The 72,089-nt window shown below is 33.0% G+C and overlaps 2 protein-coding genes across 3 annotated transcripts; both read left to right on the top strand.

Annotated features, from left to right (window-relative positions):
- The first annotated feature begins 13,612 nt into the window (after positions 1–13,612).
- On the top strand, positions 13,613–41,369 carry LOC127863419 (complement C4-B-like). Its single transcript, XM_052402939.1, has 33 exons — positions 13,613–13,855; positions 14,470–14,569; positions 16,048–16,108; positions 16,383–16,595; positions 17,848–17,921; positions 20,780–20,917; positions 21,160–21,202; positions 21,765–21,852; positions 22,253–22,364; positions 22,623–22,859; positions 23,313–23,486; positions 25,240–25,338; positions 25,642–25,713; positions 26,302–26,499; positions 27,071–27,220; positions 28,833–28,907; positions 30,154–30,262; positions 30,436–30,583; positions 30,843–30,907; positions 31,397–31,554; positions 33,462–33,545; positions 34,223–34,360; positions 34,991–35,087; positions 35,427–35,531; positions 36,213–36,337; positions 37,219–37,415; positions 37,557–37,688; positions 37,955–38,042; positions 38,932–39,015; positions 39,274–39,382; positions 39,730–39,825; positions 40,207–40,353; positions 41,254–41,369. The coding sequence occupies exons 1-33, from the start codon at positions 13,803–13,805 to the stop codon at positions 41,367–41,369; spliced, it is 3,885 nt and encodes a 1,294-aa protein (XP_052258899.1). The 5' UTR covers positions 13,613–13,802.
- An 18,829-nt stretch (positions 41,370–60,198) lies between these two features.
- LOC127863443 (uncharacterized) lies at positions 60,199–70,439 on the top strand. Of its 2 annotated transcripts, XM_052402972.1 has the most exons (5): positions 60,202–60,490; positions 61,431–61,655; positions 63,426–63,575; positions 63,863–64,158; positions 69,168–70,439. In XM_052402972.1, exons 1-5 carry the CDS (start codon positions 60,421–60,423, stop codon positions 69,837–69,839), a joined length of 1,413 nt encoding a protein of 470 aa, XP_052258932.1. In that variant the 5' UTR covers positions 60,202–60,420; the 3' UTR covers positions 69,840–70,439. The 2 variants fall into 2 exon arrangements, with proteins under 2 accessions (XP_052258933.1, XP_052258932.1); XM_052402973.1 differs by lacking the exon at positions 61,431–61,655 and having other exon boundaries at positions 60,199–60,490.
- Positions 70,440–72,089: the final 1,650 nt, after the last annotated feature.

Genomic DNA, 72,089 nt, shown 5'->3' with positions numbered 1-72,089 from the left:
AAATGTATTATAGTGTAAATACTTGAAAATCAACAAATTTGATGATATACATATTTTAGTTGTTTATTCTTAGATACATGTCTTAGTGCATATATGACAATTGTTTTTACTAGCGAAATTGTTTTAGCTATTTCCTAAAGTTCCCTTGTTAATCAAATTGTGTTAAGATCTGATCAAACACTTATCATTATTTTAAACCCATTTTGAGAATGTGTTTTAACATCCCTTCTTAAGGCAGATTTTAATTACCCGATGAACACGGATGCCTTGGATCTTATTTGAATTATGTGTATATACAGTATAATCAATGGATCTTGATTATCTTATTGTGTTTCTAAGTTTGTCATGTTAATATTAAAAGTATCTTGTAAATCTTTTTGGATTGGTAATGTACTGTATTTTAAACTATGTTATGTATGTGATTATATACTGTGTACATTGATGAGAATATAATAAATAAATATATATATTTATTTACTGGCGCCTGGCTAACGTTGTACTTAAACAACATGAAATAAAGGACTAAAAAAGTTTTATGTACTTGTTTTAACCGTAAGATATTATTAAAAGATCGAAATTATTCTTAAAATTCTGACGACTCTGTAAAGACTTATATTCATGATATGAGAAGGGACTGCTATGAAATTCGGCCATGTCGGTGAATACGATACAGTTCTTTTCACATATACGCGACATTTACGCTATGATTGTATCAAAACAAGGTGTAATTCATGTAAAGTATCATATTATTTTATACAATTTTTAAAAAGCAGAACATAGTTTAAGTCACTAAATATGGGTCAATCAATATATATATATATATATATATATATATATATATATATATATATATATATATATATATATATATATATATATATATATATATATATATATATATATATATATATATATATATATATATATATATATATATATATATATATATTTAAATATGCATGCTATAATAACTGATGACACAAATACAGAAAGACAGTTTATAGAAGAAAAAATATCGAATAAAAGTAATTGTAATGCACATATATGTTCATGCGATCTACCCTAAAACGCGGTTAATGAAGTTGTTTTGAAGTCCATGTTGTGAAATTAACTTACGATGTCTCTTAAGAAACGTGCATTTTGAGGATTAAAAGCCTATTCAAGATGACATTAAGGGTACAATTTAAACTGCCGTATGGTAGCTTCCAGAAAAAGTCACCCGACCTTAAAACTAATTTTAAACGATGATCATGCCGTGCATACAAGCGTATCGGACGAGTATATTATTTTCTTTTGAATAACATAATTAGCATGGTTTAAAGTACATCAGTTCACCAATACAAATAGAACTTCCGGAATAAGCATGATTGACTTAAGCAAATAGATTAATTCGTATGACTTGAGGACACATTACTTCTCTCGTGTAAATAATGAAATATTATGACATATTCATTTTATGTTGTATAAAAGAGATTGAAACATTTACAAGTATGCATCATTAAACGATATTTCATGAGAATCACGCATATTTACATAACGTTGAGTGTTCTGTATTAGGATAGAAATTAAAAGAAGCAAACTTTTTTTGTGTTTATTTATCTGTCGCGTAAGCTGCTGTCGTGATTTGGAAATGACAATGACGTAACACAAGAAACGCAAAGCTCATAGATAACAGAAAATGTCATATAATCCAAACACATGTTATGTAACCCAATTTGTTTAGATTATATGTGTAACGTTATATTTGCATTTCGCAATATATTGACTAAGAATACATGATACAGCGTTCAAATAATTTTATATGAACGAACAAGTGTTTGAATAATAGATTTATTCCCTCCAGGCTTATAGAGAGTTTGAAAGTGTATAACTTTTAAACTTGGACACTGTCAAACTTGGATGAAGAAGAACTGTACTCGTGAACAAACGACCCTGGCTACATAGTTTGTTCTCTTAATTTTCCTCTTTTTTATTACCCGTTAATCATTGTTTTGGGTAGGCAATCTATAAGTGGTACGATAAAGAATAATAAAATTAAGTTATACAAATATATATATCATTTTCAAACATTCAACAATCGATCCCAGACAGGGCGAATTTTTAGCCAACAGGTATAATTCGAAAACAAAAACTTTGTAGATGACCACTATATAATTTACATTTAAAAAATTAGACCTCTTGGCCTAGTCGACATGAAGTTCAAAAACACAACATTGATATACATGAGTCCTTACAAATCATGTGTTGGAGGAAATTTTTACACGTTATCTTGGTGCTTGCCAGTTACGAGCTTGCATATATTGGAACAGACACACAGATAAGTGGAACCTATTCTAAGAAATACAAATTATGCTAATATAAGCACAGCTCGTCATGTAACTAGATCACAAATTAGCGCGCTTAACAGGCTTAAAGTGCTATACCTGTAATAACGAAGTTTATTTTGAAAAATTGAAATTAATCTTAGTTTTAAAACGTGGAATCAAAATGCAGCATTACCGCGTTATCCCGTTGAAATGAACATAAACTTTAGTACATAAATGTGATAATAGTATTAACCTATGCTTAATTGTGTCATTGAAAAGCATGATTAATATACTTCCCTCATTCGTTTAAAATACGGTTTTATGTAAATGTGTTTGCAATGTTTACTTTGTTTCAAACTTTATAAATTTCATCTGGCCCATCATGCATAATATATATGCGAACTAGTATTGTATATCGTCTTTGGAAATGTTTTTCAAAATGAAGCCAAATACTAATTTGCAAAAGCAAACGTATACAAAATGGTGACAGGTTCGGATTTAGCTCCTTAAGTACACCAAAATCCCATGTAGAGTAAGTTGATTCCTTTATCCTGGTACCTTTTTCCTTTTTCAATAAGGAATAAGGAACTGTTCCCCATTTCTTATTCAAGCTTTACTTCATACAATTCTTAAGTAAATAAAAAAAAAAATTAGTTGTGCTTGCAGAGGATTCCTTGTTCAAACCGAACCGGTCCTTTGTATTTCGAATTCTTAGTTCACATCAACAAAACTTAAAGTATATAACATTATTTTACATGTATGTGATATAAAGGTGCAATCTTGTACATTTCAACATGTTTGTTTTAATTGATAATCCAGTTCCTTTTTCGCGGCTGAAAAAAAAGTAAAAGGAACCAGTTCCTTATTCCTTATTCAAGCCGGATAAGGAACTGTCATGTCCATACTTTAATATCAATGAAATTGAACCAACGTTAACAACTTAGAAATCATACATTTATGCAATATTTTTCTGTTAAGTTTTAAGTATGATAGTCTAGTTCCTTATTCAGTTGGAATGTTCAAATAAAAAATATATGTCATCGTCAAACCGAGAAAGAACTTGACATGAATCAAAATCGACTGTTTTTGCAACTTTGTTTCCGGCCGTTTCTGAGTGGAATGTAACCTCTTTCAGTGCAATGCTTTACCACTCTGGATCAGCAGACGATTTATTTCATAAATCAATCTCTGGGTTAATGGTCGCCATCTTTCGAACTACTTTAAAAAGTACAACAACAACAATAACAGTAGGAGACAAGTTTAATTGCGAAAAGTTGAAAAATTGAGTACATGTGTCACGGTTGTTGAGTGAAATAGTGTTATTTTCAACTGTGTATGAAGCATGTGAACTGGTAGTGGAATAACCGTTTTGTTGGTGGAAATGGAATTTAGAAATATATCTAATAATTCATCATCGTGTAGAATTATCATCAGCATCATTTCTGTGGAACATTGCACTATTCAAAATACAAGTGTTTCATAGCTATGGTGCTTTTGACATAGTTCACTAACCATCAAGACTGAAATGATTCATGCACACAGGTAAAGTAAATAATTGAATTTGTGCAGAATGTTTATTTTTTACAAATTATTATTTAATTTGACCAATTTATTTTAGATTGATTGCACTGAAACTCAAAGTCTAAAGCTTAGTAAGACACTTAAGCCAGTTTTCTGAGAAGAAACAATACTTGTTCAGAGTATAGCAGGCTCATGCGGCCTCTGGTTTATTTATTTGGCCTCGGCCTTTAACCTGGGTCGCTTTGATTTCAGGTGTTTAGCCCCCATATCAACAAGGCTCTTGACCCTATATGTAGTTATTCATATTGTTTAAAGATTTTGAGAACCCTCACTCGGTGCCCGTGGGGATAAAACAGGGACCTTCTTATAGCTAAATGAATGCATCAAATATGCCAGCAACACTTTATAATCAATAACTTTATAATTGATGATTCTGTTCTTTTAACTACGTTACTAATTTACCAAAACAATGTGAAACACATTTTTATGCCCCCAAAGGAGGGCATATAGTGATCGCACTGTCCGTCTGTCTATCCGTCACACTTTGCATTTAGGTTTCGAAAAAATGCTCATAACTTCTATGTCGCTTCAGATGTAACATTCATATTTGGTATGCATGTGTATATGGACAAGGCCTTCCCATACACACACAAATTTTGACCCCTTTGACCTTGAACTAAGGGTCGGCGTTTAGGTTTTGAAAAATGCTCATAACTTTTATTAAAGCGTTTATCGGGGGCATATGTCATCCTACGGAGACAGCTCTTGTTTTTGCTACTGTCCTCTGCACAAACCATGATATATCTGCATATATGCATCCAACCAAATCAGTAAAACTATTTGTCACTTAATTACAGTAAACTTATTGCATGTTAACTTTTCAACAATATATATATACATGTATATATAATTATACATAACAGATCTTGAAAAAAAACACACATCAAACTTCAAATTGTTTTAGTAAATTATAGGCTTTAATTGGTATTGTGACATTGACACCACTCATGCATGCGACTATACAATTATACAACTATGGAACACATTATTTATGAGAAATTCCAATACATCAACATATCGTCTCAGATTTAAGGCAGATAATCTAGTGCTTTTTTGCTGCCATTTTTACTATTACACATATTTTCATTTTATGTTATGATGCATTGATCTTGTTTCTAAATTAACCAAGCAATCATGTTAAACTTTTGAAGAAAGATGTTGTCTGATAAATATAGAAAATATAATCACTACAAAGTGAACAAAATTCAGTTGAATACTGTGACCAACACAGATTTGCCAAAGAGCAATTCAGATCATGATTTAAATTAAATACAAGTAATATGAAAGTCTGCCTATTGGATCCCAGTTAAGACTTATTTGTCAAATCTGCACATTAATTTTCCCTTAGCCATGTAGAATTGGGGACTAAATACCATCAAGTCATGTAAAAAGGAGCAGGGTATAGCACGCTGCTATTGATCTCTTGAGCTTTCACATGAATTTTACGGGCAATTTTCATACAACAAATGATATTATATAGTGTAATGATAAAGCATTATGAGCACAAATTACACCTCTTACTAGTGGTGCAAAAATCATTTAAGTGTCACATTTCAAAAGAAAATTTATATAAAAAGGTATTATTAATTGTTAAAACGTTATTAAAGGTTATTTCAATTCACTAAAGCATTTAATTACAAGAACAAGTGCATTTTATGTCCATTACAATACATGTAACAGTATTGGCATTGTATTTATCTGCATTTGATGTGCATTTAATACACTTAAAAATGCAGACAAGACACACTTCTAACAGAAACAAATGTATTTTTTTCTGCATTTTTCCAGCATAAATACTCTTCAAGTGTATTTTTTATCATCCCAAATACACTTTACCAGGAAAAAGGTATGTTAAAATGCATTTTTAGTTTGTTTTAAGTATATTTTCAAATGCATTAAGACACTCTTTTCTTTTGCAAAAAATGTTGAACAAAAACTTGAAAATATTTAATATACTAAAGTGTAGTAATAATTAAAGTTTTGTATGAGCATCAAAAACAGTGTCAAATTCATACCAGTGCCTATTTAGTAGCAGTAGGCCTTATATGGTCTACTTGTGGTAGAAATAATGCATTTTGTATAATACAAAATACATAAATTAAAAAAAATAGCTGCCCATACAGTTCAATACAATGTTCAATTAACTACACTATGCAAAGTTGAAATATGACATCAAGCTTGGAATAATCTTTTCAATAATGAATAATATGCTGTTTTAATTTATAAGTGAAATAGACACTTGCATATAAAAACTGATTTTACATCAAAACTAAATGTTTAATTTGATTTTTAGCTTCACTGGCCAAAGGTCCTGTGTCCATCGTGCATCCATGCATAAACTTTTCCTTTAAACATCTTCTCCTAAACTACTGGTCCAATTCTGATGAAATTTCTTAGGAATGTTCCTGGGGTGAACCTCTTTCAAATTTGTTCAAATTATGCCCCTGGGGTCAAATTTGACTCTGCCCTGGGGGTCACAAAATTGAAAATTTGCTTAAATAAGGCCTATTTTGTGAAAACTTTCAAAATCTCCCGTCCATAACCATTGGGCCTAGGGCTTTCAAATTTGGTATGTAGAGACATCTAATAGTCCTCTACCAAATTTGTTCAAATTATACCCTTGGGGTCAAGTTTGACCCTGCCCCGGGGGTCACAAAATTGAACATATGCTTATATAGGGTATATTTTGTGAAAACTTTACAAATCTTCTCGTCCATAACCATTGGGCCTAGGGCTACCAAATTTGGTATTTGGTATGTAGTGGCATCTTATAGTCCTCTACCAAGTTTGTTCAAATTATGCCCCTGGGGTCAAGTTTGACCCTGCCCTGAGGGTCACAAAATTGAACATATGCTTATATAAGGCCTATTTTGTGAAAACTTCAAAAAAATTCTTGTCCATAACAATCCGGCCTAGGGCTATCAAATTTGGTATATAGTGACATCTAATAGTCCTCCACCAAATTTGTTCAAATTTAATCCCTTGGGTCAAATTTGACCCTGCCCCGGGGGTCACAAAATTGAACATATGCTTATATTATGCCTATTTTGTGATAACTTAAAAAAAAATCTTGTCCATAACCATTAGGCCTAGGGCTACACAATTTGGTATGTAGTGACATTGTATAGTCCTCTACTTAGTTTGTTCAAATTATGCCCCAGGGGTCAAATTTGACCCTGCCCCGGGGGCCACAAAATCAATTATATGCTTATATAGTGCCTATTTTGTGAAAATTTTAAAACTCTTCTTGTCCTTAACCATAAGGCATAGGGCTACCAAATTTGGTATGTAGTGACGTGTTATAGTTCTCTACCAAGTTTGTTCAAATTATGCCCCTTGGGTCAAATTTGACCCTGCCCGGGGTCACAAAACTGAACATACACTTATATGGGGCCTATTTTGTGAAAACTTTAAAAATCTTGTTGTCCATAACCATTGGGCCTAGGGCTACCAAATTTGGTATGTAGTGACATCTAATAAACCTCTACCAAATTTGTTCAAATAATGCCTCTGGGGTCAACTTTGACCCTGCCCCGGGGGTCACACAATTGAATAAACGCTTTTAAAGCGCCTATTTTGTGAAATCTTTAAAAATCTTCTTGTCGAAAACCATTTGGACTATGGCTATCAAATTTGGTATGCAGTAACATCTTATAGTCCTCTACCAAGTTTGTTCAAATTATGCCCTTTGGGTCAAATTTGATCCTGACCCGCATGTCACAAAATTGAACATTATATACGCTTATATCTTGCTTATTTTGTGAAAACTTTAAAAATATTCTTGTCCTTTACTCTAGGACCTAGGGCTACCACATTTTGTATGTAGTGAGATATAGTAGTCCTCTACAAAATTTGCTAAAATTATGCCCCTGGGGTTAAATTTAACCCAGCCCAGAAGGTCACAAAAGTGTACATGTGCTTAAATAGGGCCTATATTTAAGTATTTGCACATGCAGAGAAATTTGTTTCAGCCTTTTTCAGCAGTGGAGCGATACAGGGCCATCATGGCCCTCTTGTTTAAATACTCAAAAAATGAAACCGGTTCATGCTTGCATGAACACAGTTTATAAATGCTGTCAGAATTATAAAATATGCAATTACTATAAATACAAATGCCAGGGAAAAGTGCTTTTTGTACTAAAAAATTCGAATGAATATTACAATAATACATTCTGAATACTTTAGTATGTAATTAACAGTTTTGTCTGAGAAAATCACTAAATTTATATATTTATTCAAATTCACATAAATCATATTTCAAAAACACATAATTACTTCAAATCCTTTCACACAATACTGAAAAAAATGCACAGTTTCTGATTGTTATTGATTCTTTATTAATTTATACATGTACCATTTTTTAATCTTGATGCATCCTCAATTGTATAATGCACATCTTAATCTGTTTTAACAATTATAATATAAAGATTAAGGCTGACTCAGTAAAATAATAATCGATGATTTCTGCAGTACTTGCAGACAAACTAGGAATACTGCTGTGATATTATCTATCTATCTAATAGGATATAAATTTGGCTTCAATAGAAAAAAATCAAAGCATACACATGTATAAAATGTGTATGTATATATTAGTTAAACTTAAATTGATTGACCATCGATAAAAAGATATTATAATATATGTATATATATATATATATATATATATATATATATATATATATATATCCTTGTAAAACTAAAAATTAAATATGTATGTTTCTATTACATCATTTAGGACTTTTATTTTCAGACAAAGTAGAGTGAAGCTTAAAACAGTATCCAATTGTAACAGTCAATTTTGAGAAAATCAACCTTATAATTATTTTCTGTGTTGGCCAATGTCATAATTGGTATAAAATGTATATTGAACTGGAAGTTTTCTTTATTTTAAATGATAACATTTGCTTGGTCAGCCATAATTGTCACAATCAAGTGGGGTTTTTACACTGTAGTTTTCTCACTGACTATGGGTTTGTTCCGAGAATGAGCCACACAAAGTATCGTTGGGGAGATGAGTTGTCAATTTTATGTTTATCAGTCTTTCATAATCCAGTATACCTGTAAAAAGGGAATTTGTAACTAATAATCACACAATATACACAATTAAAATTGTATGCATTTAGATTTATTTAGTACTGCACATTAATCATTTTCCAAAAATATGTAGCAACATTACATTATATAATGCTGCATTACTAAAGTAATTTACTAATTAAAGGTCGCTGATGTGTAATGGATGTGGTGTCCACCTAATGATCTGGAGGTCACTGGTTTGATCCCCAGTGTGGGAGCATTCTTAAGAAATCTCCAAGAGACACCCAAGTACTGGTTCTAGGCCCAGGAAACGAACTCAAGAGCATTTCACATACATGTACGTAGTTAGTACTTTAAATTTAATCGAACTAAAAATGGGTTAAAACTAACAACTGAAACCCTTATTAATACATTTTATTTTGAATCAAGCAAATGTGCAAATTCATTAAAAACAATGAGTAAAATTTAAAAATTCTACTTTAAAGTAATCATGATAATTTAGATCATTTTCAGAATATTTAATGATGATAATGATACAATTATATATTCCCTAAATGATAAAAATAAAACACGTAATGTTAATTTATGAAAAAAACGTTTTAATTTTATCAATATCATGTTAATTACAACTAGATACAGGCAATTAGATCAGAAACGTGCATTAATTATATTAATGAACAACGCAGACATTTGTAGTGATTTATGGTCACTATTTGATTAACGTTCTATACATGACCTGTCATAAAAGGTATTTTTTAGCCAGTACTACAATCGGCAATGATAGTCTGTATTGCATACATATTCCAACGTCTATTATTGATTCGCTTCCTCAAACTGAACAAATATTTAATGTTTACATCGCGAAACGTAATGCATCCAGTTTCACTTTCGGTTTGGTTGGTTTTGTAAACACCGTAATTTCATCTTAAAAATTGGATGATAGGGTGATTAAATAATAATGGAAAAGTAAATCACTTGGATAATAGGTCAAAATGCAACACAAATGAACGTTAATAGTGCTATTTATATCAAAGTTTCGGTAAAAAGTTTGGCGCTAGTTCAACGCGCATCGTATACAGCCTCATAACAATAGACTGACAACCTTTTGGGTAGTAAAGTAGTAATACAAGGCAATATGGCGACCGTTAGCCACGAGGCCTATCTTACGGAGGAATCCGAGATAGCCGATGTATCACGATTGATGCTTTACTTGAGTCTTTAAGATTATCACATACCAGGGATTTAGTAGTGAACATCTATTCATGTCCTACCCTTATCTCCGAAAGATAAAACCCGAACAATAGTTCTAAGTGTAAAACATGCCTTCCTGTCAACTATGATATTTGTTTAGAGAGTACAGCCCTACATGAAACGATTATTTAATATACTGTAACCTTCCAGTCTAATCGAGGCACCTTGGTCGTTTCTTCCGGTTTATTCTCGCCTTTATTGTGACATCAGTGACGTCGAATTGATGAAAACACTGTCCGACATATTGACGTTCGGTGCGAATACATAACTGTTACGCAAAGAAAGTCGACGGACTGTTTACCATCAAGACCATTGGCGTTTTGTAGATCTCACGGCCAATAATTGTGTGCCGAGAATGAAAGTCGCCGAATATACCGTTTATTGCATGAGCGAGAAAACGCGTTTTTGCACTGAAGAAATCTAAAAATAAAACTAACATACTTTTACAGCAAGGATGCGCGTTTTTTCGTTTGATTTATATAATGTAATAAAATACAAAGGCATTTTGATTAAACTTTTCAGTCTTTAAGAGACACCTTGTCCGCTTCTTCCGGTGCAGCTTTTCTTTTATGGTGACTTGTTGAAATCATTTTGCGTTCTTCATCATATCCCTTCGTTGTTGTTTTCGTATGGGAACGGAATGAGAGATCTAAAAAATGTAAAGTTTTCAGCTATCATATAGTCTTTACCAAAATTCAGGGTCAGATGAGACCTCAAGAACTGTCCCAGTGATATAAATATCAAATCTTACATTAAACATCGCCAATAAAAAACGAATATAAAGCTCTGCTATACAAGAATGATCCGAATTTAAATTTCCGAAAGTATGGCCTCTGAATAAGGAATCTGCTTGCAGTTAGTTCCTTATTCGGATGCCTGTATTTCGGACGATAACTTTTGGAAATGTTATTTTTAAGATGTTGTATGTGTTATTTAAGCTTGATTATGTTTAATGGACATATTATGTCACATTTCATTTTATATTCTATTTGAAGATAAACGCTTAAAATAAGTATTACGAAAACGATACTGAGGAAATGGTATTACCTTACTGAAGCAAAAATTAAAATTAACCAAATTACTTAATATCAATGAAAATCATGATATATGTAGGTTCGAAGTAAACAATATGCATTGAAATATATTCCATCTAGTTTTATTAAACAATAACACAGTTCATTATTCGGATTGACAAAAGGAATAAGGAACTGGTGGCTTATTCCTTATTCAAATCGAACTGGCACAACAATCAATGAATTTTTTTAATGTAGGTTGGGTATTAACAAGTTTGAAGTACATCTTTGCTAAGTTTTATTTAATGATAACCTATTTCATAATTCGCATTGAAAAATGAATAAGAAACTGGTTCCTTATTCCTTATTCAAATCGAATAAGGAACTGGCATCTTCATACTAAACAAACAAATCGAACAAACATAAATGAAATTGCGATGATATACGGTAGAAGAATGTTCTTTAATGGATAACTCATAAATATAACGTGTTGTCGTATTATTTCGCTATATTAACTTGATATATTTGGAACGTTAGCTGGGTAAAGATACTTTTGCTTATTATCCAATACTTTACACAGAATCGAATAAAAAATACTGTGGATTTTCAAACTTACGCTTGTACCAGAATGACAAGCTTCAATGTGTTTTGGGTAAGTCAATATCCGTCATACAGGGTATGCTAGTCACAGGAACCCTGGACGACCAAGAACAGCGGAAATCCCGAAGCAGTAATAAGTAAATGGTTAGGTTTTGATTTATTGTAATGATTCAATTTTTAGTGTTAATAAGTAACTGTGACTTGTTAGTAAGTTATATTAATTTTTACTTCTTTTATTTTTATTTGTTTATATATGTACAATGATGGGCAGTCACCTGACATGCTGTTTAATAATATTCCAAATTTATTTGACATTAAACAGAATAATCAGGATAGTGAGTTATTTATTAAGAGTTTAATATCCAATACTTGCTAATATTTATATACTAGGCCTTTCATAAAGTTCAAAGATATGCAATAGGAAAGAGCTATGCAATATTCTCAAATGCAACCCTTTAATCTGTAAAAGACGACCAAAGAGCATTCCTGCATCCCATACAGTTTAAATAATAATATACGCATTATAGAAACCTAATTTATATACATTATTGCAACATAATTTATTTTGTGTATGTATTTGGAAAGATTGAACATTTTTTTCTACAATTCACAACGACAATGATATAATTTGAGATACATTAAACTTGGTATGCTAGGAAATGCTTCTCCCTCGAGAAAAAACAATTTAGTACAGTTGTAGTTTTCGGCAAAAACAGTTCTCTATAACAGCTGTCGTTCGCTAAAGAATCACTGTCCTCATACAGCTATCTTTCGCCATAGAAACATTGTAATAGTACAGCTCTTCTTGGCCAGAGGAACACTGTCCTGGTCCAGCTGTCATTCGCTACAGAAACACCGGCCTAGTACCGTTGTCGTTCGCAACAGAAACACCGTCCTAGTAAAGCTAGCATTCGCAACAGAAACACTTTACTAGTACAGTTGTCGTTCGGAACAGAAAGACTTTACTAGTACCCCTTTTGTTCGCTACAGAAACACTGTCCTAGTACAACTGTCTTTCGCAACATAACCAAAGTCCTAGTAAAGATGTGGTTCGCAACAGAAATAATCTACTAGTACCCCTGTCGTTCGCTCCAGAAACACTGTTCTAGTACATCTGCCGTTCGCAACAGAAACACCGTCATAGCACAGCTGTCGTTCGCAACAGAAAGACTGTACAAGTACAGCCGTCGTTCGCTACATAAACAATGATATTGTACATCTTTCATTTGCTTCAAAAACACCGTCCTAAAAAATCTGTCGTTTGCAACAATAACACCACCCTACAGCTGTCGTTCGCAACAGAAAAACTGTTCTAGTACAGCTGTTGATCTCAACACTGTTATAATTAAGTTGTCGTTTGCACACTGTCGTAGAACAACTGTCGTTAGTTTACTTTACTAGTTCACCTGTCATTTGCTAAGCTCACTGTCTTCCTTCAGCTGTCGTCCGCTATGAGCAACATATCATTCAGTAAAACTAGTCAGAGTTGTACATATATTTCCATTATGATTGGATTTTTAATAATGTATTTAACATAAAATAAATGTCTAACTCATTGATTAATTACAATAATATTCAATACAAAACATGTTATGCAAGTTTGTTGATCGTTTTATTCATAACATAATAATTAAGCTAGTACATGTCTCTTTCGACATACACATACATGAACCATGTAAACGTTTTAGAAAGAAATGTGTTGTGCTTCAAAACTACCGTTTTCACTGTTAAACATTAAAATATACAGCAGCAGATTAATTTTACATGTGAAATTGCCTCAAATTGCGACGGAATTTCCTAAAGCATTCAGCTGGAGTTCAAGAATCATTGCGAACGTTCTTATCAAGCTCTTTGTCGAAACGAGTAGTGCGGGTTTCGCGTAGCCCGTTCAACAAGTCATGCGTGTCTTAAATTTCAAAGAATAACGGCATGGACTCGTTCCGAATCTTTTAACCTATATAAACCAGACATACGCACCATGTGTAGCTATTAGCCGTTGTAGATACGGCAAAGAGCAATGGATTTATTATTGTTGTTGATTTTATGTGCGAGCGCCTCTGGTGTGCAGAGGTAAATGAACAGAAATGTGTGTTTTTGTGAAATCTTGAAGCATAACTTTATATTGAATATTGATTGCGTAAATAATCAATAGGCAATTACCGAAGTCTACAATTTAATGAAAGCGTGTTATGAAAAAATGTAATGAGTATATCACGTATCTTGTGGAAATACATTTTTGGCACCAATCAGTTGAAAGCCAAACAAAGTATATTTAAATACAAACAGTATATTTATACGTCTATAAACGAATTAAATATCAAAAGCAATTGTCACATAAAAATGCTTTCAATTTAACAAGGGGCATTACAAAAACTCTACATGATCAGCGTTACACTTTTCACTTTCCTAAAAACTGTACATGTTTATAAATATCAACATTTTACTTCAAATCATTTTACTTCAAATATTAGTATACAAGCAATAAAGGAACCTCAGATTTTTTTTATAAAAGAGAACATTTCTAAATTATAAAAATAAGTATAAGATTAGATTTATTATATAAGAACTATATTGTTTTGGAGTCCCTCTAGAGGAACATGTTAATGAAGCTAAAGTAATGAACATGTATTTTGTTGAGAAAGTATACATGTATCGTTCAATAAGATGCGCTAATTCATTTTCAGAAATTACCACTATGTAATTGCACCAAACGTTATTCGCCTTGACAGTCAAGAGAAAGTCCTGGTTGGAATATTAGGCGGTAACCGAACTCAAGAACTTCAGGTAAGCGTTCTATAAAATAGCTAACGTTTTTTTTTCACGTATCATTTGGAAATATATTTAAGCCACACACAAGTCGAAAAGTAAAACAAAGTTAATTAAACGAAAACCATTTGATTTTTGAAATTGCACAAATTACAGTATTAATTGGATACTATATTAAACACATATTATGTTATTAAACTGTGTCAAGCAAGCGAATGTATGCGTATGTAGTACGTTTATCAATAGAAAAATATGCAAAACATTTTGTATTGGTTTTAACACAAGTTTATAGATGTTTCCAAAAGAATATCTTAAAATTGTTAATTATCACTGCCTTAAGCGCATTAAAAATAAATATGATTATCATGGATGTGATTGCTATACAATGTGAATATCAGATCGTGTGTAATTTTTTCCCACACAATATTGAAAAACAGTTTTTTATCCTATTACAAGATGAAAATCGAAAGTATTACAACGTTCGTATAAACTTGGGATCTATACTATCGCTTTTTTAGATCACACTTGGGTTTTCCCAATAATTGGAGTATCTGTGTTTGTCAACTTCTGGAGAACAAAATCACAAAAATGCGATATTTGATAATAATTTATAGAAAAAGGGAAGAAATAATGGGATAAATAGAATAATATGTGAGTTTTGGATTAATGTCAAGTTTATCATGCTCGGCGCGAACCATGTTGGCGCTCGGCAAGCTACGCGCAACCATGGTTCTAAGCCTCGCATGATAAACTTGATATTTATCCAAAACTCACTTATATTCTCTATATTCCTGATGCATATGTTGATTACTTATAAGATGTTTTTGTTAAGTTAACTCACAGTAGTTAAATGATTGATAATGTTATGTAGCGTTCGAGCACATTCACTTCATAATGCGGAAAAATGTGTTATGTAGTTCTAAATCATACATTTAAGAGTAGTCTTACAATGGTAATGGTTGTGTTAGAAATTGCGAATTATTATAAAAAGAAACTGAATACCCTGCTTTCATTACTGAATGTTTCACACGGTAGTAGTTTGTTCGCAGAGGAATTTCATAAGCTAAAAAACCTGGAATTTGTTATCGTTTTTCTGAGAATTGTTCATGAGATAACATAGATTACAGCTCTAAATTTAGCTTATCGCATGAAATTATCGAAAAATAACACCAATATTACAACACTTGTCATATATCTACTTGTATAATGTTGTTTAACTCGTAATTCCCTAATTTCTAAAAACCCAACCAAACATCTGTTATGAATGCAAACACTACGCAAACACAAACAATTTGCGAAACACTACTTTTATGTCGATTCCATTCTGGGAACGATCTTGAAAACTAAGGGACCAATTGCAATGCATATGCAGTATTTATATATTAATATAAAAAGTTTAAACATACCATTCAGACACGGAAATGTAGCGTATGTTTCAACGTATTACACACGGAGAACACATAATTGTATGCGAAGTTTTATCTCTTGTATTTTAGATATGGTTCGAGTATTTAGATCAACAATTACTGCGACAGTCAGTCTGGATATATAGCCCGGGTACACATGTTCATAGAAGATAATATTTATATGTGTTTATAGAAATAATTTAAAGTATACATGATGAATTTTTTTTTTTTGCTTTCACCAATAAGCAATAATTTATTTATTTGGAGTACTATTTATTCTTACAATATTTCTATACAATTCCATGCTATTCATTTTCCATTTTATATAACGATAATTTAATGGTTTGTGTTATGTTTCAATTTTTATAGCACCTATACTATTCATAATAATATTAATAACTGTATAACATGTTGTCATATTTTAGAAACTCCAGTTCTGGTCACTTTCAATGTCACCGCAAATAAACTTTTCGCAAATGTAGGAGATGAAATTAAAAAACGATTTAAGCAAAAGACAATTCGGCTTGTATGTCAGGATAATTTCAATAACAAGCAAAGCCAGGACGTTCCTCTCAGCTTCAAATCCGGCTACCTGATCGTGCAGACTGATAAGCCCTTGTACAACCCAACGGAAACAGGTACATCTTTATCTTTTCCAGAGCAAACAGGTACATATTGATGCTACCCACAGCAAACAAGTAAAGTTTGTTGTTACCCAGAGAAAATAGGTATAGACTTGAAGTTACCCAGAGAAAAGAGGTACAACTTGTTGTTACCTAGCGAAAACAGGTACAGGCTTGACGTAACCCAAAGCAAAGAGGTACAACTTGATGTAAAATTTCGCAAACAGGTGCAGCTTGATATAAACCGGAGCAAATAGGCACAATTTGATGTAACACAGAGCAAACAGGTACAACTGAATGTAACCCAGAGCAAACACGTACAAGTTGACGTCACACAGAGCAAACTGGTTCAACTTAATGTAAAAAAGAGCAAACATGTACAGCTTAATGTAACAAAGAGCAACAATGACAGGTTGATGCAACCCAAAGCAAAGAGGTACAACTTGATGAAATCAAGAGCAGACCGGTATAGCTTGATTTTACCCCGATAACAAAGGCACAGCTTGAAATTACCACGAGCACACAGGTACAGCTTGATGTAACCCTGACCAAACAGGTACTGCTTGATGTAACCACGAGCAAACAGGTACAGCTTGATGTAACCACGAGTACACAGTTACAGCTTGATGTAACCCTAATCAAAAAGGTACAGCTTGATGTAACCACGAGCAAACAGGTACAGATTGATGTTACCACAAGCAAATAGGTAGGCTTAATGTAAGTAGAACAAGCAGGTAGAACTGGATATAACAAAGAGCAAACATGTACAGCTTGATGTATCAAAGAGCACACAGGTACAGCTTGGTGAAAAAACGTTCAAACAGTAAAAGTTTGATATACAAAGAGCAAACAGGTACACGTTCATGTAACCTAGAGCAAACAGGTACAGCTTGATTTAACAAGGAGAAAAAAGGTACAGCTTGTTGTTACCCAGGGCAACAGGTACAGCTTTATGTACCAAAGATAGATGTAATAAAGAGCACATTCATCAGGAGGTTGTAGCATATGTTTTTGTATGCTCATACAAAATAATCATTTATTAAAATTAATGAAAGCGAGCAGATATTGGTTCACATATAAATGCATGCACAAACTTCAGTATGTGTATTTAGACATATCCAAAAAATAGTTATTGTCTTTTATTGTATTATCTTCCTTTTTTCATTATAAATAGGATGACAAGTTATAAAAATAATATTGTTTGCCAATAGTTATTAAATGCACACGATTAGTATCAATTGTATCTTTTACACAAATTTATTTCAAGTGAACGTTCGAGTGTTGGCTATGGATGAAGATATGAAACCTGTCAAGAACAAGTACCTGGAAATCGATCTGATTGTGAGTAGTTCCATAAACATCGCTGTTTTTGTAACTAAATACAACCCGACATGACATTTATACTTCTAATTGGTTTTGAATTGCAGGGTGTTCAATGTTTTAAAGTAATTTGGAGCAATTTAGGAAAATATCATAATATAAAGCTTGAAGATGAGTTACGTTTTCAGTTGTAGTTAAAACTTATTATAATATCTTCATGATGCCAGACTTGTATATATTTACATCCTCGTCCGTAGCTGGTTCATGATTTGATTTTTGTACAAAATTAAAAGTAAACTGTGTGTACCCTAACTTATTGTTGATGTATAGACAAAATACACATAAGTTTGTAGCTTGTGAAAATAGAACTAACATTAAAACCACAATACCACAATCTTTCGTACATTATCAACATTGTTATAACACCTTACCAATGCATTACATCTCATTTAAACATGTATCGTAGAACCCTTTTTCCTTAATACATATACATTTAAGAAAAACAATGGATCGCTTATTTAGTTTCTTCACACTATAAGAATATTTTATTTCTGCGATTTTGAAAGAAATCACAATCACTAGTAAATATCAATAACAATCACATGTTACTGTGGTGGTTTTTTATTCAAAGGCATGTATCAATACAATTTAAGATATAACTGAGATAATACATGAAAAAGAATGATTACCAATGAAAAATTCTCAAATGCCCACTTTGACACTAACCTTGATTTAAAATATACATTTTCTCAAGTGAAATGATGCAAACATTTCATTCGTAATAATTTCCAGTATACCGTGATTGCAGTTAGTTGTTTTTACAATTGCTTTGCACTGAAATGAGTTTTGCTTTGAAAAAGGAAATAGTATGTCAATAGTATAAGTCATTGGTATGATAAAAACAGGCCAGACCAAGGAAAAATAGTTTTGCATCTAGTCTCTTTTCTTATGTTTTAGTTATGCCCACAGTATTTGTATGAATCATATATTGTCTCAATTTGACGATGCATAGCCTTTAATTATGTATACAAACCTAAATAAACGGGCGTAGAGACATGATGGACGAACGGTAAACCTATAGCCCTCTACGTGGAACCAGTCAGGAAGCTCACAAGCTTATAAACTATGCAACCATATTCAAAGCATTAAGTTCGACTACCTCCCATGTGCGTTGTTCGAACACGCATACCCATACGCATATGTTGTTTTATCGTACTAAATCTCGAAATGCATCACCATCAATGCTTTTTAATTTTTAGTAGAAATTAACAATTGTGTCTATATTTGGAAATACTATTATTTCAATACGAGATTTCAAATTTCCTTTTTTATACTTCCAATCCATTTGAATAAATTAACACATGTGTAATTATTTTATTGCAAAACGGGTTTATTGCAAAGCGGTTTGTTATGAAAATTTCAAATTGCAATTAGACACTCCTAACCCGTTTTTCAATAAAATTATTGCAAATCGGGTTTATTGCAAAACGGGTTGTTATAAAAATATCAAATTGCAATAAGACACTATAAGCCGTTGTGCAATAAAATTATTGCATTTCTCGGTGTTGTGCAATTAAGTATTTCATTGGTTGAAATCACTTTCTACCCCAATTCGGTGTTGTTGTATCACATTTACTCATGAAATTGATCACTTGAACTGCCTTTTTTTGTTGGTCGAATCTTACACCTCGTTCTTATTTTGAAAAAAAAATCAATATAAACAACATTTTAGACTTTTTTTAGAAAAGTTTCAAATCAATTGGAATGAATTAGTACATGTTTTAGTGCAAAACGAGTTTATTGCGAAACGGGCTTTTATTTCTTTTTTTACATCGCATTAAGACACTGCAATCCGTTTTGCAATAATATTATTGGATTTCTGGGTTAAATTCGCATAATCATGAAAGTGTTAAGATCACTGTTTATATTCTGTGTTTGTTTATCACATCTACTCATGGAATTGGTCATTTTCAATGCCATGTGTAATGAGTTTATTGCAAAATGAATTTAGTGCACAACGGTTTGTTATAAAAAAAATGCACATTGCAATATAACACTGCAACCCGTTTTGCAATAAAATTATGCACTTCTGGGTATTCTTTACTTACTTACCAAATTGGTGAACATCACTTCATATAAACATTAACCCTTGTTTTATTATATTTACGTTAGAGACGACCTTAAAACTTTCTTTATACCTTTTCAAATCAATATGAAACAATTAGTATATATGTGATGATTTTATTGCGAAACGTGTTGTAACTCAAAATTCACATTGCAATAAGACATTTCAACGCGTTTTTTTTTCCAGAAATTATTGCATTTTTGCGGTATCTTAACTTTAATACAAAATTGTTTGAAATCACTTTCGATACACATTCTGTGTTGTTTTATCGTATAAAATTTCGAAATTCATCGCCTTCCATGCATGTTAAGTCTTAACTCACAGTTTTGTCTTTATTTTATAACAATTTTATTTAAATACAACACTTGAAACTCCTTTTGAACTCTTCCAATCCATTTAAATTAATTAAAACAGGAGTGATGATTTGATTGCATAACGGGTTTATTGCAAAACGGGTTATTATTAAATTTTCACATTGCAATAAGACACTCCAACCCGTTTTGCAATAAGACACTTCAACCCGTTTTGCAATAAATTTATTGCAAAACGGGTGTATTGCCAAACGGGTTGTTGTAAAAAAAAATCAAATTGCAATAAGACGCTCCAACCCGTTGTGCAATAAATTTATTGCAAAACGGGTTTATTGCAAAACGGGTTCCTACAGAGCTGTATTATTATTTATTTGTTTTATATTTTAATTCTTCAATGACACAAGCCAAATACATTGTAAACACTTTTGTTCAATGCTATATAGAATCCATCAAATATGGCTGTCGGCAGGCAGCAAGTTCGACCCGGAAGATCTATCAACGGTTTCTATAGGTGTCATTTCGAGCTTCCGCCTTCTCCAGAAATAGGAACATGGACTATCAAAGCAAAATTTGAAGACATGGTTAGTGCTTAATGTTTTTCTATGACGGGAAATTTAAGCCAATAAAACTAGCGAATTAACATGTACGTGATTAGATAGTTGAACTATGCATATATCGTATGCATGTTTTTACTTTTAAAGATAAAAACATTATCAACAAATAGTATATAATAAGATTTAAAAAAAAATTGATTAAATGAAATTTTGTCAAAATATCATTATAATGAGTCTCTTTATAAAATTGAATTTTAACATTTTTCTAGTTGGAGACGTACTCTATTGCCCCGATTGACATACGCGAATTTGGTAAGTCTCATACAAATTATAAAAAATGTAAGTTAACTGTTTTTTTAACAAATCGAAATATTAAATATAATAGTAAAATTGGTTAGAGCGTAACTTTAAGCTTACATTTTTATCATGCAATAGCCAGTGGTTCATTTTTAGTTAAACGGCATAGACATTTGCCGTCAAAATATTTCTTGTGTAGTAAATGTCTTGAGTTTATTGCTTGCTGTGTTAGAAATGTTCGATATCTTAGCCGTTTCGTTAATACAAAGGAAATACTAAACAGGAAAACAAGGGATTATTATTATATTAAAAAAACATGGGTTTTAAATTAAAATTGTAGACACATTTTAATACCGATAATTTATCAGACCTTTTGCACTGAAATGCTACTTATAGATTTTTTGTAGACCGTCGTAAATTTGACACTTAAATGGGACAAAATATTTGCTTACTTGCACATGTCTTTAATCAAATACATATCAATCATTACCAATACTTTGGAATTCCTTAGCCTTGTGTATGTTTACATGTTTTGATAATGCCTCTTGGTTAAACTGTTTTATTTTACACCTTACAGTACTTCCAACGTTTGGCATACATATTCAGACGACACCTTCTTATATTTTGCCTACGGATGATACTGTATATGTCACGATTACTGCAATGTGAGTATTTAAATAACACCTTTAATTAGAACAATGATAGTTTGTTAAGTTTGCTTGTTTTGGTATAAGTGGTATCTTTAGTTTAGTCTATGTTTTAACGAAATTTAAAATACGCAGAGACGCCATGTCACATATAACGAAATGTGCAAGGTCACGTGCCAAATTAGGGCTTAATTGAGCTCATCTGGACTGTAACTTCAATATTCAATATGCCATTCTTATTTTACGCAAATTTGCGCCTTGAGAATATTGTGTGTAGAGTGTGAAACATGTTTCCCACATTCCTATTTTGAAGACACCTTTCTGGGTTAAACAGCATACTCGGGTTCATTAACAACTCGTCCATGTATACCTTAATAATTCAAGAAACGTTAAGTACTACTACTGTTTGCCAACGTAGGTACGTGTACGGAAAGGCGGTTGATGGTACTGCTCGACTTCACTTCGACATTCGGAGGGAAGGTGATAAATCCAACCTTAAGAAGATATTCACCATGTCAAACGTAGAGCAGGTAAACACGTGAGATTCACACGCCACAGTAAAGTGTCTTTTAAAACTGCTTATGTACTACAAACAAGAGGAACTATTACTTCGCTAAAGTCGAATGATTTCTTATAACGTATGATAGAAATGGATGGATATGTCTCAATAAAAGATAATCAAAACGTTTCATTAGCGCAACACGCTTTGCGATTTGTTCTTACGAAACAATGAAAAATATGTTTAACACGATTGCTCACGCTGTCACACAAGCGATCATTCGTTTTAGCTTAGAAGAAGCGGCAAAGCACATTTTACCATTAACATCAAGAAGTTAAAAGCGAACAAAGGTGGCAGCTTTCCAGCAGGTGGTGTCTTAGAGCTTTCGGCCACAGTTCATGAGTCGGCAACGGGCAAAGAAGAATCAAAATTTGACGACTCCGTTAAGTTTGTGAATGCCCCATTTAGATTCGATTTATCCAGATCCAAGACTACATTTCGAAGAGGTTCCAATTACCTTCTGCAGGTGTGTATAAGAAACAACATTATACACCTTACACGATGTTTTATCACTAAAATTAAACAATGGAAAATACCTTTCAGAACAGAACTTCGGTTTAAAAAATATATATTCGTCTATTGTTGGATACTGGCCACACAAAATGTTTCAGCAACATATGTTTCCATATTTGAAAACAATAACTACAAATCAACCATTAAAACGATCCTATCTAGCTTGTTTTCACCTTCATCACGATAACCGATTTTAAAGGATGACGTGGGGATTAAACGGTCCGATATTAGCAATACTTCAAAACAGCGTCAATAGATTATCACACATCGAATGCAAAATATAATATAAACACATGCACAAAGACAATAAATAATATCAAATGGTCAATAATACGTCAATAATATGACCGTCATTAGAAAGTGAAATAGTTGTATCATTGCAAGTTAAGACGTCGTTTGTTTGCAGGTGTATGCATTTTACGTGAATGGAAAAAAGGCCGCGAATACAATGTTTAACGTAGAAGTGTACCATGCCACTCGAATGGTACATTCACTAAACCGAACTACAGACAGTTCCGGTAAATCTTTAGATGTTTTAGAATCTGCTGTATTTGCGAATCCCGGCACCTACACTCTTAAGGTAAGTGTAGTGTCGCCCATGTCCGTGATAATAGTAGATGGCATTACGAACAGAGTCTATAAAATGTCTTGATGAATAGTTAGCAACAATTCAATTTTTTAGCTCATCTATTTTTTGAAAAACAATTATGAGCTATTGTCATCACCTTGGCGTTGGCGTCGGCGTCGGCGATGGCGTCCGGTTAAGTTTTGCGTTTAGGTCCAGTTTTCTCAGAAATTCTCAATGCTATTGCATTCAAACTTGGTACACTTACTAACTATCATGAGGGGAATAGGCAGGCAAAGTTAGATAACTCTGGCGTGCATTTTGACAGAATTATGTGCCCTTTTTATACTTGGAAAATTGAAAATTTTGGTTAAGTTTTGTGTTTAGGTCCATTTTATTCATTAAGTATCAAAGCTATTGCTTTCATACTTTCAACACTTACTAACTATCATAAGGGGACTGTGCAGGCAAAGTTATGTAACTCTGACTGGCATTTTGACAGAATTATGGCCCTTTTTATACTTAGAAAATAGAAAATTTGGTTATTTTTTGTGTTTAGGTTCACTTTATTCCTACAGTTTCAAAGCTATTGCTTTCATACTTGCAACACTTATTTACTATCATAAGGGGACTGTGCAGGCAACGTTATGCAACTCTTACTGGCATTTGGACGGAATTATGGGCCCTTTATACTTAGAAAATTGAAAATTTTGTTAAGTTTTGTGTTTTGGTCCATTTTACCCCTTAAGTATCATAGATATTGCTTTCATACGTGGAACACTCGCAAACTATCATAAGGGTACAGTAAAAGGACAAGTTGCATAACTCTGGTTGTCATTTTTACGGAATTATGGCCCTTTTTTGACTTAGTAACTTTGAATATATGGTTTAATTTTGTGTTTCGATCCGCTTTACTTCTTAAGTATCAAGGCTATTGCTTTCAAACTTCAAATACTTTCATGCTATCATGAGGGTACTGTACCTGACAAGTTGAATTTTACCTTGACCTTTGAATGACCTTGCCTCTCAAGGTCAAATTATTAAACTTTGCTAAAATTGTCATAACTTCTTTATTTATGATTAGATTTGATTGATAGTTAGACAAAACTACTCTTACCTGACATACCACAATAGACTCCACCCCACCCATCCTAATTTTTTTTTGAAACGATTATAAAACACAAATATTATTTTTATTATTTTATGTTTGAAATACCATCCAACCATCGCACCCAAGAATCCCCCCCCCCCCCCGATTTTTTTTTTTGCATTTTTTTCGCATTTTTGGAAGATAATGTAATAAATGTCCACACCCCCACACTATACACCCTCTTCACTCCACCCCTCCTTCCTTTGTGATTGAAATTGAGAGTCCCTTCACCTTTAAAAAGAAAAAAGATGAGCGGTCTGCACCCGCAAGGCGGTGCTCTTGTTTTTAATGTCTCTTTATAAAAAAATGATAATGTTAATTATCTTTTTGCAAACTTGACCGAATAGTTTATGGAACAAAATCGAGTGAAGAAGAACGAAACTTGACCAAATACGATATTTCGTTCTTACATATTTATCTGATTTTGCTGACTATGATGATAAAATTCTGACTTTTTGTATGTTTTTTTCACATTATCGTGATACAATTAGGTTTTAAAACGGTAAACTTCTATTTAAGGAAGAAACTGACCGGAAACGGACATACATTTTAACTAAAAGCTTTTAAGGGTTGTTGGATAGTATAAATTCCTATTCGTTATTGTCTTTTTTTAAACAGGTGTTTACTCCTGGCTTTAGCAACTATCGTGAGCAGTTACAATTGCAGCATTATACCGGTGACACAACAAACAATATTGTCGTCGAGAAAGTCGATTTGGTATATGCTTACATGATTTCTTTTATACAATTTTAAAGCTTAACTTGAAAAAAGGTACTAAAGAAGGGAACACATCTATAAATGTGTCCTCTAAAACGTTTTAAGTTAGTTATTGTGTTTGTACGTATGAACTTTTACTCATATGAACTGGCGTGTTTGCTCCTACATATAGTCGGTGATTATTCTCGTCTTTTTGAAAGAGAAATACGAATTATGTTGATTATAAATACGTTTATTTATTTTGATTAAAATGAACTTCATACATCAACATCCACGCGCGTTAAATAAGTATATTATTTGCAGGAAGGACACCCATTCATGAGAGCAACCACAAATATCCAGTTGTTTGACGACTATACAGGGATAATATTCGTGGTAATTATGACATCCTCGCGTTCAACATTTTTGCACTTGTCGTTGGTATCACATTCGTAATACCTGAGTCTTATTGGTCATCGCAGGTAGGTAAGCCATGAAAAAAAACGACGATTATCGCCGAGTACTTATTGTATTCGTGTTGCGCGTGGTACGGTGCATTACGATTAACCAGTGACCTGTTATTATGTGTGCCATAACTTTCACACATGTTTATATCCAATACTTTGCTATTATTGCAACGACTCAGCATTTTAAGCGCAACTGAATTTGTTGTTAGAATAAATGAAGCGTTTTGACGACAACACAGACATTTCAAATTCACTGTCAATATTTTATGATATAACATGTGTTGTTCTTTTTTGTGAGTCTAAAATGCACCACATTTGATTATCAAAAAATTTGATGTTGAGTGTTATTCATTTCTTTAGCAGAAAAGTGTGACTTTAAAGTTGAATCCGAATATTATGACGTACCTCCAAACTCCTAGAAATTATATCAGGTACCTTTGTATACGATGTGTATCTGCGTAACAGTTTAAATAAAACGTACGAGTATAAAACGCCGATTACATAAATTTATATTCAGGTATTTGCTAGAGGAAAGATTGTATATCATGCATACAGACCAGCTGCCATGCAGCTATCGATACCACTGAATGAAGATATCATTGCGAAACTGGCTCCTGTTGGCAGAATTGTAGCCTTCTATGTCGATAAAAGGACTAACACGGTTGTCGCTGACTCGTTGTCATTCTACATTGAATCCGATCAGCGCAAAAATAAGGTGACGTTTTATGTATTCGTATTGGGTTTCCACCAAACTAACCCATTAAAACTTCTTTGCTTGCGAGTTGATTGTGAGCCTTTTATCTATATTTGTAAAACAATACTTTGTTTGCACATGCGGCGTTTTGGATCGTTCGTACCCTAGTTACGCTAGGAAAACCTATTTTATTATGTTTTGAATTTTAAATTGAACTTTATAATATAAGTATAGAAACTATGCAGTACATTTAATCAGAGTTGAATATTCTGGGAAAGTCTAAATGCAATAACGTTGTTTGAAAGTTAAAAAATAAATGAACATAAAATTAAGACAGTGTTAATGTGCAGCGTATGGGGAATGTCGAAATTGCCTTCTTATTTGTATATTATTTTCAACTATTTGCTTACACACCACATACTTTATACAAGTGTATGCTATTTTAATCATTGTATTGTTATAATTATGTTAAATCCCATATTGTTTAATATGTATGACATGGTTATAAACGTTTTCAAACAAGTAACTAAAACATTAAATACATCATACATTTATAAATATATTAACATATGTGTTAATCCTTCGAGATCAGCTGAAAATTGAACAACCAAAACTGCAAGTCTTTCCTGGAGAGGTGTTAGAATTATCGGTTTTTGGACCATCGGGCATGTGGGTCGGCTTTAACGTTATCGACAAGGCGTTACTGCTTCTTAACAGCGATAAAACATTGACACACGACAAGGTATCAACTGTATATTGCTATATTGTGCTTTATACACGATAATACAAGGAATGGGATTTCCTTCATTGCAATTATATTCAATTTGTTTTCTTGATGTCTGCGGTTGAGCGAGGCGTGGTTTTAACAACAAGAATATATAAACACATTTATGTTCTTTTTATGGTAAATACAGTTGTTTAAGACCGTCGTTTGATGGTTTAACGACGTAAATAATGAGTAAATATTTAACCCATCTCAATGAAGCATTTAACATTTAAAGGATTGACTCAGTCAATCTGTATAATGTTAGTTTGTTTAAGCATATTATACAGGTTTTAAGTTCAAACGCAGTAAGTAAGGCAAGTAACAAAAGTATGTTTCTACCGCTTACCGTAGGGCTTTTACGCAACTGTTGAAGAAATTGAGCTGATTTGTATGGCACCCATAATGTCGAATATAACAGTCGGACTGTCCCTTCGTCTATCCGTCCGTAATTTTATTGTCTGGACTATTTTTTCAAAATGCTTTTATATTTTGACATGCAAGCAGTAATCAACTATCAATTGTAGAGTGATGAACATTTTTTTTATATTTCTGTTTTAATTAACACGTGGTTAAACTTTTTAATGCATAGTTTGTATGTGTGTTTGAGTTTCATGTCGTTTACATATGTTTCGTAGCCTTAGTTCATCATCAGGTTTCTACAATCTCATATATTTTAAATTAACAGCTGTTTAGGAAATGGTTTTCCAACGGTTACGATGTTTGCATTTAAATCGATATATGAATGCATCAATATATTTTCTTGACAATTAGTCAGAAATTTACAAATTATCAAACAGCAAAGTTAAATCTGACCATTATTTACCTTTACGTGATAATACAGGTTTGAAATTGTTGGTCAGGTGGATTTAATCATTTCGGGATTGTAACTGAAAACGGATAAACATTAAATGTTGGATTATTCCAATAACGTTAACAACCTTCTTGTAGGTTTCAAAGCATCTAATGCTGTCGGAGTTTTGCATTTTTAAACTTAAAACTATGCAAAAAGATTGTTTCAAGATGTTTATTCAACTTACATCTTACTAATCAAATAAATTCATGCAGTCCTGTGTAAATGTACTAAGCGTTTGTTTTTTATTTCTCGTTAACGCCACGCCAGCAGGTTATAACTGCTATACAAATCTGATGTTTATGAATTCGATTCCCTGCCATACACATTGTTTGATGATTGGTAATCTAAAGAATGTTGCAAACATTCTCCTCCTAGCTCTGATTCATGTAATGCTGTTGTCATTTTATGGCATAAGCATGGGCTCAGCGTAATGAAGAACATACCTATACTGAGCATAGAGAAAGTTTGCGTGGGTTAAACTCCGTCATGATATTACTGAAATACAGCTGAACGGCGTAACAACCCAAACAATTACAAACAGATTTTCGACGCTGCTGTTCTCTTGCAACGTCTAGAAACATTTCTATTTCATAGGAAGTGAATTGATTGGTAATTGTTCTTGTTTGCGTGTTGTTTTATTGTTTATAGTTTATATAAAGCTAATATACAAACTCGGCGATGGTGAAACACTATTCAAATGAAGATGTTTTAATGAGTGTAATTAATGTTTTATAGCTTCTTAAAGAGATGGGAAATCACGACCTTGGTTGTGGAGCGGGTTCCGGAACAACAACGGAGGAAATACTCAAGGCACAGCACATATACATTAAACATAAGTAGTAACCTAAAAACTGTGTATTATGACTTATTTTAATACCTGTACTGTAATGCATTTTTTGTTGATGGGCAACAATTATAAAAGAATGAAAACTATATAATATATGATATTTATTAGTTAAATACCGCTTAACATTCTTACTGGAAACGACCTGCGTGGCAAATAAATGGTTTCTCTTTCCAGAGAATGATCTAACGTTACAAAAAACGAATGAGAACTAGAGAATATTTGTTCATATCAGTGTAAGATCGTTTGTTAATTCACAGGTGAACATAAAAAATATATTTTCCCGAGTGGCGATATTATTTTTCTATGATCACGAGTGAAATAACAAATGATCTTACACTGATATGATCAAATTTTCTGTTTCTGTTATGCCCCTTTTTCAAGAAAATAATGAACAGCTGTTTCCCTTTCGCTGAAAATGTGTCCTTTCTCGGAGTTTCTTCCGTGGCGTGCCTCAATACATTTTAAAGCACAAAATGACGTCATTAGTGTGACGAAATGACGTCATTATACCAGCGGAATTCTCCAGTTAAATTCTTGTACAATGTAAATATACGGTGAAAAGCATAAAATAAAAAGAAAATGTGTTGGATTCGGTGGAATGTCGATTTTAATTAACTCGTGATCATTGAAAAAATATTTATATATAATTATTTATGATAATCTAAAAATAAAAAAGGAGTTCCGAAAATGTGTTCTTTTCACCGGTAAAAGTAACAATTTGTTCTTTTCACTGCTGTTATTTCACTGCAGAAATGTCATATTTTATCATTAGGGATATAATATATACGTTTCCTCTGTTCGTGGAACTGTTCACTATTATCGCTAAAAGTATATTTATCTAACTATGTCTGAAGCTTTCACTAGGTCTACTTATAGGTTTGATGGTTTTTCATATGCTTAATTATGCTACATTTTCAAAAGAATTGGATTTATAGCATCAAAAAGAATCGCTCGATACCGTGTCGCATTGCTGAGGCAGTGATATCATCCATAAAAAACGAATAAGAATATAAGCTGATGCTTTAAATAAGCCTGCAGTTAATTTTGATCACCTACTTTGGCGTAATAAGTGCTCTCATGAATATCATTAACTGATGAGTTCGATGGAAAGCAAGTAATTGAATTTTTACAATAGCAATCTTGAATGGCCTCATCGATATATTTACCAATCATATTATTGCTAGTTCGCTCTCTCTGTTCATTTTACAGAACGCGGGTGTCACCCTTCTAATAAGCTCGGGCACACTCAACAAGGATCGTCTACGACGCCATTCTGAAAGCTGTATGGGGATGAAACGTCGTCGACGCTCTTTGACTGGTTGTGTATTTTATTTCGTAATCGGATATAACTAAACAGTGCTTTAATAATCTGTATCGTTGTTAAGTTTTTTTATTGTATCAAAACTGTCTGACAGGCATGATTTTGCTATCTTATTAGCATGTGTTCTAATTCAAAGCAAAGTGTACTAAACTATTCTCGGTTTATTTTAGAACACCAGTTAGCTAGTGGTCGATCAGTGTTTGACTCTCAGACCCAATATCAAATGGATATTGACAGACTTCGAGACTTCGGTATTCGCAGAATAAACGTTCGACGGCGATTTGATACTTCCCACTTTTTTGAGGAGAAAATGATAAGGTATATTCTGATGTTATGAAGATTTTATAAATGGGACCTATTACGTGTCATTTATAAATACTGTAGTAAACTTTATCAGTTTTGTATATACAAATGATGAAGCTATTTTTTCAGGCAAATTCATATTATTTAAAGAATTTATAATGTTGGCTTGTAAAGAAACAATTTCGTTTAGAATGATTTACTTGCTTACGTGATCGTATATAGGTATCGCATTCCATTATAAATGCTTAACTTGTTTATTGTATTAAAAATTCAGTGGCAGCAACTTCACGCTTATAAAATTCAAAGACTCTATAACGGAGTGGACAATTCAAGCGATTGGTAAATATAAATGCAATTACTTAAATAACAATACCAAACTCAGATATTGCCTGTTTTTAAGTTTTAGCAACTATTGTATTGAACTGTTTCATGGTTTACTCAATGATCTAATTTTGTTATGCTCTATCACATGTTAAAACTTGTAAAACAGACCGTTTTAAAACATTTGTGTTTATAGCGCAGTATATTAAAGTGCGTTGATGATATCTTTGATACCTATATGTCTATCATATTTACTTTTTTTAAACATGAGAACACTTCAATTATTTCTCTTTGATTTGAATTCCCAACTAAATATGCCAAAATAATTGACTCTTATGAGGACCATATTTCGAAAGGTGTAAGGTTATGTGTGCGTTTATGTGCTGTCATCGCAATGAACAAAAGACGTTGCACATACATAGTTTAATACATGATGGTTACATGATAGTGTTCTCGTCTGGCATGTCACATAGATCGTTTTCAGTCTTACATTTGTATTCAATATAGGCATCTCGGAGGACGACGGACCGTATATCGCTGATTCAAAAGATGTAAAAACTTTCAGAGACTTCTTTGTTCAGGTTGATCTGCCATACAAAGCGACTCGGAAAGAAATGTTCAATGTCAAAGTGACTGTGTGTAATTATATGAAAACTGAACAGACTGTAAGTATTTTATTACGCATGTGAAATGCAATATTCAATGCGGGGAATCACGTGGTCAGAATAAAGAAAAAAGGCCGCCGATGCCTCGATAAGATCGAGAAATCGAGTATTCAAAAAGGTACATCTACCTTATTACTTTCTTGTTTTTAATCAGATGACGCCTATCATAGGGACAGCCGGAATCTGTTTCAGCGAGCATCAACCGTTTTCCTCTGGTTGGTCTGAGTGTGGAGATAAGTCATGGAATATTTCGCAATTTGTTTCCAATGCTAAATCATATTCATACTTCATGTTCTGGTCACAAACTGTATAGTAATGGGCTAAAATGTCTTTGTGTGTACTTGTCGCTTTAGCATGAGAAATTGTTATGAAAACAATGAAAACAATTGAACATGAACTAAAATGACAATATCCTGAAGGGACTTCTTCAAGCAAAAAACAGCAATCCAAGCCATAACAAAAAGCAGCTACACCGAAACAGGCCAGCAATTAAAGCCCTATTGAAAATAAAATTTTGATGATCCAGATAGCCAATATCGTATACAAAACTAACATTTACAGTGCCTTTACATTAGATATGTATCGCTACATGTACCAGAACATGCCAATGCGTGGTTGTTTTAGACTTATTGGGCGGAGAAAACGGTGTTCATTGACATGTGCGTGCTCAATATCAGGTTATTCAAGAAGTTGTCCGTGTATAAGGGCCATGTGGGTGCTGAATATAAATCATCAAAACCAATTGAAACTCAGCGTTACCTTGAAAATATCGCCATGAGCAATCGATTTATCCATTTTTTGTCAACCAAAATGCCTTCACATTAACAACTGGTACTGAAACAGTGCTAATTAGTGTGAAAACAGTGATAGTATTGTTAGTCCGTGTTCAATTTCAATTGTCGGTTCAGGAAATCGCGAAATATCCCATGACTTATCTCCACACTCAGACCAACCAGAGGAAAACGGTTGATACTCGCTAAAACCGCTTCCGGCTCGCCCTATAATAGGCGTAATCCGATTAAAACCAAGAAAGCAATAGGGAAGATGTACCTGTTTGAAAGCTTGTTTACTCCATCGAATCGAGGCATCGGCGGCCATTTTTTTTCTCAAGTCTGACCACGTGATTCCCCGCATTGATATTAAGGAATGCCTATCTACCGATATCGTTACTTAGTATTGTTTGTATAAATGTGGGCAGATATTATCAATGTCAATATAAACATAATGTGACATCCAATCGGATGAATATGTAAGGTTATATGAAAATCTGCATATGAATGCATATACAAATCAGACACATTTATAGATGAGCAAGAGGTTGAGTGTAGGAATTGGAACCGATATTCAATCAAGAAAATATGCTTATTCATTTCTTATAAATGCACACGTTTCACTCTGGATACCTGTGTATTGTTCAAAGGAAACATAATGAAAGCAGACATATAAACTAACAGTTTTCAAATAAACAAAATCAGTTTCAAAACGAAATATTATATATGATATATCAGATACTAAAGCTGTTAAACCACGATCGTGTCATATCAAAGCAAATTGTTGACGGGTATTCACTGTATAATCATATTGTATGTATTCACCACGAATAATATATGTTCCTGAATAACTGTTTGAATCAAGTTTGTAAGGCTACTTGCTTGATATAAAATCAACACTTATGATTACAATGAAAACAAAACGTTGCAAAAACTAGTATTGATCGTTCACAAGAATCGATTCCAGCTATAATTATTGTTTGTATATTGAATGGTGTAAATAGTGTCCTGTAGTGTACATGCAATTAGTACTTTGCTTTAAGTAAACGTAAACCGAAGATTAAAATAATATGCACCTTATAATTGTCATAAGATTTGTCCACATATATTATATTTGAATACTGATCTTCTTTCCAGGCACGCGTGTACTTGAAAGGCGTTGACAAGGTTTGTTACGGCACAACTCCTGGACAGAATTCACCACCACAGACTCTAACGCTGGTTAGTACATTCCATTTTAATATATGACTGTTATTTAACATGTAATGTAATGGATAATTGCACAGTTTGCTATTACGTCATAATCACATATTAATGTTCTTCTCTTAAATGTCTAAATGAGACGGAAGTCCAAATGAATGCATGCTAAAGTGCATTTAAGGTTATTATGAAAGTTATTTGGCTTAAAATGACTTTAACTTTACACGAAATGAAGTTTTAGTCAATTAAGACACTAATCTAGCATATTTGAACTAAATTGTTAATATAATCGCCACTTAAATTATAATTCGTAAGCCCCTTAAACGTATTTTAGATGGTTTAAATCCCGATCGACAAGGATAAATGAGCATTCGCTTGCAACGTTTGACTGAAATATGATAACACGTTCATTATTGGTGGGCTGTCCTAGTGGCATAAATGTTACTCTTTCATATACCCCAACTTAATGTGCCATAAAACAGAAAATATTCACAGTGCAATACGGGTTCCACAATGACAAAAACATTTCTTGTGTTGCCATCGTTGTCTGTATGTGCACGATATTTGTAGTCTCCTTTTTAAAACAAACACCGAAATCATAAATAAATTAACAAATACCTACTAGTTGTGCAAGAAAGGGCTATTGCTCAATGAAATTAATGCTATTTATTATTATGAAAAATGTTTATGTTGTTTAGCCTCCGAACAGCGCAAAATCCCTGTCGTTTGGAGCTATAGCGCTTCAAGAAGGTAATTATCCTATAACGGTATCGGCGCTGGTAGTCAACGATGATCAACCATATGTGGATGTTTTGGAAAAACAGTTATACGTTGTGGTAATATGCTAATGTAGTTAAATGACAATGTTTATAATTGCCTAAAACATTGATATTTGTATCTTATATGTGTCTGCCATTGAAACTTATACTTAAATTTTCACACTGTTCGTTAACAAAAATCGAGTTACTTTAAAGTTGTGTGCAATGATTCTAAACAAGAATGTAATTTTGCTGTTTTATCCTTTATTATGTGTTCCATAATCCTGTAAAATACATTTGAGCCTACACCATGACATAAGCGTTCATCCCTGTCATGCCGTTTTATTGGTAGAATTGTGTAACTTTTCAAATGTTACAAATATTAAGTTGTAAGTTGTAAGATAACATTTAGGGTATACGGTTCAGGTGCAGTAGTCACAAACCCAATCTTATTGCAGCGCGTTTCTTTTGTAAAATGTTGTAAGGCATTGTAAGATAACCGTGTACATTTTTTTACGAAATGTTAACTTATAATAACATGCTAACTTGATTTATTAATGTATTACTAACTTTATGAAATACGCAATAGCCAATGTATTTTAGAGTTCAATTTTGTGTGAGAATTAGTCCAAATGGATGTTCGTTAAACTGTTGTCAATGATGCTGTAACTTGTGAGATTTAGTGAATGAGCTTATTATGTTTTATAGAACGAGGGGTTTCAGGAGCGGAAAACGATCACAGTATGCCTCGATCCTGCTAATGAATCACAAAGTTGCATAAACAGTCCCGGAGTCACGAGACATCGTAAAATACAACATTCACTATAATTTTACAATAATTATCATATTCATTCATTCATACATATGCATTACTAATAACACTGTTTCGGTTTTTACCAAAGTTATTTGTTCTTGGGCAGGATTTGTGTTATTTATATATACATTTATAACGCATACAATTATAAAATAACCATCGACAACAGGCGGTATTTGTCAACGTGTGCATATGACATTTATATATCTGCTTTATATCATTTGTTTTATTATTTATGTAAAACCGAACACGTTTGAAAAACAAAAACGTGAAACGTACGGAATTTTTTTTACTTCTGTTGAAATATACCCAATGATGTATGTATTACAGAGCCGACATTTAGTCGTAACAGACCGTCGATTATGATGACCGTTGAATTAACACTCCCCGAATCGGCATTACGAGGATCAGGATCGGCAAACGCATATCTTTCAAGTAAAAAACATTATGACTGCAGCGCCGCTTTCAATTTCTTCGTACCAGTCTATTTCACACGTCCTCGTTATAAACATGTGCAGTTGGATTGATAACAAGAAACTTTCTAAAATGAAAAATAATATCTTAACAAATGTTAAATATGGATTTGATATTGATGATACCAAAACACTACACTAAATTTGACATATTTTTCATCAACACTTATATATGATCATTTAAAAAAATATTTATATGAAAAAAAGCAAGTGCATACAATGGGTGGTGATTTGCTGAGTGAATGACCATATAAAATAGCTGCTTGTGATTTGAGCTTCTTTATTAACAAGCACACTAAATAGGTCATTATGATGTAACCAAAGCCTTGTTTAATTTTATAAAGGCCGAGTTTGTACGAGAAGATATTAAAGGCTTATAAACAAATGTACATACTTAAAGCGTATAACTCTTCATGTATCAACCGGAACGATAATTAATTGTTTTATTCGTATACTTTTCTGCTGTACGTATCATCCAAATCACATAAACTCATTTCAACCAACATAATAAATAATAAATACGAAACATTGTCCCCACACTAATTCTTCTTAAGAATGACCAATGTGTTGTTGTATGTTCATAATCAGACCCACGTTATCAATTGTTACACTCATGTTTTGATAATTTTATATTTACGAGCAGCTTGCAGTGCAAGAAACTACATTCCCGAAGTTGACCTGGAAACTACGATAGAGAGCGGTGACGGACAACGGTTTATACGTTATCGAATAAGCAATCAAAATACCGTTCTGAATGCATTATTTCCAGTAGGTATATCTTTTCAACCATTCCTCTGCTTGAATGAGCAAACAGTGTAGTAACGTTTGTGTATAACATGCATTAAATATCATACCTACTTGCCCAGTGTCTTTCTGTGCGCACAGGTACATTAATTATATTGTAAGCTACATGATTCGTGGTTGCATATTGACTACACATTCTTTGCATTATGTACATGCAATTGAAGACACATACACCGGCTTAGGTTTTACTGGTGAACAATAGGCTCACAATGTATATAGTTGTTGTTTGAATTCATCATCAACAAATCAACATGAAGCAAATGAATTGATTGCCATCCTTAAAGGGATCTTTTCACGCTTTGGTAAATTGACAAAATTGAAAAAAGTTGTTTCAGATTCGTAAGTTTTCGTTTTAGTTATGATATTTGTGAGGAAACAGTAATACTGAACATTAACCATGCTCTAATATAGCCATTATATGCATCTTTTGATGATTTTAAAACCTAAAAATTATAAAGCGTTGCAACGCGAAACGATTGAATAATTTGGAGAGTTCTGTTTTTGTCGTTAAATTTTGTGAAACTACAAAGATTGCTTATATAAGGTATAAAATACGTCACGAATGTGTACTCGGCGGAATAGCTCAGTAGGCTAGAGCGTTTTTACTTCAGGACTCTGGCAGGACTCCAGGGGTCACTGGTTCGAAACCTGCTCCGGGCAATGTTCTTTTCCTTTTTTAAATTTTTTTCTTGCTTTTTTACTGGAGCTTTTACGATCCAATGTTTACATTTATCAATATAAAGCATTTAATGAATAAGTTAAAAAAATGCCAAAATCTGTGAAAAGGCCCCTTTAAATGACATATTATTGTGAGCGTTAATGTGGTTAACACTACATACCTTTAGATGAAAGTTCCGAACGGCGACAAGCTAAAAGTAACAGTAACGGGCGTTGGAACAGGTATTTTAAAAATAGACCTATTCTACAGACGACTGGCGAATAAAGAAGAGATTTGTCCCTTTGAAATCAGCCGAATCAAAATCAAAGAAGTAATCACAGAGATTGCTGATAATCAAGAGATTCGCCTTCTTGATACACCAAGGTAAATTGTTTGTTGCTGCATGTCACTTCAAATACACTTGGCATGAAATATATACCACATAAAGTTTACATATATTTAGACAGAAAAGTAAGTAATAAATCGTTGTGAAACATTACTATTAACGGATGTCGTACACTTTAGACCATGCGATGTGTGCGGGTATTGTCCGGAATCGGAGCCAGTCCATGGTAACATTAGTCTGCCTCGAAAACGGCAAAAACGTCAGGTGCAAGAGGAACGTCCACATCTAAAATGTGTTGAGTTCAGTGTTAGGTAAATGGATCATCACTTGCATTATTATGACGTCATCTCTGGTTGGTAACGGTAGTATATATAAAGTTAAATAAATTATGACTTTTTCAAACTTATCACAGCAGTGTTCAGCTTTCGAGAAAATTTGCGCTGTTTTTCTGTATGTGCTTTTGATGTTCAGGCGATACAGGTTTAATGCTAGCATGCAAGTTATAATCTATACATATTATACGCATGTTCAAATCTGAATGATATATGACGTCGTGCTTTGTTTGTTTTAATTATAGAACTAAGTCGCCAAGTTATGAGGCGGGAATGGCGATTGTAGAGGTCAATTTAGAAACGGGAATGAGCGTTGTGGAATCAGATCTGAAGGTTCGAGCCACTGTACCAAACATGAACGTTTCATTACATACATTGAATAATATGTATATATCATATTACGTGGTTATTGAGCATTTGACTTGAGTTATTCACATATCAAGATAATTTGAGTACAAGAATTAACACGAAATTTATAATGTCAGGTAAGCAATGTTTTATGGCATAAAGAAAATTGACAAAGCAGTTCGATATTTAAAGTTTCTATAACGCTCAAAATCAACGAAAATTTCGTAAAGTATTTCGTAAAATAAAGTTAACACCTAAACAATCAGTGTTCTTTATAGCAATAGCCACAATTTCAACGCTAGATGTGGTATGATTACATAGATTTGTGTAGATACAAAATGCTCGTTTTTATTTATTTGTGACACAATTAATTCCATTTTAATTTCCCGCGAATATATCTATTCATACGACAGATGAACACCGTGTTAGTGTTCATGTGTCGTATGAATAGATATCGTTGCGGAAAAATAAAATGGAATTAAACATGCAAAATAATAATAAAAACGAGCATTTTGTATCTGCAAACATCTATTTTACCAGACCACATATGGCGTTGAAATTTCGACAATTGCCATAAGGAACACTGATTTTTTATTGGTTAAGTTCATTTTACGAAACATTGTACGAAAATATCGTTGATTTTGAGTAGTAATGTTACTCTAAATAATATGGACTCATTTTAAGGAAGATGCTAATGATTAAAAAAAAAAATAACTGCGTATTTTCGTGGTTCGATGTGAAGTTTTGCGTCTGGGTGCGTAAGCAACTTACCCACATCGTTATAAATGCATTTTGTTTGTCGAAATATCTTGTTAATATATTTAAACTGGCACTATTTATATCTGTATCAACTATGTGCATATGGTTTTATCAGATTTTACAGAGAAATTACACCGTGTTTCCCTTATATGAAATGCCAACAGACGGGAAAGGATTCATCATATTTTACCTTTCAAAGGTATGCAATGAATTTTATACACCAAAGTGTATATTGTCAAAGTAATTATTAAAGAGCGTAGTAGAGTAAAGCGGTTTTTTAATTTAGATTTTGTTATTATGTAATAAAACATTTAAGCATGTAGTACAATTGGCAAGAACTCTTTTATGGCTATATTTACATTCATGTCGATACTCGATTTATATAATAGGTATGTAACAGCGCAATCAGTGTGTCAATATACTCTATAAAGACAACAGCATATATTTATTCGAACAGGTAACGTCCCGTCCGATAAACATCATCTTTCGGCTTAAGGATGATTTTTCAGGAAATGAACCGACACGTCAGGAGGCATCAGTTCGAGTCTACGACTATTACAATCCAGGTATATGTTTTCTAATATGTTTGGCGTTCTCCGTACAGATCAGATACAAAACGGCTTCTCGCCCCTTTTCGTCTTCCTTTAAGTATAATGACCTTTCAATTGGCTTCATTTGTAGATTGGTATTAGTCTTTGATCCGATAAGAATCTGAATTCAATGATCCCATGATCGGGCAAATACTTATAAGAACATATTTTCCAGAGGTTTGTGTTTGTCGAAAGAAGACCTAACTTTTTTCGGAGGTATTAAAGAGAACACATTAATCTCCTCTTTCATTTTATATATTTCATAAATCATTATTACAATAACTAAGAACACTGAGTATAAAGCCAGTAAACATTTGTTTCAGAGAAGTCCTGTATAACACAGTATAGTATCAACCCTAACAAAGCGTATCCAGTTGCCATACCATGTGAAGGTGGTGAACAGTGCAAATGTGTTCAAAGTAAGCGATGATATCACCATACATTCTAAATGAAATTATTTTGGATCGTTGCTATATAATAAAGACCAATTGTAAAATTATTATAACTAACAAGTTCGAGAAGTACCGTTTTTTCATTTATATTAGTAAAAACGAAAGAACGGTACTGTAGAATTGAACAAATCCCGTTGATAGGTGAAATATTTTCCTTGCGTTCTAATCCAAGTTGAACCATGGATCTTAACCAATTTGTTAATCGTTTTTTTTTTCATTGACCATACATATGACCGCTAGATAAATATTTATGTTTAAACGTGGGATTGTTGATATTTGTTTAAATAGTTGTATATCCTTCGGAAAACAAACATTCGAGTTGCCGATAAAAGAGTGTTTACCTCACAGGTCAGTGTCCTCAGCCTGTTGATGACGAACTGTTCCGAATGGCATCAGCCTTAGCCAACGAACAAAATGCCGTAAAAAAGCGCACTCTTCCAAGTCCCATTGACAAGCTAATGGAATATGCGTGTAACTTCGAAAAGGCCAACTACGGTATGATTTAGTTTTTTTCGCATTACACGAGTCAATTATGTTAGTATAATGTTCAGTGTTGTCAGCATTTCATAATTTCATTTATATATAATATACAAATTATTGTCACCGCAACATAACTGTGCTTGATATTTCTATTATTCCAGATTCGCTTGTGGTGCGATCAAATCTTACCTGATCAACATTGCTATATAAATGAAGAAACTTGTATTTCCGTTAAGCTTAACCTAAATTAATCGAAATACATGTTTTGAAATTATGCATAAATGCACATATAAAAGCGTGTTTAAACACATTTTATAAGTTGTTGATATTTAAAAAAAATCAAAATTGCATGATTATTTTAATTGAAAGCATCATAGTAGTATACAAATAATGTTAAAAGCATCGCGAAAAAAAGGTGTGTCACACTCAAAAAACATAAATCACATTTGACTGTGTGCATCTTAATATTGGCGATTTTTGTTGCTGACATCAGTAGTCTAACCACCGACTGTTAGGGTAGCAATGGCTGTTTCAGACTTCTCTCACGAGTTTCAGAACATAGCAAAAACATACTTCATAAACATCACCAATCATGTTTTGCACCTGTTTATGTTGGTGCATTTTTTTAAACATAATCTGAGTTAAAGCACCAATAAAAAACGCTCAAACGTGTTTGTATGAGTCGTTTCACATTTTGCATTAAAAATGTTATCAGATAGAGTGATACAGAATTATGAAGAGAATAAGGCTTTTGTGGAAGTGTGACTGTTTCAAAGAGGAATTTAACACATGTGTATTTTGTAAAATGTGCGCCAACATATTTTAAACCTATTAAATGTTGACTGTTAAATGCATAGAATTCTTAAAATAGATTTTTGTTTCTCATTATTAACATTCCTACGTTTTGTTTTACAGTTGTCTACGTTACGATTATGGCAATTGCCAACGACACCCAAAGGAACGTCAGATTTGCCAGCTCGACCGTTAAAAATGTTCTTCTACAAGGTGATTTGTTCTATCCCGTTGCCTAATTACAATTCACAAAACCATTCTCTGTTCAATTTCCTATGATTGTAAAATAGTATATGTACATATTTTTGGTTTGCAGTTATTTATACCGTGCGGGTTGTTGTTATACCCATTATAATCATGTATGTCCCAGTGTGTGTTTTACTTGATCATACCATTATGGTACGGTTCTTGTTTAAGAGTTAGAATTTACGTCAATGCAACAACATCATGGAATTGATTTCGTGACCTTGTTACACACAGCGACTTCATACAAATAAAAGCACTTAATATTCTTATTATAACAACTCGTTAAAACAATTTGTTGGAGTACGGTTTCTAATCCCGATGTTTAATTGAAAGATCTAATTTATTTCTCGCACTTGATAAACTGAATGTGATATTTTGTTTGCTTTCAAGGTGGGGTTAACATACAAGTTGATGACGAAATGGACTTCGAATGGCAAACAGATTGTGCACATCCAGCTTTTGAAGTTGGCAAAACCTACTACGTCATCGGAAAGGATATCTCAAGGTTAATAGATGGCGACGTCAAAAGGTACGTATCGTATGGCTTAACCTATCATGTTTTCGGAAGCCTTTATGACAATAGAAGACTGTTTTAAAATCTTTGTTTTTATCTTTGTCTAATTATTTGGTTTGGTGAACAATTTAATTCATGTACAGTATGTGAACTACAAAAGCTTTTTTCTTATTTGCTCGATTCTAAAACCTGAACATCCGCCATGGCTATTGCTAGATTGTTTTTAGCTTTAAACAATTGCTTATCTGTTTTAAAACTAAAATAACAGTTGTTCAAAGTGTTAACACATGAGTGTTGTTTTATACGTTTCAGTGTAAGGTACGATCTGATGGGCACGACTCTTGTGATCAACCCCATGTACGAACAACTGCTGGGTATGGTCATGAACAAGTTTGAAGAAGAACTTATAAAGAGCAATGAGTGCTATAACTGATCAACATTACTCTCTTTCTTTGTACAAAACATGTGGCCATTCAGACCATAGAGTAGTGGGTAGTTTTGACATGAAAGTATTAATTCAGCAGAGCTTCCCCAAAAATTTAACATGACTCTGTGACTTTCTAAAGCTTTTTTTGTTACAACATTTGTTTACAACGAATAAATCCGATATACTTAGTTATGCTTACCGAACCGTGAGCATATTAACACAGTTCTATATATTGTTCTGAATTCTTATTTCCTGGCCATGCAGTTTGAGTATACAAAACACATTTCGTTAATGATTTCCTCCACAAAACTATATGTTTGTCTGCCTTTCTGTCAGACTCATACTGACAGAAACATCCTAGACGCCCTGGATATCCTCGTCATTTGATCGGGAGCTCCCGGTTACGATTTAACACTTGATTTATTTACTACACGCGCGTACTGCCATGTATTTTCGGCCCAAGATTGTTTGTGATTTGCATGGCAAAAGGATATTTTTTTATTGTGTTTGTTTCTACGATAGGTCTTATTCCCAAACAGAAAACAAACAAAATAGTATGTAGCATTAATACTGAAATGACATGCCCGTACTGTTAATTTTAACCAATCGGATGCAATAATCTTTCGGATATCATGATAACTTACAAGTTATTCAATGCACATACACATTAATAATGTCTTTTAGACATGTGTATATTGGCTCGCCAAATCATTCGCATTTATAGTTATTTTTCATTAGCCTATATGTAGGGAGTGATGCTCTCAAGGATAGCGCCATGGATAATAATTGTCTTTAGATTAACTTTGATTTTCAAGTACGAATGTCAACCTCTGTACGGCAACATGAAGTGGATACATACCATATCAAGTTTTCGAAGGTCAATATAATCTGTAAAGGTCTTATGTTATAAAAAATTGGTATACATTACAATGTTAAAAAACATGTTTACAATATTATATAATTAAATTGTTTTATTGTTTTACCTTACAACATTGGTTATGTAAATGAACAAGATATGTACATTTTGATTTACTGTCACAATCATATTGAGAGGTCGGTGCTCGAAATTGACATAACGCTCGCTTTGAAGCAGCCATCAGTACTACTTATTCTATTGTTTTCAGTATTGTTGGTGCTTGAAATTAAACTTTGGAGTAAAGTGTATAGATTAATAAGGAAATTATGCATTTTTTACGAATGTTCACTGACAAGGCTACGTAATATATGTAAATATTTAATTTTGCATAGGCTGGCACGCCTAGATATATATGTATGTATTTGTATTCTAAAGCATTTGAAAACGCAGTTTTGTGTATTTGTGTATATAACAATATATATTTGTACCGTGGTTCACATCTTATATTAATACGAAATCCACGCTACAATATATATAAAGCGCAATACTATGAAACCTTATAGTCCCGACTTCTGACCTAATAATATTTGCAAATAATGTTTTTAAATTATATTTAGTTTGTGTTAATTCAAACTTTTTACTATCACACTATAAAAAACGTATAATTGTCTTTTTATTTTAAACATTTTCGACATTGCATGACAGAACATAGCTCTATTGGCCAATATAGGTTTGAGATTTCAAACCTCGAAAAGCGTGAGAATTGGCTTAAGAATATCGATTTATATATACCGCATGTAAAATGAGCTAAAACAATACAGATTCTTATGTGTATACAAAAGAATAATGGTATATCAAACGGGTTTTCGCAATAATTATGTTGCAAACGACTGCTACAATAATCTTGACTGCATTACCATATTGTATACTCGTCTTAAAACATTACAATGTGAAGATTTACTTAGCTAACCTTGTTCGGTGTATGTTTATGTTTGACCTACTTGCAAGATGTTTACCTTTATGACATAACGCCTGGCCTTCATTCATGTCCTTATTAACCAAACAAACACTTTAACAAAGCTTTCTTACTTCCATTTGGATAAAGAAGGCCGCACAAGCGATTCTGTGCCATTCAATTCAAGCCTTATTTTTCCAGGGATAAAAGTTAAAAATAAACGTGTGAGCTACACTGTCAATCGCACTAGAAGTCAATCAATGGTTTCCTTGACAACCAATAAAAAAGAGAGGTTTTTAAAATTGGAAGTATATTCTTTTTAAGCAATGACAACTTAATATTATAATACATTTTAAATGTTATCAATTTACTTTTACATGTACGGAATTAAAAATCCATAAGCAAATAAAGCGTTATTAAGATGGCACTTATTGGAGTCATTGATATGAAGAATACAAACATTAAAACTTAGGGCTAATCTTGTCGTTCATGAATTAATTTATATGTTAATAGCCTGCTAAAAAGATATACATATATGTAACGAAGTATATAATTATTTAGTTAAATAAATTGATAGTAAGGCGGTCATGATATTATATTCAGGCTATAAAAAAAAACACAATATAAACGAAAAACACATGTCACATCACATGGAAACACAGCTTACTCATTTTCATTTTGAAAATATCGTTACGTGGCACTACATGCTGTCAAAGATTATTTGGAAATAATTTCGTGAGACAATTGATTTGGTTTAAACATATCCACTTTAGCAACGAGTGACTCCAAATTTAAGAATTGTTTTACACGCACAAGAAATGGAAATTCATTATCCTGCCTCTGTTGAAAACATTGACCCAATAAAGCAGGGTCGAATAAACTAGTTGATATCCGGCAGTACCTCGCGTGACCGCAATCTACCGCAAGTACGCATTCCTACACGCCGATTAACATGTTCGAATATTTGACATTTGAAATTTATTGAGACTTCGATATTAACTTCGATAGTCTTTTTTAGAGCAATAAAATAAAAATATAAATAATAATGTTTTGGGACAGATTCAGAATCTGAGAGTTGATAGCATTCGATACAAACGCTATCAAGCATAGTTCCGGCTACCATAACTTTAAATGTCGCTTTTTATGATTTTTGACTGGCGCAACATTAAAGTTATGGACCATCCCCATTAAGTAAGTCAACCAGAAATTCACGAAAAGTTGACAGAGAACAAAGGCCGGTCCAAACAGCTTTTAAATGCAGTAATTGGCACAAATCAACCACATGATCGGAAAAATTGACATTTTAACATTTAAATGATATATTCTTTCACAAAATACTTAAATCTTACAAAAATATTAAACATTTATCTTTTCTGCTCTAATATATCGAGAAAATTAGCGATGCGACAGAGATTTTTGAATTGTGAATCTCCCGAGATTTCACTGTCATATGACGTTATTTCTATTTTAAGTAACATACCATCTGCTCAAGTGTTTTCAAATTCAGAATGACATTTCCCGGTATTTAAAATTATTATTGCTTTTTTTGAAGACAAATTGTAATGTTAATACAAACTCAAAGTTAAAATTATTTAAAATTACTTGATTCATTTTTAAATCAGTCTTTTAATCCACCAAACGTAAGTTGTTAATCACAAATAATAGATTTCAGAAAATGAAAGTAATGTGTACAAATTCAGCAAAAATGTCAAGGTCGATACGAAAGTATCCAAATGAATACTCGACACGTGACAAAGCGACAACCGGGTCAAAATTGTGAATTTCAGGCTGATGAGAGTTATTTTCATCTATTGTAAGATGCATTTGAAACATTTGAACTTTAAAATATGCCCCGACGCAGTAATTTAAATTAATATACCAATATAAGTAAAAATGTTTTAAAGAAAATGAACTGGTTTGATTTATAGCGTGATATAAATATGTTACGACCCTGGTTGACTTTCGTTATAGGGTTCGCTTACGCGTACAGGTTTGTCAATACAATATAAACTGTTTGCTAAAATTTCTATAGCTATATCAAACATAGTGTGGTTTAAAATTCATTCCGATAAAGGGATAGATGAACGGAAACTGGATTTCGATAAAGGGATGTAAGAACAGAAAATAGAAGTGAATATCATTGTAACTTTATGGTCATAACCATTGGATCATTACATATGTCATTGAGGTAAATAAAATTCAGTTTTTGTTTTGCTGTTGCATTTTTTGTAAATTTCTTACAAGAAAAGCATCACATTCTCGATTCGGTTTAAGCTTTACTGGCCGAAGGCCTGGAGAGCTTATGTCATGGCGTGGTTTCCGTCGTCCGTCCGTACGTGCGAGCGTGCGTTAGACTTTTTCTTGTTTACGCGATAAAGTCCTTAGTTTTCATCCGATTCTTTTCAAACTTGTTCAGTGTATTTATATTCATGAGGACTCGAACCCTATTGAAAATGAATTACATCAAAGTAAAAAGTCCAGAATTATATCCCCTTGAATTTGAGAAAGTTGTGAAATAAGGCTTGTTTACGCAATAAAGTCCACAGCTTTCATCCGATTCTTTTCAAACTTGTTCAGTGTCTTAATATTAATGAGGACTCGAACACAATTGAAAATGGGTTACATCAAAGTAAAAAGTCCAGAATTATCTCCCCTTGAATTTGAGAAAATTGTGAAATAAGGCTTGTTTACGCAATAAAGTCCACAGTTTTCATCCAATCATTTCCCAACTTGCACAGTGTCTTTATCTGAATAATGAGTCAAACCCTATTAAAAATGAGCAATATCGGAGTTATAAGTCCAGAATAATGTCCCCTTGAATTTGAGAAAAAATGAATATCTTTGACATTTTACCATAACTTTTGCAATATTGAAGATAGCAACTTCATATTTGGCATGCATGTGTATCTCATGGAGCTGCACATTGGAGTGGTGAAAGGTCAAGGTCAAGGTCATCCTTCAAGGTCAAAGATCAAGAAACAAATAAAAAAATTCAAAGCGGCATTATCATGAAGCTGCATATTTTGAGTGGTGGAAGTTCAAGGTCTAGGTCATCCTTCAAGGTCAAGGTCATCCTTCAAGGTCAAAGGTATAACAAAAGAAAAATCAAAGTAGCGTTATCATGAAGCTGCACATTTTGAAAGGTGGAAGTTCAATGTCAAGGTCATCCTTGAAGGTAATTTTTTTTAAATAAAATTCAAAGCGGCGTTCTCATGAAGCTGCATATCCTTTTGAAACTTCAACGGATGTTTAACATCATCAAGGGCCATAACCCTATTGAGAGTGAAGAAAATTTGTCCAACTTATTGCTGAAAAGGAGCCATTTGATGTTTAAATTTTACGTTTCTTCTTGTTAATGCGATAAATTTCCCATTTTGGGTCTGTTTATTTAAAACTTACTCAGATTGTTCATACTATCAAGGGCTTGAGCCCTATTGAATCCAGCCAGTAGAGCGATTCAGGCCCTCGTGGGCCTTTTGTTTTATTTATTCTCATATTTTCTAAATGCAAGTATTGAAAGGAACAGTTTAATGTGAAAATATTTTTTTACGTGACACAATCGGGAGTTATTCGGTCGTCAGGAATGCTGTGTACATGTAGGAGGCCCGACGAAAATAAATATTTTAAGTCAATTATGCATGTGTCTTTGATACAATGTGTTAACAGGATAAGAAAACGTGAAGCAGGATAAATCGAATACATGGTTGGTGCCGAGATAGAGAAAGTTTTTATCAGGTTCGCCCCGATAAAGCTAAAGCTCGCATTATTTTCTTTTTCTAAGCCTCACGTGATAAACTTTCTCCATCTCGGCACCAACCATGTATACTCTTTATCTAGGACTGCAAATAGTGGTATAGGAACATTATCAATACAACATGATTCTGCACCATATATGGTTATTTATTTTATATTGATTGTTATTAGTTATATGAAGCCCCTTCAAATAAATGCAAAATATAATCATACAATTTTTCATACTGTTGATATTTAATCGATTTGCATTTCGATTAGTTTTTTAATTTTATACATATGCCATATACAATTTACACACGTGAGTTTCGTGCTACACTTATTACACGGTAACTTAACAGTTATTCATAATAAAAATGTTTAATATACGCATGATTCACTTATGAGAAAAAAACACATCTTTATGTTTGCACTTACATATTCATATACAATATGGATAAAAACAACAACACAAAACCTGAAACTTTTTAAGATTGTTTTAGTATCACTGACCATCAAGAAATCAGTGTTTAACCATCATGGTTTCTCCGAACATTGTGTAACAGTTGTTTGCAGGAATTGTACACCCTGTCATTCTGAGCGCTCATCGCAACGAAAAACCAAGAGATAATTTTAGTTTACGCTAATGAAGACTTCTATGTAAAATGCATTTGAACATGCGACACATGAGGCGTTATTAAGTTATGGGTAGTATTTACTCTTCAATTCGTGCACCCTATCACGAATAACAAATAAATTAAAATATCTTCGTGAGTTTTCGTTTTTGTGTACTAGGACAAATATATAATATGCTACAGCTACAGATATGTGTTTGTTGTTTTGCAGCATTAAAGAAACATCAATCTACATGTTTGCACATCAAGTTTGAAATTGACCAAATAATCCACAGCGCTAGGGTAAACGGCGCCATCTGATAACTTGGATTTTTTGGTGTGTTTTTTTTGCGCCTGCATATTTGGTACGACGTATTTTATTTGAAGGAATGGAATCTGTATGTTCCCCATCCACTCGTCTGTCAAAGTAGCACCACACGTTCTACCAAAAGGGTCGCATAAGTCAGCCTGAAGCCTTATCATGTCCTGGAATATAAAATTTGATAAAAAAAAAAAATTCTAATGTTTTTGTCAAACGAAAGAATATCGTTTTGGTAAACCGGATGATGTTGTCACATTTTCATCAATTACTGTAATGTTCTTATTTATTTTATCTTAAACTAGCAATCACTTAGTTTAAACATATTTCATTGTATATACACATTCATTTACAAACAATGACACATAATAAACAGTTTGAGGTACATGTATACAAATGGATTGGGCCTAGAGTTATGCCAACAACATCAAAGGGCCCTTTGTCAATCATGACCAGATTTTATGTCATCATATGACATACACAATCACAATAAACCAAAACATATGTCAACAGAGTACATGTTATATTATTGAATTTAAAAACGATATGTTGAGTTCTGAACATTTACATGTCGGTTATTTAAACCAGATGTCTGCAAATATCTTTATAAAATTAAAATATTGAACAAAAGATAACCAAAGTATTACATGCAAAATAATAATCTTGGCAGAATCAAGACCAAGATCTTTCGCAACAGGTATATGGTATGAGATGACGTGTTCTAAAAAGAATACAACCAGTATCGCCATTATGTGTGCTTGACCTTATACTTTACGAAAAACAACACGAACATTAAAGTATAAAATTGGACGTTTTACTGAACTGTTTTGAATTAAAACATTATTCAAAAACTCATTATCGTATCTTGGCGCGCGTATGTCTTTAAAGAAGAACAACCAAATAAACAACACGCAGTACATAAGATCAATAAAAGTAAATTGAATCTAAACTTATTTTCGATCTGTTCGTGAATTCTCGAAAATTACTCCTGTTCAATGATCGTGTCGTTGATATATTGTTGTATTTGTCCTAAAATATGCGATAAAAGTATTCCAACGTGAACAACATAATTTTATTGAAATATACCATCTGAATATTGCGGTCGTTAAATTGGGTTTCTTTAATATAATTAGAAACAAGTATTCCCAAACGTATCTCTTTGAAAGAGTATTTAATGACAAACCACTTTTTTAAACATACGACAGTCGTTAATAAACTTACAACGCATTGTAAAGCGATATTCATTCCCATCACATAGCCAAAACGTACTGAATACTTATATTGCATATATGAAGTACCGGATTCTCTTATTAAACAATCTTATTATCTTAATGTTTTGGTAAATATAAGCGGAATCCATTATGTAAACTGGCAGATCATTTGGTCACACCATAGTGTAATATTTTGCAAAAGATTTCTGTAAGATTTGAGATTAAGATATATGATTACATTTGAAAGATAAACACGTGATGATTCTTTATAAATAAAGTCAATTACTCACCAGAATTTGTCCAACAAACGACTGGTCGATCACAAGACTACCTCTGCAAAATAAAAAAGACACAATATTAAACATAAGACAAAATTGAATCACCATACGATACCCTCTTCTCCTACATTTTATGTTCACTATGTTTAATATATTGCCCGTGCTTCAAATAATAATAATTCCTTAGCATGATGGTTTAAATATATTTAGTTAGTGCCAAACTATCAATATAAAAGCCAATATTTATAACGTGCTTTGCGCCTGGTTTGACGTGGAGAGTTGATTTCATTATGAAAAATAGATTAATTCATAAACATTAGTTGCGATATAAATATGTGTTTATTAGCTCCTCATATTCCCATTTTAATATCCAGTAGACATGTGAATGAACGCGTTTTTGTGTAAGCGGATCAAAAGTAAGATTTCCACTAGAATGTCGTTTGTCAGCAATATAAAATATTTTCATGTACTGTCATATGCCCCGCAATTGAAAATATTTTACATCCACATTAGGTTCATTAAAATTATGTCCAATTGCCATACCCAATTGCTGCGGCTTTCAATGACAGTATATTGTTCTTGAATTGCATCAATAACGGCACTTCCAAACGCTTGGGGCAACATGATTCAAAATGAAAAGAAATATATAGAAAGTCTACTTTATATACGTGTATCTCATAAATTTATTTGTCAAGAAAAACACACAAAATGTTAGATTTGTTATGTTATAGTTTACGTATGTTTGCATACAGCAACACTAACCAATATATATAAATTTAAAATAAGTATGCATACGTTTCAATTATGAAAAGTCATAAAAACATATATTTATATATATTCAAGGTTAACTAGTATTATCCAATGATTTGTTCCCAGTCTACCTGTATCGCCGATCACATATGTTTGATCGAACACTACACAAACAGCGCGCTACATAAAATACAAATATAACTTTGGCTACATAGTTAAATATAAGTGACAAACGACAGAGAAATGAATACGATTACGTTTAAAGAAGTATCACCGCCGTGGAACGGTCATTGCAAAACATTGGGATTTAAACCGGTAAATGGCGTGTCGAACCTGACACTTAGTCCAGAATTATTAAGTAACACACCTTGAAAATAGACATAAGGCTCATAGTATTGTTATTCAAATTAAAGTTAACGTTCAATGGGACACTGTGATTAACATTATTTCTTATACTGAGATTTGTTTTTCACCTATTAACTATACACTATTACTCAAAGTACTTAGCTAATTTCGGGTTTACACCTAGTTTGGTATTAGCAGGGAGATTAAGAAATGTTTACTCATTTACTTCATAGCATGACACAAAAGTACTTCGTCTACCCTAAGTGTACAACCTTATAGTTTTTGTACAGAAAACATTGATGAATGCCTCTTTATAAATATAATTCGCCACTTATATATATATATATATATATATATATATATATATATATATATATATGCTCTGGCACGAGTTGTCTTATCATACCATATTATATTAGACGAGTTCAGAAATTTTGTTAGTAAGAGAGCCTTTGGCGAGCTTACTAACGAATTTCGTGGACGAGTTTTATAAAATATGTTATGAAATAACAACGAGTGTCAGATTTTTATTACATGCTTTTAAATAAGCGAATTAAATAAATATTTACGCAAACATAATGATAAATCCCGAATGTTGTTTACATTTTGTTACGTCATTTGACGTTGCAACGTCATTTCAGCAATATAGCAATATGCGATTTGTCAATCGAAGGAAAATAAGCCAATCAAACCGCTTTAAAAGTATATTACACATGTGTAAGATAAAAATATTCGTTATGGTTATATTACATGGGAAACAGGGTATGGCATGTGAAAACTATATTTATCAAATTACTGCATCAGAAGAAAAGCATAACGACATGACTCGTCATAATAACAATAACATGTAACAGTCAATATACATCAACTGTTCCGTTTTTTTCCGAACTCAATTTAAATGCTTGTTTCTTACACGTTTATTACAATAGACAGGATATGTATTGACTTCTCCTTAATGATGGATTCTATATAAAACTAACTATCAGTTAAATTACCAAGTTTTAATTCCACTAACAGTTGATAAATATTATAGGCAACAAGATGGTAAGTGTGTGTTTTTTAAAGCTTATATATAAAATTGTTTAATTGTTTAACTTTTTTTCATTTTATATCCTCGTTATTTTCTAACCGTTTTAAAAAATTGACCACTCTGTCGTAAACCGCATCATTATTACAATATTGCACACCGATTATAAAATACATACTTCATTAAATATCATATTTTTTCATGCATATGACCATCCTAAAGGAAACAGCTTTAATTACATAATTATACAGCGTATCATCCCATCAAATTTCAAACATTAGTTCTACGTATCTCTATGATTGAAATTATGACGTATTTAATTATGGGAAACAAAGTTTTCTTTCCCGCAAACCTAAGTGCATCGCAATTCGAAATCGGACATTAATATTGAATGACAACTCAGTGCGTCTTGTGTCTTGGCTTGTGTTTTATTCACATGTTGTGTTTTATAGTTTCTCTGTTCGTATTCCTTGTGTTTGTTTGAATGAAGATAGAATGTTTTATGTACATTTTTTTGCATGTGTAGATATCTTTCCAGTAGAATCACATTGCTTTTGCTTTATCATAATTTTAAGGCATGGTATATGCACTTTGCATTTTTAAATTGAAACTGAACAGTGGCACTACAAACTGCTTTAAACTCATTTTATCGCATTGAATTGGATTCATTGTATCGGTGATTCAAACATTTCTCTTGATAAACTAAAAAAATGTACAATTTGAACATACATTTCATTCATTATACAGGGGTGAGAAGAGAAATAGATACATTGGAAAAAAATATTGTATATCTTGCCCTACCCAACACATTATCAAATCTTTTTTGCTTTTTGTCCCCATTATTTACTAAAAGACTATACATCATTCTAAATTAGCATAATGAACAACCATCAGTAAAAGCAAAATGATGTACACAAATCAATACCATAATTTATGAAAAAGAATGGAAGTGCTTATTTAAGCTACCTTTATTAATAACCAATGAGGTAAAGGTTCAGTGGTTCCAGTATAGACTAATGCACCACTTTATACTTGGAACACATACACTTCAGAATAAACTGACAATTACTGATGATCCATTATGTTCATTTTGCAGACAAATTGAGGAACATTTAGAACATGTATTATTCAAATGTCAAATACCGTAATATTTGATTAATTCAATGTTACCAGGACAATCTTTCCTTTAATTTACATGTCATTCTTTCTACTCGGAAAATCAACTTAGTCTGAGAGAACCATAATTAATGTTATTCCGTCTATTAAGTTATACTTATACAAGTCTAAAATGAAGAAATGCATTCAAAACATAACCGGTGCAAAGAACTACATTAAGTATGAATAAGATATTTTGAGAAAAATATCTTTTTTTTTTTGATGATTGCTGTTGTTGTTGATACTTTTTACAAACTCTATTTTAAGAGTATCGTTACTCAAATAAAATTATATGAAGCACCTATGTTTTATAAAATATAAATGTATGCACCTAGTATTATTTGTCTATGCCGTTTGCAGCTGTTATAACAATGTAAATGTGTTGTCTATACACATTGGAAGAGGTCTTTTTGCTCTATTTTATGAATTTCGTATAGGACTTTCAACACACAACTTAATGTAATTGTAAAGATTACAACATATTTCAAATTGTATATGCTTTGTCTGTCGTTGATACTTTTATATAATGACTTGAGATATGTGAGGATGCATTACATGTTTTGTTGTTGTTCATTTGTTCGTGTCTGATTGAATAACATTATTGTTATACTTCATAGTGTATGTGTGCTTGTTTGCATTTTTGAAATAAAATATGTTGCAAAAAACACACTGTGTTCCTTCCTTTGGATAAGCACAAAATCAGACAGCAGTGAATATACTGATGTGTACGTTCTATCATCTTGAGCTAGATGCATATAGATACAATCTATAATTACTTCAATGAATGTATCCGAAAGAATAGGTACTTTAGGATGCCCTTGGCACGTATGCGCTAAGCCAATTTGTCGTTCGAAACTGTCGAAAATGAACCACGTTAAAGATTGTTTGATCACACAAATTCCCTAAACGGGTTGTCGTAGATGGAGATATAAAGAGGATACAGATTATTCCGGTAACCATTCTGGCGTTCTTAAAATTGTTCACCAAATCATTTGACTTCAGAACGCTGATGAGAATGTTCCTCTCCTTCCGATATAGCAGTGTTGCGTATTTCTTAGTACCATTCCTTAACTTCTGTTTCACATATTTCACTTATACTTGGATTAAAGCATTTTATCCTCCGCATCCAAATATATATTTGTTTTGTGTCCCCGCCCCTCCATGCAGAGCGTGTAGGTGATTTTAAGAATGCGAACAACTTGATATTCTGAAATATATAATTAATAAACCATTTCCTGAAAATCGTTGAAATATGTAGTATATTGGTAATTGAAATTCAATAACTGTACACACGATAACTTGACATATATATATCTACAGCAATTTATTATAACAGTAAATATTAACATTTGATTCACAAATATAGCAATATCAATTTTCGAATACATTATAATTTAATTAACAACGTTTGTACTCTGACATTATTTGTATGTGCAAACATTTTATTTTTTGCCATATTGTTATACTTACGTTCATATACTATTCATGTAAAAATCGTGCAACATACATAGCAATTCATAAGCTTGTACATGTAGGGTGTGTATAGCCATAGAAGTAGTAATCCAACATTTTTCATACAACACATGTTTCAAATTATAATTCGGAAAAAAAGAAAGGACAAGAGAACACTGTATATACTTCATAGATTAATGATTCACATTAATGGATGTTAGCATAGTTTCGATCATATCCCATTCCTGTTTAACAATTAACATATTATTCTTTTATTTTTTTTTAAACAACCAAAAAACAAAGAAAAACCAACATTATTGGTTTACTTTTCAAAGTAAAAGTAACACATTGGGTCACGTATAAAAGTAGAGTAACACATGTATGTGTGCAGATCTTTTTAATATTTATAAAATTATATGCACATAAGAAATACATTAATTATTTAATTGCTGAGTTGCATTATGTGTGTTAAATTTAAAGTGCAGAATTAACAAAATGCAGATGTGACATACATAAGGTGTTATGATTAATACAGCAGTTGCAAGGGATGTCTAAAAAAAATTGACTAATGACCAGTTTTTCGATTCTTCTTTTGTTTTTATTGTAGTTTTGTATATTTCAAATGTTTGCTTCATGCTATTTAAAAGTTCAAATTTTGAGGGGTTTCTATTTTTCTTTTGTCAATCAAAGATGTACCGTTTAATTTAAATGCATACAATGTTAATATCAGTCATATTGGAATTCGTAATCCTAAGTATTAGATCCTGACATGTCAGCTGCGTAAGTAAGCTAGATCTATTTCTCTTGATGATTTCGACAGCAAATTTAACAATTTCTTGGGTAAAGGGGCAGTACCAGATCAAGTTTGTTATGTTTTCTATTTCATTTTTACAGAATGTACATAGATTATTGGCAACAATTTTCATCTTGAACATAGATTTCGTTCCCACGATTCTGTAGATTATTCTACACTGCAACCATCTAATATATGTATCCCTAGTTAAATTGAACACCAGTTTATAAACATTTTTCCAATCAATATTTACAATTTCTGAATTCCATTTTGTTTGACTAGTTGGAATATCATTATTTTGAATTAGTATTTTAAAAATGTTTGTCTTTTTTGGGACTGATTACTATTTTCTTTATATAAGTTGGCAATATAGGCCCTTGGGTTTTATTGTTTAAATTTGACATGTTATGACAATATCCAATGTATCGTCTTATATTGCTGGTTAATCATTGGTATATTAGGAAATTAACATGTGTTCCTTGAAGCAATTCCAGAGAGTCTTTGGAAATAAAACAATCACTTTCTATTAGTATGTCTCTAACAAAACGGATACCTCTTTCATATAAACTTTTCATATAAATATTACGGTTGTTCAGTTTAAAATTATGGTTATAAAATAGTGGAAAGTCCAGAATGACATCAATTTTTATTATTGGCAGCTTTTCAATATACAATATATATGTTTTCAAAACATCAAGCCAAAGTTTATTTTTTTAGCTGTAAACATACTTTCTCGGCGTACAATTTACCAGTGTTAAAAATTGTTTTAAAATGTATTATCGATTTAACAAGTGTGTAACAATTACCTTCGCTTGGCACTAATCTCTTTAGCCATGTTAGATTCATGTATTTCTCAAATGAACATATATCTATCATATTTAAACCGCCTTCATTATACTCTTTAACAACAACAGTGGCTTTTATTTTGCTTGGTCCAGCCCAAATAAAGTCGTACAAGATTTTATTTAAATGTTTCATGGTTTCTATTTTTGGTGGTGGTAGAGATATAAATAAATGCGTAAGTAGAGGTAAAAATAATGATTTAACAATTGTTATCTTTCCAAGTGGTGTTATATTTCTGCGATTCCAATGACTTATTGCTCTTCTTATACTTTCAATTTTATTTTCAAAGTTTTTTTTGGCCATGTTTTCTAAGTTAATATCAAAGGTTATTCCAAGAAATGTAAAAGTAGTAGCTCCCGATGTCAGTTTATATTTAGTTTTAACTGAACTAGTACTATCGTTGAGCGGCGCAATAGGGGGCATTGTGTTTCTGACAAATACATCTCTTGTTCTTGCATTTTTATTATTATTAATCGATGAATAATTTTGACATCTTATACACAATCCGCATATAATGAACTGTTAACTTTTTAAATAGATCTGTAAAAAAGATGGGCGTGTCTTTATTTGGTCCATATAATGAACATAAGGTAAACCTATTGGTCATACATGTTAAATCCAGTAAAATGTAGTAACCTGAAGAATCATTTTCAATTTTATATACTGCGATTGGTAGTTTTTTTTCTAAAAATGGCGCATATTCCTCTAGAGTTTGATTTCCCAAAACTAATATAACATTCCCCGTCCTATTCTGAGTAGATTTTATTTTTCATATCAGGAGTAAAATGACAGTCTTGGAGACAGTAAATATGTGCTTGTTTCCTTTTCAAAAATCAAAAATATCTCTACGTTGTTTATATTATTTAGGCCCCTACAGTTGTATGAGATTAATTTGAGATTATCAATTTATATATAGGTATGGTGGAACATGTGCTTTAACAAATACATTATTAAACATGTAATTGGTAGACCGCATATATCAACATCATTTTCAACTCGAAAATTCTGCATGTTAAGATGCAAGCAATTCAGCAAATTAAGTACAATGAAACAAAGAAACAAGAACAAAATAAACAAAAGGGGTAGTAAGGTAAAACAAATGATTGTGATTAAAAGCAAACTAATTGGTTTGTTTAAATCAAAATACATGATTTTACAACAGATTTTTCACATATATGTGTAAATGATGCAATTTTTACAACGTAAATGTTTTTAACATATTATTGTTTATGTAGTGTTTCATCTTATCACATCCAATGGCGAACATATAATATGATATTGAGAATGAGACAAAAGCGCCCGATTCTTACGCATAAGGACATTTAAACACATATAGAGCATAATGTTTTCGATCAAAAGCATGTTTTCAAGTTATTTACATACACTTATATATATTTACATCTATACAAATACTGGCATATATATATATATATATATATATATATATATATATATATATATATATATATATATATATATATATATGCCAGTATTTGTATAGATGTAAATATATATAAGTGTATGTATAAGTGTATGTAAATAACTTATAATATATTTATTTATTTATTTATCTATTTATTTATCTTAAACTGTATAATTAAATAAGGATAGAAATAGTTACAAGGCAACTATGTGATTACATATAATTTGTGTATATTGTGTATTGTTGGGTCGGTGGCCTGTAATTTCTTAAATAAAATTGTTTGAGTTTAAAGTGACATTATGGGCATCTAACAGTTTATAGGAGTCTATCGGAACCGTTGTTTATTGTTGTTGTTTTCACTTTATATACTCTTATATTTGTTAATGCAGCATCACCATACTAAAACAATATCCCGGAAAGAGAAAAATAATGCATTTGAATATCGACCGTACTCTTGTTTGACAAAAGATCATGCATGTACGATGTGAACCTAAATTTAGTTTAAGTGCAGATTCTTTCATACGACACAAAGACACAATTTTGTTTTACGAATCATTTCGGCTTACAGGACTCACCAGTCACGTAAAATATCGAATATAAAATATATTTTTATAAACAACTGGTGGCAAGACGAGTCAGTAACCACCTTTTAAACTAAATCTTTTGACATGTTCATTCTTTTCAGCTCTCAATTCAACGGTGAAAAATGCCCATAATATCACTTTAAGTTTGTGTTTGAGTTTGTAGTATTATTAAATGAGCGGCAATGTCCGAGACCATCTGCACGAAGTAGAGGGATTGCGTTTATTCTGCACCACAGCAGCAAAGATAACGTTTAATGATGGATCTACGGCGTAACTCATAATTCAATATGCTACAATCTAGACGTAGACGGATGTGGTGGATCTGCAGTTTGCGATTGCGCTATTGTAAAGTCTTGTTATAGACATTATTCACATATTGTAAACAGTATTTAAATCTGCATGTTGACCGTAATGCACAAGCGTTGTTGGGAATTAGGCGCGAAGGCGAGTGCCCTTGAAAATGCAATAGCGTCCCTAAAAGGAATACATGTGTTGATATCATGTCGCCATCCAAAATGTATTAACACCGCACTAGCTTGCATTACAAGCGTTCATATTCTGTCGCCGACCAAGAACCCAATACAAGTGTGTATTTACTATCGCCCCCAAACTTCAATTGCTCCCTACAAGATAGCAATACATGTGTTTATAAAATGCCCACCTCTTAAATGTGCTAGCGCCCTACAATATTACAATGCATGTATTTAGTATTTACATACTGTAATCTTCCAATGATGCTTTACACGTGTATATAAAGTATTTTCCTCTAAGAATGCAATACAAGCGTTTATTAACAGTGGCCCTCCAAAATGCACTAACACCCTACACTAATGCAAGAGAAGCATTTATGTAATATGACCTTTCAAAAATGTCATACAATAGTTTATTATATTGTCGACTATCGCCCATGTCATGTTTATATGTGTCACGGGGTGCGAAAATTGTAAATTCGAAAGTCAATTCTGGTCATTATAGACCTTGTCTGGAAAGTCGCTTCTTCACTCTTCAAGCAATTTGAAGGGTCCGACATGTTGCTGACAGTAATCTAGTTATTACTTTCCCATCACTCTAAATTATAATAGATGAGCAGAATATATAGAATCAGATTTAATATGAGTCTCGCTCTGAAAAATCGGGGCTTAATGCTTGTGTTGTCCGCAAAGGCTAACCGGCGACGACATTTTCTCCCGCTTTAATTGTATTTTTCAGTTTAAATCTATGTTCTAAATAAAATCAAGTAAATGCGAAACATGTCGTCGCTTAATGCACATGCTACCTGTAATCTTGGAACAACTTTACGCCCATCTATTAAGTCCGGCTTTCTCAGAACGCGGATCGGATGTTACTTAAATTGTTTCGACAGCGGAAATATTAGCGCGTAAGATTTTCTTTAAAAGATTTCGCTTTTAAATCTCGGGTAACGCAATATGTGTATACATCTTTGTTCATGTTTTTATAATGTTTTAATATTATTTCAGTTATAGTATATCTGTTAGGAAGTGCATTTCATGACATTTTTCACAGTATGAAATTATGTGAACAAGTCCCTTTAATCTTCTGTCCGTGTAAATTTCAGGTGTTGTAACTGAGTACAACTGTAGTTGATTTGAAATGCACGAAAGGCCTACTTTGTTACCATTCAAATGTAAAGCAGTTGTAAACAGCAATTCGTCTCGCATTCAAGTTCTAAATGGGAGATATATCGACCCAGATATCGTACAACTGAGTACAGTAGGTTCGATTACATACTTGAGAAAAACATCGTAGGAATGAACATTTTTGTTGTATTTAAGTGTTTAATTTTGTTTTGGAGTGGAAGTAACGCAGAAATGCTCACATGTAAGTATGCATATCCTTTGTCTATACTTCAACTATGATACCAAGTCTATGAAACATGATTTTATTAGACATCACACCTGTTTTCATTCTGAGTATTTAATTATAATTGCTTATGTAAGACACAAATCAATGGGATCCGGGTAGATTCAAAAGAACTCTACACAACTTAATATGTAATTAATAAACCTCAAGAGAATATTGGTTATTCAAAAAGACTTTATGTCTACCACCCATTCGTAAACTTGTTTTTCGTGTAAAGGTAGTGTCGTGTAAGTTGTGGTAAACAGGTCATTTAATAGGACAATAGTTCACATTAACCAATTTATGCCTAGCGTTTAGAAAAAAAGGCATTGACAAACAGCGAAGACCCAGATGAGACGCCGCATGATGCTCTTTGCTTAAAGGAATTTCTGTAAGGAATATTCTAAATATAGAAATATATATACTAGACATCCCGAATTTTGGAAATAAATTGATCCAATCTAGAAGGATGAGAGAGTCCACTAAGCATAAATGGGTTAAGGCAAGTCGATGGTAGGGCGTGGTCGTGAAGATCTTATTCATTACGATTGAAGCGGATAAAGTGTATAAATACTATGTGCAATATGTATTTGTCATATATCAATAGTACGATAATAATCTTATCATACCAATAATCTTAAATAAACGAGCGCATGGTAAACATGTTTGCGTTACCATGTATAGAGGGTAGTGTTTGTATATTATAAGCTTATCTTTGTACAGAACGTAGTTAATGTATGATTGTGATGACTAAGGAAATTCATTGATCACCAACAATGCTGAACTCTTATCCCAACCAAGCGCGACAATGAGGCCCGCGTGTCGTTATCGCGCGTCGCGTTTCAATGAAATGCGGCATGCGACACTCATCGGAATCCATGACTTCCATGAGAACATCGTTAACTGTTTTGTTTTGCAGACAAAATCATGTGTGGCGAATATAAAATGACGTCACATATTGGGGAGCTATCGTATCGCCCGGAAGTAAATATGACGCCATCTAAGATTTGTCGGTTCGACTTCCGGCCGGACAGGAATGTCGTCGGCAGTGGCGGCATCATGTTCTACTTTACAGAACTGAGAATGTCGCATTCTTGCGAACGCAGTTATTTAAAATTCATGGACGGCTTTGGTGGGGTCAATGGTAAATGCATATCTTACATGACTCTTGCATATTTTTGTTATGAAAACGAAATAATGTTCCCTTGTTAAACTACCCATTAAAACAACGTCCCGAGTTAAGTATAAACAAAATGTGTTTTGTTTCATAAAGAAACGAATTCCACGTCATTGTCTATTTTTTGTTATAAATATTAAAATGTTTTTGTAAACAATAATGTCCTTAAATTTATTTATTTGTTACAATAATTGCTATTTAAAAGGGTTTTCTCGTAAATTAGGTAACACCTATTATGGCGTTATTAAATACTTTTCTCTGGTTTATAAAGAAAGATCAGTAATTCAAAAAATGATGATTCAATGATTCAAACCGTGAAAAATTACAGTGAACATTATTGATAACTGTATAATATAACATGACGTCATTTTTTAAGCCATGACTTCAATACATTAGCGTAATTCTCCAGTTTCAATGGTATTAATCGATGAAAAAAAAACACAAAAAAACACTTCTTGTTCGCTAGATTTTCGATTTTATTTACTCGTGATCATAGAAAATTTCACACTGCGCAACTCGTGATAATTTCTCTGATCACTCGTGAATTAAAAGAAAGCCTTTTTAAATGTCAATTAAAAAACTGGACGTACTATGGAATCACCGTCGGCTTCTTGCGGGTGGGCAGTATTCAGGAGAATGATGTTCAGTCTCTAACTCAGTTTAAATCACTTGGTGATAATGTTAATGGGTATACGTATTTATTCTTGACCATGGTCGATCGCCTGAATCATGTCTAACTTACTGCCCTTGAATTATCCAGACTTTGCGAAATCAATTGTGTCAAATCGATACAACCCTATAACGCAGACAACTCTAATTATGGGTGTTTTGAGGCCAGATTGCAGTCTAAAACTAGCTCACACAGACAAGTGTAAGATCTGTATAATACCAATGTTTGTTACGACAATACTTTTCCTTGATGGTTATGTTTTTGCAGGTTAAAGCGAGATTATACGATTTTGCGAAATATTTATGAATTTATATAAAATGTGTAAAAAAAATATTATTAAACATATATTTCAATATATATTAAAATAAACGTTAAGAAGAACATGTGTCGAAAAATGCGAACTAAGCCAGATATTTAATTCTGAAATCGAAAATGTCTGTACAGTCGAATTTGCCAGCATGTAAATCATGCGTGTACGTTGTGAATCTAAATTTAGTTTAACGGTTTATTTTAAATTCCTGCAACGATATATATTCAAACGGCACACGAACACTTACTCTGATCCTTATAAAAAGACGAATGCTTCGGTTATTGTAGGAAAATATGTACGAAATATTTTCGTCACAATCGGCTCGGGCGCTAATTTTGTTTTTGCTGCATTTTATGAAATTCGTCTTCAATGTAGAATTTGTCTTGCCTATTTTGTTTTATTGTAGCCAATTTTTATCACAATTTAACACATATGAAAATCGTATAATCTCGCTTTAATAATGCATGATATGCGTTGCGCTCTGCGAAAAAAGGGATTTAATACATATGCGTAAATTGTCCCCGATAAGCCCGTGCAGCCCGCGCAGGATAAACAGGAACGACTCTTTCCGCCTAAACTAGATTTTTGCCATCTAGTGACTTTCTTGAAACGAGAAATTTCATAACAGCGGAAAGTGTTGTCTCTGATTAGCCTGTTCGGACTGCACAGGCTAATCTGGGACGATACTTTACGCACATGCATTATACCCCCTTTCTACAGAGCACGGCCCATATATAATAGTGAACATACATTTCAGGTCTTGAGGAAAAGCTTTGCGTTGACAACGATACCCTTCTCGACAAAAACGTGTTTTTCATCACCAGCGACAACACACTTAGAATAGAGTATTCAGATCCGTACGCTAATATGAGTTTTTCCATACAGTTTTCAGCTTATTCGATTAAAGGTATATAAATTAATGTTACCATATTAATAGTATTTTACATTCTTACAGAGTATTACTTTGCAACGTGTTAATAGTTTAACTCGAATTGCAATTCGACATATTTTAAACGAATATTAACAATTACAATTCCGGATTTAACACTTTTACCACACCTTTGTCATATTTTTCTCTCTCCTCTTGTTTAACTTCTTTTCAAATTCTACATTGGGTTATACTAATAATGAATATTAATTATTTATATATATATATATATAATGTACTAAGTTTTCGGATGTGTCGGCTTTTAGACTGGGACTGTGAGGGATACAGATGCCCGAACAAGCTGTGCGTACCGTCGGGGTATGATTGTAGCTCCGAAATTCGGATATGCGGTGCCGCAAACAATAGCTGTTCCAGAAAGAAAATCTTTGTCGAAACGATGTCTAGCAACATCTTTGTGGACGTTTTACGAGTTATCGGAATTGCAATTGCGGTGATAGCTGGAATACTGATTTCAAAGAAGCTGTTCCAACATAGAGCGGAGTATTTGTCGAAATGCCGCAACAGTTGTGAATATGGGTCTTGTGGATTATGCTGTTATCAGGTACATTTCCCTTCACTATGGTCTTCATTGATACTTTCTGTGTACATGGACGATATAGTGTTTTCCGTGCAATGCATTTTATTGTCCTCGTGTGGGTCGAGGGCATCCCACGTCAGACCGTACATAGTTTACAGGCAATACATGCATATTGAATAACATTTCAAAATCAAAAGCTGTTACATAATAATATAAACAGCATTTTTAGAGTAATACTTGACCACAACAAAAAGTCCCTTATCACAACTACTGGGAATCTTAACTACTGGAATAGGGGTAACAATAATACCCATTCTTTACTTTTACGCAAATTATAAAAATAATTAATTTTGTTAAGTACATTGCGATGCAAATCTAGGTACGATTTCGCTGCTTTTAGAGCGGGTTTAGTTTTACTCATTTTAAAATTATAGACTAACATTTCGTCGCTTTATTGATATAGTGCTCTATCTCCATTTTTTTCAAAAATGAGTTTTTTATATCACTGTGTTCGTGAGAACGTGATCTTTAATATGACGTAATCGGATTCAAGATTCAGTCGTCACAGAAGAAGTTGTTCGATTCCGTTTTGCTCTATCTCCCACATTTTGTATAGAATAGAGAAGTTTTTCGTTTCTACACACGGGCGAATGCTGTACTGCACCATCTCCGGGACTTAAAGCAAAGTAATTAAAGCGGGTATATACGATTTTTTATATGTGTTAAATTGTAATATATTGATAAAATATGTTACAATAACATTAATTGGGAAAGAAAAATTATACATTAAAGCCGAATTTCATAAAATGCAGCAAAGACAAATTAGCTCCCCGAGCCGATTGTGACGTACATATTTTCCTACAATAACCGAAGCATTCGTCTTTGTATTAGGATCGGAGTTACTGTTCGTGTGTCGTATGAATAGATATCGTTGCGGGAATTCAAATAAACCGTTAAACTAAGTTTAGATTCACATCGTACATGTATGGTATACATGCTGGCGAATTCGGCTGTACAGCCGTTTTCAATTTCAGAATTAAATATCTGGCTTATTTCGCATTTTTCGACACATGTTCTTCTTAACTTTTATTTTAATTTATATTGAAATTTATATATAATATTTTTTTACACACTTTATATAAATTCATAAATATTTGACAAAATCGTATATACCCGCTTTAACGATTTTTATAGCAGAATGCAGAATCTCCATACATAAAATTGCAAATAGCATAAACATACAATTTACTAAAGTAAATATTTAATTATATTCATATTCTCCGTTTGCTGATAAACAATCCGGTATATTTTTGTCCACATACGTGCATAAATAAGTGAGAAAATAAAGGTTAAACCTTTAAATGCGTTTTTCTCCAAAAAATGTAATTGGTAGTTAGAGCACTATAGCAATCAAGCTACGATATTTATCATAGAACATGTAAAGTATAATGGTCCATTTCTATTTTCATGTCCAAGTATGAAGGAAGTCATATTTGGAAAAAAAATCGAAAAATGATTACATTCCGAAAATAATTCAGTTATAACTGATTGACATGCTTACATTCCCAAAATATATGTTCGATAGTGTCACGCTCAGTTTGACAGAAAGAACAGTTCTCAAAAGTGGCATATCCAATATTAAAGGGGCCTTTTCACGTGTTGGTAAATTGACAAAATTTAAAAAAGTTGTTTCAGATTCGCAAATTTTCGATTTAGTTATGGTATTTGTGAGGAAACAGTTATACTTAACATTTTTCATGCTCTAATATAGCCATTATATGCATCTTTTGACGATTAAAAAACCTGAAAATTATAAAGCGTTGCAAAGCGAAACGATTGAATAATTTGGAGAGTTCTGATGTTGTCGCTATATTTTGTGAAACTACGATAATTGCTTATATATAGTATACAATACATCTGACATTGTATGCGGAAAAATGGTCCAGGGGTCTAAGGCGGAGACTTTTTACGCCAGGACTCAAGGGGTCAGTGGTTCGAGCCCTGTTGAGGTTTACTTTTTTTTCTTTTTTTATACGCCCGTTTTTAGTTTTAGTTTAACCCTTGGCGGGCGGCGGGCGGGCGGCAGGCGGGATGTGGGCGAGCGGCGGGCGGGCGGCGTCCACAGCAGTGTCCGCTCTCTAATTCAAATAGTTTTCATCCGATCTTCACCAAACTTGGTCAGAAGTTGTGTCTAGACAATATCTAGGTCAATTTCGAATATGGGTCATGCTGGGTCAAAAACTAGGTCACGGGGTCACTATGTGCATTTGAAGGATTAAGCATGGTGTCTGCTCTCTTATTGAAGTAGTTTTCATCCGATCTTCACCAAATTTGGTCAGAAGTTGTGTCTAGATGATATGTAGGTCAAGTTAAAATATGGGTCATGCCGGATCAAAAACTAGGTCACGAGGTCACTTACTGCATTTCAAGCATTAAGCATGGTTTCCGCTCTCTAATTGAAGTAGTTTTCATCCGATCTTCACCTAATTTGGTCAGAAGTTGTGTTTAGATGATATGTAGGTCAAGTTCGAATATGGGTCATGCCGGGTCGCAAACGAGGTCACTAGGTTACTTAGTGCATTTCAAGCATTTAGCATGGTGTCCGCTCTCTAATTGAAGTAGTTTTCATCCGATCTTCACCTAATTTGGTCAGAAGATGTGTCTAGATGATATGTAGGTCAAGTTCAAATATGGGTCATGCAGGGCCAAAAACGAAGTCATGAGGTCACTTAGTGCATTTCAAGCATTTAACATGGTGTCCGCTCTCTAATTGAAGTAGTTTTCATCCAATCTTCACCTAATTTGGTCAGAAGTTGTGTCTAGATGATATGTAGGTCAAGTTCAAATATGGGTCATGCCGGGTCAAAAACGAGGTCACAATGTCACTTAGTGCATTTCAAGCATTTAGAATGGTGTCCGCTCTCTAATTGAAGTAGTTTTCATCTGATCTTTACCGAATTTAGTCAGATGCTACGTCTAAATGATATCTAGGTAAAGTTCAAATATGGGTCGTGCCGGGTAAATAACTAGGTCTCGAGGTCACTTAGTGCATATCAAGCATTGAGGATGGTGTCCAAAAACTTCGAACGGGCGTATCTTATGACAGTTTGGCACTCTTGTTTAATTTTATTCTTGATTTTTACTGGAACTTTTTAGAGCAACTGTTTACATTTATCAATAGAAAGCATTTAATGACAAACTTCTAAACATGCCAAAATCTGTAAAAAGGCCCCTTTAAGTAATAAGGAGTTTGAACTTATGATTTTATGTACAATTCTTTCTTGAAATCACTGTAAATGGGTATCCCGTGTGATTCGAAAAGGCATATCAAAATATATCGCCATTCTTTGGTTTCAATGTAATTAAAAAAAGTTTACCACTTGTTTATACACACTGGCAAAGGCTCGTTTTTGGAAAGTATGTCATGCATAGGTATTGTACCATTTGTGTTTGCTAGGATGGACCGTCGACTTATGGGAATAAACGGCTTCGAAAAGCAGTTTTCAGTAGAGCTTCTGCGCGTAATGTATCGTTAAACTGCCTTTACAATGCCTAGAAAAAATAAAGTTTTAAACAAGGATTTATGTCGCAATGGACTTCCTGGTCAAAATTAGATGAATTACTATTTCAGTAATATACCGCCTCTAAGGAATGTTTAATCTCGTTGCTTCGTGCATATCATTTTTTGTCATTTATTTCTTCTGTAATACTTGGTAGAATTATATCGACTGTATCTAAATGCAAGCATTTACGAGTAAGGCCTATATACGTCTCTTTGAAATGTGCAAACGTTTAATTGTACTTCAGGTTCAAAAATCTCCAAAGAAAAGCTACATATTTTTGTAAAACAAGCATGAGCTATTTGTAAACGGATGTTTGCGGCGTACTCATTTAATGAATCACTGGGCTGAAAATTTAGCATTCGTAATCTTTAAGCCATGTGTAAATCTCGGTAATGAAATTCTACGGTCACCCTTTTACCCTTTAAGTTTAAGTATGCACTATGCAGATCTCATTTACTGTCATAACTAATATGAACACTAGTATCGGCGTGATACCGAATCCGGATAGGGCCAAGTTGATTGTCGCGTGTCGACTTCGAGGTCGACGCACGACATTAAGCGACGCACGATATGAAACTCGACTTTTGAAGTCGACATGCGACAATCAAGATTTCAATGTCGCATATCGCACTGGGTTTTAGAAAACAAAAATTGCAGAAAATCTTGTCTGTCGGCTGAATTATCGACTGTCATATCGTGCGTCGCGATAAATGTCGCGTGTCGCCTTGCATGTCGACTTCAATTGTCGTGTGTCGACCTTCGAGCGCGACACTATACTTTTGAGCGACGCACGATGTCGACACGCGAAAAGCAACTTGGCACTATCCGGATTCCGTAGCTTGATGCTAAGTTGTCGCAGGTGTGAGTTAGCCAAATAATATTACTTCCAAAATTATTTCCGTATTATATTTTCGTCAGTTTGACTTGCACGATGACCCACGGAACTGAAGTTTTATCAACCACTTTTGACCAATCTAGTTGCGGAGTTAAGAAAACTAAGCCTCAAGGGGTGCAAAAAGCATGTGCTGACATTTCAGGTTAAGCGTTTGAGAAAACACACTTTTTAAAAAATCTTTATGTATATTTGACTGATCATATTTGTCAATTGGTTAAGGCGGATTCTCTTATACTGTATACATGTATACTGCAAGAAAGCTTGCTTATTGTCATTTTCTGAATGATTCCCATACAATAAACGGCGATCTTACAGTGATTTTGTAGCTATGCTATAATACATTGTGTATACTTATTTTCATTAAGTATATTAAACAAAAATTCACAACTGGAGGTCGCCTTGGTGATACGATCTGATGTCTTCATAGAGATGTCTCCTTTCTGAAAACTTTCTAAAGATATCCTCTTTTAAGACACCAAGTTGTAACCAGAAAATGGACTTGTAAAGAGTCTTAGTAAATTACGTTCGAGCATAATTTAATAGCTTAAACAATGCTTAACTTAAACTCATTGCAGATATATGAGTGTTGCTCTCAGAAATGTTGCAAGAAAGGACAAGAACAGCGTGATATCGGTGTCACCATGACCCGGCACAGACAGTCGACGGACACATCAACGACACGTCCATATCCGGAAACAGGCGAACGCAGTACAACAATAAACAACGGAGTATCCAGCCAAACAGCCGAGTCATCATCAACAAGACACAATCCGGAAATAGCCGAACGCAGTACAACAATCACCAACGAAGGTTCTAGTGTTTCAATACCGCGAGTAACTAGACGAAATGGAAATAACACAAGACCGGGCGTTGCAGATGTGTCAAATGACTATGACCCCCCGCCATCATACAGTCAATTAGAATTGTACAGCTTGGATAATCATGTGAACACTAATGTAGATATACCTGCTTCAGAAACGCGACACGATAATAATGGTAACAATGTAACATTGAGCAACGCTGATTCCTCGAACGTGATAACACTTGGCTCCATTAATATCGAGACAGATTTAGCCATTGGGGCTCACGGTAGTGAAGAACATGTACATGAACCGGAAATGCTGACAGATTTTTCGGTCGATGATGTTTTACCCGCTGTGCCTCCACCTCCGTATGACGAAGCCGTAGACCCTCCTTTATATAGCGAGGTCATTAGCCACGAGAGCGAATATATGGCGTCAATTTAAAAACGAGTTTCTTACACGAAGTCGTCAAAAACTAATGTTATTTTAAAATGGCGTAGCTTCAAAGCACTGCGATTAACCGAATACATCAGTGTTGTTTAAAGTAAACGAGGGTTCGTTAATGATTTCAGTCGCATTATTATATGTTAAATTGAACTAAATGTTCAAAAAACTTAATATGAACGACCGAAGCCTATTAAGAAGATTATAAACCGTCCTAAAAGTAAAAGAATAAATATACTGATAAGAGTGATAACTACAAGTTTTGGGATGTTTTAAATAATCAACTTGTGTTATATCAGGTAATAAAGATACACACAAATATTCCCAGAAGTTAGTTACCAAAAATGTACAGATGCACTATCAATATACATATTTCATCGACGTTTGGATGTTGCAAAATCAGTATTATGAAAGACTGAAATACCAGATGCACAATTTTCATTGATATCGAGGGTTTCTACCAATAGTTAAATAGGGAGTATGAGCAAAGAAGGCGTAAGTTAGGAATATGAGGGGATGTCGGACGCAACACGCCATGCGGGCCTGGAATACACATTGTAATATCAAAGCGCCGAAAGCATTAAAAGGCTGTTGACTATATACAGGATAGTTTTTGTTATATTCGATGTTAAAGGAACACTTAACCGAATGAAAATGGAAATGGGTCTAAGAGTAAACAGTTTATCGAAAATAATAGACACTGTTAAGGTGGTGGACTATTGCAAGTTTAAATTGAATTTAAAAACGTGACATTAGTTCGCTCCACAGACTTAAAACGTGTATGCCTACGCAATTGTAATAGCTAAGTCAAAGGTCACCTACTCGTGTCGATCACTGGTGATGAGAATGTTAAGCTCGCCAATATTGAGCTAGAAACGAACTTTATACATGATAATATTTGTTTCCCATATGGAAACGAGTGGAGACGAAGCAATAAGTATATATGTAATGTTATGGCGTTAATTTGTGAAAAACATGCACGAACAAAACCGAATGCAAATTGAGGCAATAATCTTAGGGTATAATTTAAGCTCAAGGTTCACGAGTGCCATATTAAAGGGGCCTTTTCACAGGTTTTGGCATGTATTGAAGTTTGTCATTTATTGCTTTATATTGCTTAATGTAAACAATAGATCTAAAAAGCTCCAGTAAAAAAAAACAAGCATAAAGTTAAAGAAAGACAAAAAGTAACCCTCAACTGGGCTCGAACCACAGACTCCTGGAATAAAAGTCTATCTCTTAGATCACTCGGCTATCTGTCTTCATAAAATGAGTGATGTATTTTTTACTTTATGTAAGCAATCCTCGTATTATTACAAAATATAACGACAACAACAGAACTCTCCAAATTATTCAATCGTTTTGCGTTGCAACGCTTTATAATTTTCAGATTTTTTTAATCGGCTAAAGATGCATATACTTGATATTTTAGAGCATGATAAATGTTATGTATTACTGTTTTCTCACAAATATCATAACTGCAACGACAATTTGCGAATCTGAAACATTTTGTTATTTTTTTTTTCAATTTACCAAACCGTAAAAAGGCACCTTTAATATTGTCGAGCCATACAGAATGCTGGGCATGTACACATAACATCATAGTGATAACATACTTAAAGTTAAATGTAATCGTTATAGAAATTCAAACAAAAACAGTTTGATTGACAAAGTAAACAGAACCGTGTGACTGTGAATAGAAACCGCAATAATAAACGCGCATGAAAAATATTTAACTGTCAAACTATCAATAAAAAAGACATGCATGTAAAACGAATTATCTTACACTCATCACAGTCATCTGTTCCTCTGAAAAGTAAGAGAACAAATGTAATATAACTATTATTATGAATGGCATGTATAAAACAGAACGGGGAAAATTATTAATCTATTATTTTAATACCAGGCACAATAAAGGTATCTGATGAAAGTCGAATATCAATAAAACTCAGAGGAATACGATCGTTTGTTGGTTTAATGTTGCATAACAAGATAGGTAGACAATCCAAAACGACATTACGCTTTGTTTACAAGATTTTAAAGAATTAAGCATATAAAAGCATATGCTTGTATGGATGTACTGAGAAAACTAAGTAAGTGTGGCACACAGAAAGCTTATTAAGCCAAGCGTAGATTACCTGAACCAAGATCAAGGGCCTTGGTTCGTTCATACAGAATGGCCGTGGACGGCAATTTCACAATTTCGATAAGGACACGTCACACATCTAACACGCATAAACTATTTGACAA

Source organism: Dreissena polymorpha, unplaced genomic scaffold, assembly GCF_020536995.1.
Source record: "Dreissena polymorpha isolate Duluth1 unplaced genomic scaffold, UMN_Dpol_1.0 chrUn008, whole genome shotgun sequence".
In the NCBI taxonomy this organism is placed as follows: domain Eukaryota; kingdom Metazoa; phylum Mollusca; class Bivalvia; order Myida; family Dreissenidae; genus Dreissena; species Dreissena polymorpha.
This window is presented reverse-complemented; position numbering and strand designations above follow the sequence as displayed.

Bases quoted from the DNA above. Each gene is read 5' to 3' on its own strand.
- LOC127863443 (XM_052402972.1), top strand. From the start codon at position 60,421: ATGAACATTTTTGTTGTATTTAAGTGTTTAATTTTGTTTTGGAGTGGA. The intron at 60,491-61,430 runs GTAAGTATGCAT...TTTGTTTTGCAG, and splicing joins TAACGCAGAAATGCTCACAT to ACAAAATCATGTGTGGCGAA. The intron at 64,159-69,167 runs GTACATTTCCCT...AACTCATTGCAG, and splicing joins GTGGATTATGCTGTTATCAG to ATATATGAGTGTTGCTCTCA.
- LOC127863419 (XM_052402939.1), top strand. From the start codon at position 13,803: ATGGATTTATTATTGTTGTTGATTTTATGTGCGAGCGCCTCTGGTGTG. The intron at 30,584-30,842 runs GTATATTCTGAT...TTAAAAATTCAG, and splicing joins TTTGAGGAGAAAATGATAAG to TGGCAGCAACTTCACGCTTA. The intron at 37,689-37,954 runs GTAAATGGATCA...TTTTAATTATAG, and splicing joins TGTGTTGAGTTCAGTGTTAG to AACTAAGTCGCCAAGTTATG.